Source organism: Dipodomys spectabilis, unplaced genomic scaffold (genome assembly GCF_019054845.1).
Source record: "Dipodomys spectabilis isolate Male_0828 unplaced genomic scaffold, ASM1905484v1 ptg000442l, whole genome shotgun sequence".
NCBI classification, from domain to species: Eukaryota; Metazoa; Chordata; class Mammalia; order Rodentia; family Heteromyidae; genus Dipodomys; species Dipodomys spectabilis.
This window is the reverse complement of record NW_024871119.1, coordinates 38,245-106,955: the sequence shown is the minus strand read 5'-3', so window position 1 is coordinate 106,955 and position 68,711 is coordinate 38,245. Positions and strand designations below refer to the sequence as shown.

Sequence of the window (68,711 nt, the reverse complement as noted above, 5' to 3'; positions counted from 1 at the left end):
CTCCTCCTAGACGGGTCCGGGCCAGCCTCACAGAGTCTAGTCCAAGCCAGCTACACCTTGACCTCTCTGGGCCAGCCTCCCAGAGCCTTGTCCAAGGCAGCGCCACCTGGACCAGCCTCCACCACACTCACAGGGCCGTGAACAATCCAGTGCCATTTGGACGGGCGCGGGCTAGGTTTACAGAACCCTGTCCAAGACAGCACCACCGGGACCAGTACGGGCCAGGCACACAGAGCTCTGTCCAAGCCAGGGTTACCTGGACCAGCCCGGGGACAGCCTCTTGAGCCCTGTCCAAGCCAGCTCCTCCTAGACTGGGCCGGGCCAGCCTCACAGAGTCTTGTCCATCCAGCTGCCCTGGAACCGACCAGACCAGCCTCACAGAGTCCCTGTCCAAACCAGCTCCACCTGAAGTCACCAAGGTCAGGCTCAGAGAGTCCTGTCCAAGCCAGCACCACCTGTATAGGCCCGGGTCAGTCTCACAGAGCCCTGTCCAAACCAGTACCACGTGAATTGTTGCCCGCCAGGCTCACAGAGCCCTGTTCATGCCAGTACTGCCTGGACCAGAGCGGGACAGGCTCTCAAAGTCCTGTCCAAGCCAGCCAAGCCTGCACCGGCCTGGGCCAGTCTCACAGAGCCCTGTCCAAGCCAGCTCCTTCTTGACTGGCCCTGGCCAACCTCACAGAGACTTTTTCCAACCAGCTGCTCCTTGACCAGCCCTGGCCACCCTCACATAGAACTGTCCATTGGACCTTCAACTGGACCAGACTACACCAGCCTCACAGAGCCCTTTGCAAGGCAGCACTGCCTGGACCGGTGCAGGCCAGGCTCAGAGAGCCCAGTGCAAGTCAGAATCGCCTAGACCAGCCGGGGGACAGCCTTTTGAGCCCTGTCCAAGCCAGTGCTGCCTGGACCGATGGGGGCCAGCCTCAAAGAGCCCTGTCCAAGACAGATCCTCCTAGACTGGGCCAGGCCAGCCTCACAGAGTCTTGTCCAAGCCAGCTGCCTGGACCCGAATGGACCAGCCTCACAGAATCCCTGTAAAAGCCAGCTCCGCCTGAAGTGGCCAAGGCCAGGCTCAGAGAATCCTGTCCAAGCCAGCGCCCCTTAGATAGGCACGGGCCAGTCTCACAGAGCCCTGCCCGAACCAGCGCCACCTGATCCGTCCTAGGCCAGGCTCACAGAGCCCTCTCCACTGCAGTACTGCATGGACCAGCGCGGGACAGGCTCTCAAAGTCCTATCCAAGCCAGCCACACCTTCATCGGCATGGGCCAGCCTCACAGAGCCCTGTCCAAGCCAGCTAGCTTCTACCAGACTGGCCCAGGCCAACCTCACAGAGGCGTGTCCAAGCCAGCTCTTCCTGGACTGGACCAGGCCAGGCTCACAGAACCCGGTCCAAGCCAACTAATCCTATACTGGCCTGGGCCAACTTCACAGAGTCTTGTCCAAGCCAGCTGTTCCGTTTCTTGACCGGCCTGGGCCAGGCTCACAGAGCCCTGTCCAAGCCAGCGCCAATTGGAAAACCCTGGGGACAGCTTTTCCAGCCCGGTCCAAGCTAGCAGTGCCTGGACGGAGGAGGGCCAGCCTCAAAGAACCCTGTTCAAGCCAGCATTAACTGAACCAGACTGCACCAGACTCAGAGCCCTGTCTAAGCCAGCACTACCTGGACCGGCATGGGCCAGGCTCACAGAGGCCTGTCTAAACCAGCACTTCCTGGACCGGCATTGGGACAGTCTTTCGAGCCATGTCCAAGCCAGCGCCACCTGGACCTATGGGGGCCAGCCTCAAAGAGCCGAGTCCAAGCCAGCTCCTCCTGGACTGGGCCGGGACAGCCTGACATAGTCTTGTCCAAGCCAACTGCTCGTTAACCGGCCCGGGCCAGGCTCATAGAGCCCTGTCCAAACCAGTGTCAACTGGACCAGACTGCACCAGCCTCACAGTGCCCTGACCAAGCCTGGGCTGCCTGGACCCGGGCCGGCCAGTCTCACAGAAACCTGTCTAAGCCTGGTACTCCTGGACTGGCGCAGGCCAAGCTCACAGAGTTCTGTCCGAGGCAGGGCCCCCTGGACAAGACTGGAGGCAGCCTTTCAAGCCTGTTCAAGCCAGCACGTCTGGACCAATGGGGGCAGCCTCAAAGAGCCTTGTCCAAGCCAGCTCCTCTAGACAGGACCGGGCCAGCCTCAGAGTCTTGTCCAAGCCAGCTGCACCTTGACCGGTCCGGGGCAGGTTCACAGAGCCCTGTCCAAGCCAGGGTCAACTGAACCAGACTGAACCAGACTCACAGAGGCCTGTCTAAGACAGCAGTACCTGGACCAGTGTGGGGACTGTCTTTTGAGCCATGTCTTATCCAGCGCCGCCTGGACCGATGGGGGCCAGCCTCAAAGAGCCCAATCCAAGCCAGCTCCTACTAGATTGGGCCAGGCCAGCCTCACAGAGTCTTGTCCAAGCCAACTGCTGCTCGATTGACCAGGCCATCCTCACAGAACCCTGTCGAATCCAGCTCGTCCTGGACCAGCCTGGGGCCAGCTGCACAAGCCTTGTGCAGGACAGGGCCACCTGGACTGGCCTGGGACAGCCTCACACTGCCCTGTCCAAGCCAGCACCATCTGGACCAACATGGGCCAGACTCTCAGAGCACTGTCCATGCCAGTACTGCCTGGGCCTCCGTGGGACAGGCTCTCAAAGTCCTGTCCAAGCCAGCCACGCCTGCACTGGCCTGGGCCAGCCTCACAGAGGGCTGTCCAAGCCAGCTCCTTCTAGACTGGCCCGGGCCAACCTCACAGAGACTTCTCCAAGCCAGCTGCTCCTTGACTGGCCCTAGTCAGCCTTATAAAACCCGGTCTATGCCACTTTCAGCTGGACCAGACTGCACCAACCTCACAGAGCCCTGTGCAAGCCAGCACTGCCAGGACCGGTGCGGGTCCGCTCACAGACCGTGTCCAAATCAGGGCTGCCTAAACCAGCCGGGGGACAGCCTTTCGAGCCCTGTGCAATCCAGCGCTGCCTGGACCGATGGGGGCTAGCCTCAAAGAGCCCTGTCCAAGACAACTCCTCCTAGACTGGGCTGGGCCAGCCTCACAGAGTCTTGTCCAATCCAGCTGAACCTCGACCTTACTGGGCCAATCTCACGGAGCCTTGTCCAATTTAGAGCCACCTGGACTGGACCAGCCTGCACCAGACTCACAGGGCCCTGTCCAATCCAACACCACTTGGACCGGCGGTGGCCAGGGTTACAGAACCCTGTCCAAGACAGCACCACCGGGACCAGTGCGGGCCAGGCACACAGAGCTCTGTCCAAGCCACGGTGGCCTGGACCAGACCGGGGACAGCCTTTTGAGCCCTGTCCAAGCCAGCTCCTCCTAGACTGGGCCGGGCCAGCCTCACAGAGTCTTGTCCAAGCCAGCTGCCCTCTACCCGACTGGACCAGCCTCACAGAATCCCTGTCCAAGGGAGCTCCCCCTGACGTGGCCAAGGCCAGGCTCAGAGAGTCCTGTCCAAGCCAGCGCCCCATGGATAGGCCCGGGCCAATCTCACAGAGCCCTGTCCAAACCAGCCTCGCCTGATCCGTCGTGGGCCAGGCTCACAGAGCCCTGTCCATTGCAATACTGCATGGACCAGTGCGGGACAGGCTCTCAAAGTCCTATCCAAGTCAGCTACTCCTGAATCGGCCGGGGCCAGGCTCACAGAGCCCTGTCCAATCCAGCGCCACCTGGACCACCCTGGGGACAGCTTTTCCACCCCTGTCCAAGCTAGCAGTGCCTGGACTGAGGAGAGCAAGCCTCAAAGAGCCCTGTCCAAGCCATTTCCTCCAAGACTGTGTGGGCCAGCCTCACAGAGTCCTGTCCAAGCCAGCTAGCTTCTACCAGACTGGCCAGGGCCAACCTTACAGAGCCTTGTCCAACCCAGCTCTTCCTGGACTGGACCAGGCCAGGCTCACAGAACATTGTCCAAGCCAGCTTCTCCTAGACTGGCCTGGGCCTACCTCAAAGAGTCTTGTCCAATCCAGCTGTTCCGTTCCTTGACTGGCCTGGGCCAGGCTCACACAGAACTGTCCAAGCCAGCGCCACCTGGACCACCCTGGGGACAGCTTTTCCAGCCCTGTCCAAGCTAGCAGTGCCTAGACTGATAAGGGCCAGCCTGAAAAGACCCTGTTCAAGCCAGCGTAAACTGAACCAGACTGCACCAGACTCAGAGCCATGTCTAAGACAGCACTACCTGGACCGGCATGGGCCAGGCTCACAGAGGCCTGTCTTAACCAGCACTACCTGGACCGGCATTGGGACAGTCTTTCGAGCCATGTCCAGGCCAGCGCCACCTGGACCGATGGGGGCCAGCCTCAAAGAGCCCAGTCCAAGCCAGCTCCTACTAGACTGGGCCGGAACAGCCTCACATAGTCTTGTCCAAGCCAGGTGCTCCTCGACCTGACCAGGCCAGCCTCACTGATCCGTGTCCAAGCCAGCTCCTCTTGGACCAGCCTGGGGCCAGCTGCACAAGCCCTGTGCGAGACAGGGCCACCTGGACCGGCCTGGGCCAGCATCACAGAACCCTGTCTAATCCAGCTCATCCTGGACTAGCCCTTGTCAACAGCACAGAGTCTTGTCCAAACCAGCTTCTCCTTGACCGGCCTGGGCCAGGCTCACAGAGCCCTGTCCAAGCCAGTGTCAACTGGACCAGACTACACCAACCTCACAGTGCCCTGACCAAGCCAGGGCTGCCTGGACCCGCGCCGGCCAGTCTCACAGAGCCCTGTCCAAGCCAGCGTCAACTGAACCAGACTGAACCAGACTCACAGAGGCCTGTCTAAGCCAGCACTACCTGGACCGGCGTGGGGACAGTCTTTTGAGCCAAGTCTAGGACAGCGCCGCCTGGACTGATGGGGCCCATACTCAAAGAGCCTAGTCCAAGCCAGCTCTTTCTAGACTGGGCCGGGACAACCTCACAGAGTCTTGTCCAAGCCAGATGCTCCTCGACATGGCCAGGCCATCCTCACAGAACCCTGTCGAATCCAGCTCCTCCTGGACTAGAACGGGTCAACCTCACAGAGCCTTGTCCAAGCCAGCTCTTCCTGGACTGGACCAGGCAAGGCTCACAGAACCCTGTTCAAGTCAACTTCTGCTAGTCTGGCCTGGGCCAACCTCACAGAGGCTTGTCCAAGCCAACTGTTCCTTGACTGGCCTGGGCCAGGCTCACAGAGTCCTATTAAAGCCCGTGCCGCCTGGACCACCCTGGGGACAGCTTTTCGAGCCCTGTCCAAGCCAGCAGTGCCTGGACTGAGAAGGGCAAGCCTCAAAGAGCCCTGTCCAAGCCATTTCCTCCAAGACTGTGCGGGCGAGCCTCACAGAGTCTTGTCCAAGCCAGCTGTTCCTCGACCTGACCAGGCCATCCTCAGAAGCCCTGTCAAAGCCAGCGCCAACTGGACTGGACCGGGCCAGCGTCACAGAGCCCTGTCCAAGATATCTCTGCCTGAAGCCGCCCAGGCCAGTCTCAGAGAGTCCTGTCCAAGCCAGGGCCACTTGGACAGGCCTGGGCCAGCCACACAGAGCCCTGTCCATGCCAGCTCCTGCTTGACTGGCCCGGGCCAACCTCACAGATTCTTGTCTAAGCCAGCTGCTCCTTGACCGACCCGGGCCAGGTACACAGAGCCCTGACCAAGCCAGCATTTACTGAACCGGACTGCCCCCCCGACTCACAGAGCCCCGTCTATGCCAACACTAACTGGATATGCATGGGCAAGGCTCAAAGAGGCCTGTTTAAGGCAACACTACCTGTACCGGTGTGGGGCATTCTTTTGAGCCATGTCCAAGCCAGCGCCACCTGGATCAATGGGGGCCAGCCTCAAGGAGCCCAGTCCAAGCCAGCTCCTCCTAGACTGGACCGGGCCAGCCTCACAGAGTCTTGTCCAAACCAGTTGCTCGTCGCCCTCTCTGGGCCAGCCTCACTGAGCCTTGTCCAAGGCAGGGCCAACTGGACCAGCCTGCACCAGACTCACATGGCCCTTTCCAATCCAGCGCCACTTGGACCAGCGCGGGCCAGGTTTACAGAACCTTGTCAAAGCCAGCACCACCGGGACCTGTGCGGGCCAGGCACACCGAACTCTCTCCAAGCCAGGGTCGCCTGGACCAGCCCGGGGACAGCCTCTTGAGCCCTCTCCAAGCCAGCTGCTCCTAGACTGGGCCAGGCCCCCCACACAGAGTCTTGTCCAAGCCAGCTGCTCCTCGACCTGACCAGTCCAGTATCACAGAGTCCCGTCGAAGCCAGCTCCTCCTGGACCAGCCTGGGGAAGCTGCACAAGCCCTGTGTGAGACAGGACCACCGGGACCGTTCCGGGCCAACCTCACAGAGCACTGTCCAAGCCAGATCCTCCTAGACTGACCCGGGTCAACCTCACAGAGTCTTGTCCAAGCCAGCTGCTCCTTGACCGGCCCAGGCCAGGCTCACAGACCCTTCTCCAAGCCATTGTCAACTGAAACAGACTGCACCAGCCTCGCAGGGTCCTGTCCAAGCCAGCACTGCCTGGACCGGCTCCACCCAGTCTCACAGAACCCTGTCCAAGCCGGCTCCTCCTGGACTGGAGCGGGCCAAGCTCACAGAGTCTTGTCCAAGGCAGGGCCGCATGGATCAGCCTGGGGACAGCCTGTCAAGCCCTGTCCAATCCAGCACTCATTGGATCGATGTGGGCCAGCCTCAAAGAGCCCTGTCCAAGCCAGCTCCTCCTAGACTGCACCGGGCCAGCCTCACAGAGTCTAGTCCAAGCCAGCTGCACCTTGACCTCTCTGGGCCAGCCTCACAGAGCCTTGTCCAAGGCAGCGCCACCTAGACCAGCCTGCACCAGACTCACAGGGCCGTGTACAATCCAGCGCCACTTTGACCTGCGCGGGCCAGGTTGACAGAACCCTATCCAAGACAGCACCAACGGGACCGGTGCAGGCCAGGCACACAGAGCTATGTACAAGCCACGGTCGCCTGGACCAGCCCGGGGACAGCCTCTTGAGCCCTGTCCAAGCCAGCTCCTCCTAGACTGGGCCTGGCCAGCCTCACAGAGTCTTGTCCAAGCTAGCTGCCCTGGAACCGACCAGACCAGCCTCACAGAATCCCTGTCCAAACCAGCTCCACCTGAAGTCGCAAAGGCCAGGCTCAGAGAGTTCTGTCCAAGCCAGCACCGCATGGATAGGCCTGGGCCAGTCTCACAGAGCCCTGTCCAAACCAGTGCCGCCTGAATTGTCACAGGCCAGGCTCACAGAGCGCTGTTCATGCCAGTATTGCCTGGACCAGAGCGGGACAGGCTCTCAAAATCCTGTCCAAGCCAGCAATGCCTGCACCGGCTTGGGCCAGCCTCACAAAGCCCTGTCCAAGCCAGCTCCTCCTAGACTGGCCCGGGCCAACCTTACAGAGACTTCTTCAAGCCAGCTGCTCCTTGACCGGGCCTGGCCACCCTCACATAGCACTGTCCATTGGACCTTCAACTGGACCAGACTACACCAGCCTCACAGAGCCCTTTGCAAGCCAGCACTGCCTGGACCGGTGCAGGCCAGGCTCACAGAGTCCTGTGCAAGTCAGGATCGCCTAGACCGGGGGGGGACAGCCTTTTGAGCCCTGTCCAAGCCAGTGCTGCCTGGACCAATGGGGGTCAGCCTCAAAGAGCCCTATCTGAGACAGCTCCTCCTAGACTGGGCCGGGCCAGCCTCACAGAGTCTTGTCCAATCTAGCTGCAACTCGACCTGACTGGGCCACCCTCACGGAGCCTTGTCCAATCGAGAGCCACCTGGACTGGACCAGCCTGCACCAGACTCAGAGCCCTGACTAAGCCAGAACTACCTGGACCGGAATGGGCCAGGCTCACAGAGGCCTGTCTAAACCAGGACTACCTGGACCGGCATTGGAACAGTCTTTTGAGCCATGTCCAAGCCAGCGCCACCTGGACCGATGGGGGCCAGCCTCAAAGAGCCCAGTCCAAGCCAGCTCCTCCTAGGCTGGGCCGGGACAGACTCACATACTGTTGTCCAAGCCAGGTGCTCCTCGACCTGACCAGGCCAGCCTCACACAGCCCTGTCAAAGCCAGCTCCTCTTGGACCAGTCTGATGCCAGCTGCACAAGCCCTGTGCGAGACAGGGCCACCTGGACCGGCCTGGGCCAGCCTCACAGAACCCTGTATAATAGAGCTCCTCCAGGACTAGCCCGGGTCAACCTCACAGATCCTTGTCGAAGCCAGCTGCTCCTTGACTGGCCTGGGCCAGGCTCACAGAGCCCTGTCCAAGCCAAGGCTGCCTGGACCCGCGCCGGCCAGTCTCATAGAGCCCTGTCCAAGCCAGCGTCAACTGAACCAGACTGAACCAGACTCACAGAGGCCTGTCTAAGCCAGCACTACCTGGACCGACGTGGGGACAGTCTTTTGAGCCATGTCTAGGACAGCGCCGCCTGGACCAATGGGGCCCATACTCAAAGAGCTCAGTCCAATCCAGCTCCTCCTAGACTGGGCCGGGCCAGCCTCACAGAGTAATGTCCAAGCCAGCTGCTCCTCGACCTCTCTGGCCCAGCCTCACAGAGCCTTGTCCAAGGCAGCGCCACCTGGACCAGCCTGCACCAGACTCACAGGGCCCTGTCCAATCCAACGCCACTTGGACCAGCGTGGGCCACGTTTACAGAACCCTGTCCAAGCCAGCAACAAAGGGACCGGAGCCGGCCAGGCACACAGAGCTCTGTCCAAGCCAGGCTAGACTGGAGCAGCACGGGGACAGCCTCTTGAGCCCTGTCCATGCCAGCTGCTCCTAGATTGGGCCGGGCCAGCCTCACAGAGTCTTGTCCAAGCCAGCTGCTCCTCGACCTGACCAGGCCAGCCTCACAGAACCCTGTCAAAGCCAGCTCCTCCTGGACCAGCCTGGGGCAGCTGCACAAGCCCTGTGTGAGACAGGGCCACCGGGACTGGCCCGGGCCAACCTCACAGAGCCCTGTCCAAGCCAGCTCCTCCTAGATTGGGCCGGGCCAGCCTCACAGAGTCTTTTACAAGCCAACTGCTGCTCGACATGACCAGGCCATCCTCACAGAGCCCTGTCGAATCCAGCTCGTCCTGGACCAGCCTGGGGCCAGCTGCACAAGCCCTCTGAATGACAGGGCCACCTGGACTGGCCTGGGACAGCCTCACACTGCCCTGTCCAAGCCAGCACCATCTGGACCAACATGGGGCAGGCTCACAGAGCACTGTCCATGCCAGTACTGCCTGGGCCTCCGTGGGACAGGCTCTCAAAGTCCTGTCCAACCAGTCACACCTGCACTGGCCTGGGCCAGCCTCACAGAGCCCTGTCCAAGCCAGCTCCTTCTAGACTGGCCCGGGCCAACCTCACAGAGACTTCTCCAAGCCAGCTGCTCCTTGACTGGCCCTAGTCAGCCTTATAAAGCCCGGTCTATGCCACCTTCAACTGGACCAGACTGCACCAACCTCACAGAGCCCTGTGCAAGCCAGCACTGCCTGGACAGGTGCAGGCCGGCTCACAGACCGTGTCCAAATTAGGGCTGCCTAAACCAGCTGGGGGATAGCCTTTCTAGCCCTGTGCAATCCAGCGCTGCCTGGACCGATGGGGGCTAGCCTCAAAGAGCCCTGTCCAAGACAGCTCCTCCTAGACTTGGCCGGGCCAGCCTCACAGAGTCTTGTCCAAGCCAGCTGAACCTCGACCTTACTGGGCCAACCTCACGGAGCCTTGTCCAATTTAGAGCCACCTGGACTGGACCAGCTTGCACCAGACTCACAGGGCCCTGTCCAATCCAACAGCACTTGGACCGGCGGTGGCCAGGTTTACAGAACCCTGTCCAAGACAGCACACCGGGACCGGTGCGGGTCAGGCGCACAGAGCTATGTCCAAGACACGGTCCCATGGAACAGACCGGGGACAGGCTTTTGAGCCCTTTCCAAGCCATCTCCTCCTAGACTGGGCCGGGCCAGCCTCACAGAGTCTTGTCCAAGCCAGCTGCCCTCTACCCGACTGGACCAGCCTCACAGAATCCCTGTCCAAGCCAGCTCCCCCTGAAGTGGCCAAAGCCAGGCTCAGAGAGTCCTGTCCAAGCCAGCGCCCCATGGATAGGCCCGGGCCAATCTCACAGAGCCCTGTCCAAACCAGCGCCGCCTGATCGGTCGTGGGTCAGGCTCACAGAGCCCTGTCCATTGCAATACTGCATGGACCAGCGCGGGACAGGCTCTCAAAGTCCTATCCAGGCCTTCCACTCCTGCATCGGCCTGGGCCAGCCTCACAGACCTCTGCCCAAGCCAGCTAGCTTCTACCAGACTGGCCCAGGCCAACCTCACAGAGCCTTGTCCAAGCCAGCTCTTCCTGGGCTGGACCAGGCCAGGCTCACAGAACCCTGTCCAAGCCAGCTTCTCCTTGACTGGCCTGGGCCAACCTCACAGAGTCTTGTCCAAGCCAGCTCTTCCTTGACCGGCCTGGGCCAGGCTCACAGAACCCTGTCCAAGCCAGCTTCTCCTTGACTGGCCTGGGCCAACCTCACAGAGTCTTGTCCAAGCCAGCTCTTCCTTGACTGGCCTGGGCCAGGCTCACAGAGCCCTGTCCAATCCAGCGCCACCTGGACCACCCTGGGGACAGCTTTTCCACCCCTGTCCAAGCTAGCAGTGCCTGGACTGAGGAGAGCAAGCCTCAAAGAGCCCTGTCCAAGCCATTTCCTCCAAGACTGTGCGGGCCAGCCTCACAGAGCCCTGTCCAAGCCAGCTAGCTCCTACCAGACTGGCCCGGGCCAACCTCACAGAGACTTGTCCAAACCAGTTGCTCGTCGCCCTCTCTGGGCCAGCCTCACTGAGCCTTGTCCAAGGCAGGGCCAACTGGACCAGCCTGCACCAGACTCACATGGCCCTTTCCAATCCAGCGCCACTTGGACCAGCGCGGGCCAGGTTTACAGAACCCTGTCAAAGCCAGCACCACTGGGACCTGTGCGGGCCAGGCACACAGAACTCTCTCCAAGCCAGGGTCGCCTGGACCAGCCCGGGGACAGCCTCTTGAGCCCTCTCCAAGCCAGCTGCTCCTAGACTGGGCCGGGCCCGCCACACAGAGTCTTGTCCAAGCCAGCTGCTCCTCGACCTGACCAGGCCAGCCTCACAGAGCCCTGTCAAAGCCAGCTCCTCTTGGACCAGCCTGGTGCGAGCTGCACAAGCCCTGTGTGAGACAGGGCCACCTGGACCGGCCTGGGCCAACATCACAGAACCCTGTATAATCGAGCTCCTCCAGGATTAGCCCGCGTCAACCTCACAGATCCTTGTCCAAGCCAGCTGCTCCTTGACCGGCCTGGGCCAGGCTCACAGAGCCCTGTCCAAGCCAGTGTCAACTGGAACAGACTGCACCAGCCTCACAGTGCCCTGACCAAGCCAAGGCTGCCTGGACCCGCGCCTGCCAGTCTCACAGAGCCCTGTCCAAGCCAGCGTCAACTGAACCAGACTGAACCAGACTCACAGAGACCTGTCTAAACCAGAACTACCTGGACCGGCGTGGGGTCAGTCTTTTGAGCCATGTCTAAGCCAGCGCCGCCTGGACCAATGGGGCCCATACTCAAAGAGCTCAGTCCAATCCAGCTCCTCCTAGACTGGGCCGGGCCAGCCTCACAGAGTAATGTCCAAGCCAGCTGCTCCTCGATCCCTCTGGGACAGCCTCACAGAGCCTTGTCCAAGGCAGCGTCACCTGGACCAGCCTGCACCAGACTCACTGGGCCCTGTCCAATCCAACACCACTTGGACCGGCGCGGGCCAGGTTTACAGAACCCTGTCCATGCCAGCACCATCGGGACCGGTGCCAGCCAGGCACACAGAGCTCTGTCGAAGCCAGGGTCACCTGGAGCAGCACGGGGACAGCGTCTGGAGCCCTGTCGAAGCCAGGTGCTCCTAGATTGGGCCGGGCCAGCCTCACAGAGTCTTGTCCAAGCCAGCTGCTCCTCGACCTGACCAGGCCAGCCTCACAGAGCCCTGTCGAAGCCAGCTCCTCTTGGACCAGCCTGGGGCAGCTGCACAAGCCCTGTGCGAGACAGGGCCACCTGGACCGGCCTGGGCCAGCATCACACAACCCTGGATAATCCAGCTCCTCCTGGACTAGCCTGGGTCAACCTCACAGATTCTTGTCCAAGCCAGCTGCTCCTTGGCCGGCCTGGGCCAGGCTCACAGAGCCCTGTCCAAGCTAGTGTCAACTGGACCAGACTGCACCAGCCTCACAGAGGCCTGTCTATGCCAGCAGTACCTGGACCGGCGTGGGGACAGTCTTTTAGCCATATCTAAGCCAGCGCCACCTGGACCGATGGGAGCCAGCCTCAAAGAGCCCAGTCCAAGCCAGCTCCTCCTAGACTGGGCCGGAACAGCCTCACCAAGTCTTGTGCAAGTCAGTTGCTCCTCGACTTGACCAGGCCATCCTCACAGAACCCTGTCGAATCCAGCTCCTCCTGGACCAATCTGGGGCCAGCTGCACAAGCCCTGTCCAAGACAGTCACACCTGCACCGGCCTGGGCCAGCCTCACAGAGCCCTGTCCAAGCCAGCTCCTTCTAGACTGGCCCGGGCCAACCTCACAGAGACTTCTCCAAGCCAGCTGCTCCTTGACTGGCCCTAGTCAGCCTTACAAAGCCCGGTCTATGCCACCTTCAACTGGACCAGACTGCACCAACCTCACAGAGCCCTGTGCAAGCCAGCACTGCCTGGACCGGTGCAGGCCGGCTCACAGAGCCGTGTCCAAATCAGGGCTGCCTAGACAGCCGGGGAAGAGCCTTTCGAGCCCTGTGAAAGCCAGCGCTGCCTGGACCGATGGGGGCTAGCCTCAAAGAGCCCTGTCTAAGCCAGCTCCTCCTAGACTGGGCTGGGCCAGCCTCACAGAGTCTTGTCCAATCCAGCTGCACCGTGACCTGACTGGGACAGCCTCACGGAGCCTTGTCCAAGCCAGCACCACCTGGACTGGACCAGCCTGCACCAGACTCACAGGGCCCTGTCCAATCCAGCGCCACTTGGACCGGCACCGGCCAGGTTTACAGAACGCTGTCCAAGACAGAACTGCCGGGACCGGTGCAGGCCAGGCACACAGAGCTCTGTCCAAGCCAGGGTTGCCTGGAACAGCCCGGGGACAGCCTCGTGAGCCCTGTTCAAGCCAGATCCTCCTACACTGGGCCGGGCCAGCCTCACAGAGACTAGTCCAAGCCTGCTGCCCTGGACCCGACTGGACCAGCCTCTCAGAATCCCTGTCCAAGCCAGCGCCGCTGGACAGGACTGGGCCAGTCCCACAGAGCCCTGTCCAAACCAGCGAATCCTGAACCGTCACGGGCCAGGCTCACTGAGCCGTACCCATGGCATTAGTACCTGGACCAGCGGGGTACAGGATCTCAAAGTCCTATCCAAGGCAGCTACGCCTGCATTGGCCTGGGCCAGCTTCACAGAGCCCTGTCCAAGTCAGCTAGCTTCTACCAGAATGGCCCATGCCAACCTCACAGATCCTTGTCCAAGCCAGCTCTTCCTGGACTGGACCAGGCCAGGCTCACAGAACCCTGTCCAAATCAACTTCTCCTAGACTGGCCTGGCCAACCTCACAGAGTCTTGTCCAAGCCAGCTGTTCCTTGACTGGCCTGCGCCAGGCTCACAGATCCCTATCCAAGCCAGTGCCGCCTGGACCACCCTGGGGACAGCTTTTCGAGCCCTGTCCAAGCCAGCAGTGCCTGGACTGAGGAGGGCAAGCCTCAATGAGCCCTTTCCAAGCCATTTCCTCCAAGACTGTGCGGGCCAGCCTCACAGAGTCTTGTCCAAGCCAGCTGTTCCTCGACCTGACCAGGCCATCCTCAGAAGCCCTGTCTAAGCCAGCGCCAACTGGACTGGACCGGGCCCGCGTCACAGAGCCCTGTCCAAGATATCTCTGCTGGAAGCGGCCCAGGCCAAGCTCAGAGAGTCCTGTCCAAGCCAGGACCACTTGAACAGGCCTGGGCCAGCCTCACAGAGCCCTGTCCATGCCAGCTCCCGCTTGACTGGTCCTGGCCAACCTCACAGAGTCTTGTCTTATCCAGCTGCTACTTGACCGGCCCGGGCCAGGTTCACAGAGCCCTGACCAAGCCAGCCTCTACTGAACCGGACTGCACCCGACTCACAGAGCCCTGTCTATGCCAGCACTACCTGGACCTGCATGGGCCAGGCTCAAAGAGGCCTGTTTAAGCCAACACTACCTGGAGCGACATGGGGCAGTCTTTCTAGCCATGTCCAAGCCAGCGCAGCCTAGACCAATGGGGGTCAGCCTCTTGGAGCCCAGTCCAAGCCAGCTCCTCCTAGACTGGGCTGGACCAGCCTCACAGAGCCTTGTCCAAGCCAGCTGCTCCTCGACCTGACCAGGCCAGCCTCACAGAGCCCTGTTGAAGCCAACTCCTCCTGGACCAGCCTGGGGAAGCTGCACAAGCCCTGTGTGAGACAGGGCCACCGGGACCAGTCCGGGCCAAACTCACAGAGACTTGTCCAAGCCAGATCCTCCTAGACTGCCCCTGGTCAACCTCACAGAGTCTTGTCCAAGCCAGCTGCTCCTTGACCGGCCCAGGCCAGGCTCACAGAGCCTTCTCCAAAACATTGTCAACTGAACCAGACTGCACCAGCCTCACAGGGTCCTGTCCAAGCGAACACTGCCTGGAACGGCGCCGGCCAGTCTCACAGAACCCTGTCAAAGCCGGGTCCTCCTGGACTGGAGCAGGCCAAGCTCACAGAGCCCTGTCCAAGGCAGGGCCGCCTGGATCAGCCTGGGGACAGCCTGTCAAGCCCTGTCCAATCCAGCATTGACTGGACCGATGTGGGCCAGCCTCAAGGAGCCCTGTCCAAGACAGCTCCTCGTAGACTCAGCCGGACTAGCCTCACAGAATCTAGTCCAAGCCAGCTGCACCTTGACCTCTCTGGGCCAGCCTCACAGAGCCTTATCCAAGGCAGCGGCACCTGGACCAGCCTGCACCAGACTCACAGGGCCGTGTACAATCCAGCGCCACTTGGACTGGCGCGAGCCAGGTTGACAGAACCCTGTCCAAGACAGCACCACCGGGACTGGTGCGGGCCAGGCACACAGAGCTCTGTCCAAGCCAGGGTCGCCTGGACCAGCCCGGGAACAGCCTCTTGAGCCCTGTCCAAGCCAGCTCCTCCTAGACTGGGCCTCGCCAACCTCACAAAATCTTGTCCAAGCTAGCTGCCCTGGAACCGTCCAGACCAGCCTCACAGAATCCCTGTCCAAACCAGCTCCACCTGAAGTCGCAAAGGCCAGGCTCAGAGAGTCCTGTCCAAGCCAGCACCGCATGGATAGGCCTGGGCCAGTCTCACAGAGCCCTGTCCAAACCAGTGCCGCCTGAATTGTCACAGGCCAGGCTCACAGAGCGCTGTTCATGCCAGTATTGCCTGGACCAGAGCGGGACAGGCTCTCAAAATCCTGTCCAAGCCAGCAATGCCTGCACCGGCTTGGGCCAGCCTCACAGAGCCCTGTCCAAGCCAGCTCCTCCTAGACTGGCCCGGGCCAACCTTACAGAGACTTCTTCAAGCCAGCTGCTCCTTGACCGGCCCTGGCCACCCTCACATAGCACTGTCCATTGGACCTTCAACTGGACCAGACTACACCAGCCTCACAGAACCCTTTGCAAGCCAGCACTGCCTGGACCGGTGCAGGCCAGGCTCACAGAGTCCTGTGCAAGTCAGGATCGCCTAGACCAGGGGGGGGACAGCCTTTTGAGCCCTGTCCAAGCCAGTGCGCCCTGCTCCGCTCACTTCCTTTCCCTAACCCCGCCCTGCGCCGCTCACGTCCTCTCCCTAACCCCGCCCCTCTCCTCCACGCCTCCACAGACCACGCCCTGCGCCGCTCACTTCCTCTCCCTAACCCCGCCCCTCTCCTGCTCTTCTCCACAGACCCCGCCTTGTGCCGCTCACGTCCTCTTTCTAACCCCGCCCCTCTCCTGCTTGGCTCCACAGACCCCGCCCTGCGCCGCTCACTTCCTCTCCCTAACCCTAACCCTAACCCTAACCCTGACCCTGACCCTGACCCTAACCCTAACCCTAACCCTAACCCCTAACCCTAACCCCTAACCCTATCCCTAACCCTAACCCTAACCAATAACCCTAACCCTAACCCTAACGCTAACCCCTAACCCTTACCCTAACCCCTAACCCTAACCCTAACCCTAAACCTAAACCCTAACCCTAACCCTAACCCTAACCCTAACCACCCTAACCCGAACCCTAACCCTAACAATCCTAACCCTGACCCTGACCCTGACCCTGACCCTGACCCTAACTCTAACCCTAAGCCTAGCCCTAGCCCTAGCCCTAGCCCTAGCTCTAACCCTAGCCCTAACCCTAGCCCTAACCCTAACCCCTAACCCTAACCCTAACCCCTAACCCTAACCCTAACCCTAACCCCTAACCCTAACCCTAACCCCTAACCCTAACCCTAACCCCTAACCCTAACCCTAACCCTAACCCCTAACCCTAACCCCTAACCCTAACCCTAACCCTAAACCCTAACCCTAACCCTAACCCTAACCGTAACCCTAACCCTAACCACCCTAACCCTAACCCTAACCCTAACAACCCTAACCCTAACCCTGACCCTGACCCTAACCCCTAACCTTAACCCCTAACCCTAACCCAAACCCTAAACCCTAACCCTAACCCTAACCCTAAATGTAACCCTAACCCTAACCACCCTAACCCTAACCCTAACCCTAACAACCCTAACCCTAACCCTGACCCTGACCCTAAACCTAACCCTAACCCTAGCCCTAGCCCTAGCCCTAGCCCTAGCCCTAGCTCTAACCCTAACCCTAACCCTAGCCCTAACCCTAGCCCTAACCCTAACCCTAACCCCTAACCCTAACCCTAACCCCTAACCCTAACCCTAACCCCTAACCTTAACCCTAACCCTAACCCTAACCCCTAACCCCTAACCCCTAATCCCAACCCCAACCCCAACCCCAACCCTAACCCTAACCCTAACCCAAGCTCTGGTCTGCATCCTAGCAAGACAGAAAGTGTCTCATCCTGTCTACAAGCACAGGTTCCGTTTTTCTCCTTACCACTGGGAGGGTTGAAAAGTTTTTGAGATCTCAGTTTGTAAACGACAAGATAGAACACTCAGACCTTCGGTGAGGTAAACAATATTGCCCAAGTTCTGAAGGCTCTACAATTCCTCAAAGGAGATTCAAGCCACTAAAGAGAAATAGACAGCATGGTTCTATCACAGGCAACAGCGGTCTGCATCCTAGCAGGGCTTGAAGCCCCTTACACTGTCCACAGTAACAAGTCCGAATTTTTTCCTTGCAATTCAGGGTGGGCTGACCAGTGTTAGGATGCTCAGGTAGAAAACGACAAGATAGAGCACTGAGAATGTGGGGAACTTAAAACAAACTTGGTTTATGGTGCCAAGGTTCTGAATGCTCTATACCTTCGAAAAAGGAAAGACCAGCCCCCGAAGAGAAATAGACAACATCATTCGGTTTCTAGCAGCCCCTGTGTGCATCCTGGCATGGTTCAAAGCCCCTCTTGGTGACACCATCCCCTGGACAATCCTTTGTACTTGAAATTTTGAGAGAGCTGTGGAGGGTTTGGGAGCACAGGATGCAAACAACAAGAGAGAGTTCTCAGAATTTGGAGAACATAAAGAAAATTGTTTTAAGGTCTCCAAGTTCTGAGTGCTCTCCACTTTTCCCAAAAGCAAGACAAGCCACTTAGGAGAAATAGAAAGCATTGTTCTGTCCCAGTCAACTGTGCTCTGAATCTTAGCAGGGCTTAATGACCCTTGCACTATCCACAGTAAACAGTCCAAACTTTGTTCTTCCAATTCTGGGAGAAGTGACCAGTGTTAGGGAGTGCAGGTACAAACGATAAGATAGAGTACTCAGAATATGGGGACCCTAGAACAGTCTTAAGGCCCCCAGGGAAGGAGGGCTCTACACCTTCCCCAAGGAAGAGACACCCCTCCAAAGAGAAATTCACAGCACCCATCTTTCCCAAGAAGCTCTGCTCTGCATCCTAGCAGTATTGAAAGTGCCTCATTCTGTCTACAATAACAGGTGAAATTTTTTTTCCTTTTAATTCTGAGAGAGGTCAAAAGTGATTAGGAACTCAGGATGCAAAGAATAAGATAGAGCCGGGCACTGGTGGCTCACGCCTGTAATCCTATCTACTCAGGAGCCTGAGATCTGAGGTACACGGTTGCAAGCCAGCCCAGGCAGGAGAGAAGGTGAGACTCCTATCTCTAATAAACCACCAGAAAACTGGAAGTGGCGCTGTAGCTCAAGTGGTAGAGTGCTCGCCTTGAGTTGAAGAACTGAGGGACAACGCCCAGGCCCAGAGTTCAAGCCCCACGACAGACAAAAAAAAAAAAAACCTATACAGAGCACTCAGAACCTCGGCGATTTAAAACATTATTGTTTGACGGTGACCAGGTTCTAAATGGTCTACACATTCCCAAACGGAAAAACAGCTCAGTAAGGAGAGTTAGACAACATCGGTCTATCCCAGGCATCTTCGGTCTGCATCCTAGCAGGGCTTAAACCTCCTCACACTGTCCCCATTAACCAGTCCCAATTTTTTCCTTGCAATTCTGGGATTGCTGAGCAGTGTTAGGGAGCTCACGATGAAAACGACAAGATAGAGCCCTGAGAACTTGGGTACCTTAAAACAGAAATGATTTTTGGCCTCAGTTGTGAATACTCTCCACCTTCCATAATGAAGAGACAAGCCACCAAAGAGAAATGGACAGCATATTTCGGTCTCTAGTAGCTCCTATGTGCATCCTGGCTTGGTTCACAGGCCCTCTCGGTATCACCAGCCATAGGTCAAAAGAATTCTTTGAAATATTTGGGAGAGCTGAGGAGGTTTTGGGAGCACAGGATGCAAATAACAAGAAAGAGCACTCAAAACTTGGGGACCTTAAAAAAAAAGTTTTGAGTGCTCTACACCTTCCACAAAGGAGAGAAAAGCCGCTAAATAGAAATAGATTGCACTTTTCTCGCCCAGGCAACTCTGGTCTGCATCCATCAGGGCTTAATGCCCCTCACACTGTCCACAGAGCCCAGTCCAATTTGTTTCGTCTAATTCTGGGAGAGCTGATCTGTGTTAGTCAGCTCAGGATGCAAACGACATGATAGAGCACTCCGAAATTGGTGACCTTAAAACAGTTTTAAGGTCCCAAAGTGAGGAGGCTCTACTCCTTCCCCAATGGAGAGACAAGCCTCCAAAGATATATGAACAGCACCGACCTTTCTCACTAAGCCCTAATCTACATCCTGTTCCATATACTGTCAACAATAACAGGTCCAATTATATTCCTTGCAATTCTGGGATTGCTGAAAAGTGTTTGGAAGCACAGGATGCAAACGACAAGATAGAGCAACACTGAAATTTGAACATCTCCTTTTAAATCCTCTGTGGTTTCTTCTACCCCCGTGAAGTTTGGCCAGGGTACGCAGTTTGCATTGCTGCACAATTGCGCCTGCAGCGCTCTGCCACGGTTGCAAATATTCAGGCATGGCAGCCAGATAGGCTTGTCCCCTTAGGACACTTAGGTGTCATAAGTTGAACCTCTACTTATGGCACCCTGTGAAAGTTTGGAGAACCAGACCTCAGTTTTTTGGCACGCGACCACTGTCCACCCAGGCCTATGGACAGGACTGGGTATATGAGGCTCTAATTAGTCCATGGTTGTGTTCAGCCGAATAACCTCTGCCGGGAACACTCAGAATGAGGTTCTGAGTTATTGCAACATAGGAGCATTTCACTGCTTTCCAGGCTTCTTAGAAAGAATCTTGCTGCCAGCAGGCCTCTGGGTGTTCCGGGTGAACATCTCCTTGTAAATTCTCCGAGGTTTCGTCTACCCCCGTGAAGTTTGGCAAGGGTACGCAGTTTGCATTGCTGCACAATTGCGCCTGCAGAGCTCTACCACGGGAGCAAACATTCAGGCATGGCAGCCAGATTGGATTGTCCCTGTAGGACACTGCCAGCTGACTTGGTGTATCTGTTCCGGTTCTTCTCCCTGAGTGCTCCTGATTCAGGCTTTGACGGCTACACTGTACTCATCTTGAGGAGTAAGTTGAACCTCTGCTTATGGCATTCTGTAAAAGTTTGGAGAACCAGAAATCACTTGTTTGGCACACGACCACTGTCCATCCAGGCCTATGGAAGGCACTGGCTATATCAGGCTCTAATTAGTCCACAGTTGTGTTCAGCCGAATGACCTCTGCTGGGAACACTCAGAATGAGGTTCTGAGTTATTGCAACATAGGAGCATTTCACTGCTTTCCAGGCTTCTTACGATGAATTCCAGAATCTTGCTTCTGGCAGGCCTCCGGGTGTAACTGGTGAACATCTCCTTGTAAATCCTCTGTGGTTTCTTCCACCCCCGTGACGTTTGGCAAGGGTACGCAGTTTGCATTGCTGCACAATTGCGCCTGCAGAGCTCTGCCGCGGTTGCAAACATTCAGGCGTGGCAGCCAGATAGGCTGATCCCCGTTGGACACTGCCAGCTGACTGGGTATATCTGCTTCCCGTTCTCACCTGAGTGCTACTGATTCCAGATTTGATGGCTACACTCTTCTCAACCTGAGGCGGCTGGCTTTGAACCGTGATCCTCCCATCTCAGCCTCCTGAGTAGCCGGTCCCCCCTTGCTGGGGCGTGGGGGGGGAGTAGCCGGGGACGGAGCTGGGGAGGGGGGGTCCTGCAGCCCCCACCTCCCGACTCACCGTGACCCAGGCCTTGGCGCAGCCTGGCGAGCCCTCCAGGTCAAAGTCCACAAACACCAGGCGCACGTTCGAGCCCTCTGGAGCCCGAATGTGGGTGGTGACGGCTTGACCGTTCGGGTACGGCTCTGGGTAGTCTGGGGAGGTCAGCTCCTGGGGTGACCATTGGGCCACCAGCGCCACACCCTGCGTGGGCTGGAGGAGCCCCGAGAGGAGGAGGAAGAGGAGGAGGCCGCGCCTGTGTGGTAATGAATGTGCCGTTTCATCATCTAGATCAGGAGCGCACGCCTGTAATCCCGGCCACGCAAGAGGCCGAGATCGGAGGATCCCAGTTCAAAGCCAGGCAGTCCGGGAGATGGTGTGGGACCGCCACAAAAAGTTGGAAGTGTGGCTCCAGGGGGAGCACGTGCCAGCCTGAGTGAAGAAGCACCACAGGGACAGTGCCCAGGTCCTGAGTTCGAGTCCTGGCACCGGCACGAAGAGAAAGAAAGAAAGAGTGAAGGGAATCTGGCTCTTTTCTAAAGAGCTCGCAGGCAAAGCTCGCTCCCTCCGAGTGTGTGTGTGTGTGCGTGCACGTGTGCGTGCACATGCGTGTGCCCCCCCCGTCCCTCACACTCACATCTGGCCAAGCAGCTGGTGGAGGGAGGGTTTCGGCCCGCTGAGACCAGGCATCCGGGCCTAGACATCTGGAACCTTCTAGAAGGCTCGGCCCAGGCCGGAGACCTGGAGAGGTGGGGCTGGAGGCGGTCCTGGGGGCGGGGCAGGGGGAGGGGGGAGGAGAAGTTTCTGGAAATGAGTTTAGTAATCACCCACTAACCTTCCTCCAGTTCCCTGGGTTGAGCGCCACCTGCTGTCGACCTGAGGGATAGCAACTCGCCAACAGTTTTTTTTTTTTTTTTTTTTTGTAGGTCGTGGGGCTTGAACTCTGGGCCTGGGCGCTGTCCCTCAGCTCTTCAGCTCAAGGCGAGCACTCTACCACTTGAGCCACAGTGCCACTTCCAACCAACAGTTTTTGTGTGTGTGTGTGTGTGTGTGTGTGTGTGTGTGTTTTGGGGGGGAAGCACCCCCAAACTTTCACATCATGCTCTCCCCCCCCATGCCAGGAAGGGCAAGGCTCCTTCTCTTCTGTGAATTTAAATCTCTCTCCGTGGCTCAGCCCGGCGCCTCGCTCCTCTGGTGGTTGAGATCCGAGGCTCCAAGTTCAAAACCACCCCAGGCCAGACATCCGAGGGAGACACTCACCTCCAATTCTAGCAGGAAAGAAAAGAGGCTGGGCGCCAGTGGCTCCCGCCTGTCATCCCAGCTGCTCAGGAGGCTGAGATCTGAGGATCCAGGTTCAAAGCCAGCCTGGGTAGGGGAAGGTAGTAGTGGTGCCGTGGCTCAGGTGGTAGAGCACCAGCCTTGAGCACCAAGAGAGTCGGGGACAGCGCCCAGGCCCTGAGTTCAAGTTCCAGGACCAGAAGGAGAGGGAGGTGTGGCTCAAGTGGTAGAGCACCAGCCATCCTTTAGTGGAAAAAAAACACAAATGAGAATGTGAGTCTCTGAATTCAAGCCTTAGTACTAGTACAAGAAAACAAAAGTACACGTGCACACACACACACACACACAAACACACACATAACAAACTGTAAGCTCCCAATTTGTAAATGTAGCTTCTTTTTTTGTTGATCGTGGGTCTTGAACTCAGGGCCTAGGCGCTGTCCCTCAGCTCTTCAGCTCCAGGCTGGCGCTCTACCACTTGAGCCACAGTGCCACATCTGGTTTTTTCTGCTTATGTGGTGCTGAGGAATCGAACCCAGGGCCTCATGCATGCAAGGCGAGCGCTCTACCACTGAGCCACCTGCCCAGCCCCTGTAAATGTATCTTGTTCATCAATGTAGAAAAGATCCAGGAGGGGAAAAAAAAATAGCCAGGTCCCAGTGGCTCCCGCCTGTCACCCCAGCTCCTCAGGAGGCTGAGATCTGAGGATCACAGCTCGAGACCAGCCTGGGCAGAAAAGTCCGTGAGACTCTGATCACCATTAAACCACCAGAAAACAAGACGTGGCACTGTGGCTCAAGTAGTAGAGCACCCGCCTTGCGCTGAAGAGCTGAGGGACAGCGCCCAGGCCCTGAGTTCAAGACCCAGGACTGACCAAAGCTAAATAAATGAATAATTGTGTAAGTTGTGAGTGGGGATGGGGGGGGGGGGGCCGCGGACATTGCACTCAGATCTTCATGTATGAAATTGTGGTTCCTTTGTCGGGCTACTTACCAACCACAGGAAGGACAGCAATCATCACAATACAATGACATGGAGTCCCGGCATATTCCTCCTGTGCATTTCATCACACAGATAACTAATTAGGGGTAGTCCCTTGACATCTGCGGTCCCCTTAGAGGTCTCTCCTCTGCTTTGATCTGGATCTCTCTCTCATGCAATGGTCTGGGGCTCCAGGAAGGACAGGACGGACCACTGACATCTCGTGTGTGTGTGTGTGTGTGTGTGTGTGTGTCCTGGATCTTGAACTCAGGGCCTGGGCGCTGTCCCTCAGCTCTTCACGGCAAGGCTGGCGCTCTACCGCTTGAGCCACAGCGCCACTTCCGGTTTTCTGGGGGTTCATGGGAGATCAGAGTCTCACGGACTTTTCTGCCCGGGCTGGCTTTGAACCCTGATCCTCAGGTCTCAGCCTCCTGAGTGGCTGGGGTGACAGGTGTGAGACACCGGTGCCTGGCTTGATTTAATTTTATGTTTCATTTCATCTAGGTTTATATTTCACATTTCTTTTGATTGATTGATTTTTGTCCAGATCCTGGGACTTGAATTCGGGACCTGGCGCTCTCTAGGAAACATCGAGAACACGGAGAAGCTGCAGTACAGTGGTGAGAAGCTGTACAAGTTCACCGTGACGGCCTACGACTGCGGGAAGAAAAGGGCGGCCGACGACGCAGAGGTGGAGATTCAGGTGAAGCCCACCTGTAAGCCCAGCTGGCAAGGTGAGGAACCCCCCCCTGCACCCCCCAACCCCGGGGCTTCACGGGAGACCCTGAGGCTCACGGACTCTCCTGTTCCGGGCTGGCCTCCCACGGCGATCCTCCTGACCTCAGCCTCCTCGCTGGGATTACAGGCATGCGCGGCTGGCTGCGGCTGACTTCTCTCCTCTCTTGTCCCCACCGTGCAGGCTGGAACAAGAGGATCGAATACACCCCGGGGGCCGGGAGCTTGGCTTTGTTCCCGGGCATCCACCTGGAGACCTGCGATGAGCCGCTCTGGAACATCCAGGCCACCGTCGAGCTGCAGACCAGCCACGTGGGCAAAGGCTGCGACCGAGACAACTACTCGGAGCGGGCTCTGAGGAAGCTGTGCGGTGCGTGAGCCTCCGCGTCCCCGCGGCCGCTCGCTCTCTTTTGTGGTCGTGGGGCTTGAACTCAGGGCCTAGGCTCTGTCCCCGAGTTGTGTTTTTGTTGCTGGCGCTCTACCACTTGAGCCACAGCGCCACTTCCAGCCTTTTGCTTGTCCATTGGAGAGCAGAGTCTGCGGGACTTTTTGTTTTCTGCCCAGCTGGCCTCTGAACCGTGATCCTCCAGATCTCAGCCTCCTGAGCCGCTGGGATTATAGGCGTGCGCTACGGTACCCAGACTTGGGAGTAGAGCCGTGCGCTACTGGTGCCCGGATCTTGGGTCTCCTGTGTGACCCCGGTTTTGCACAGGCCTCCCCCCTCCCTGGGGCCCATCAGCTGACCCTGCCCCCACCCCGTGTCCACCACAGGAGCAGCCACGGGGGAGGTGGACCTGCTACCCATGCCCGGCCCCAACGCCAACTGGACGGCCGGACTGTCGGTCCAATACAGCCAAGACAGCAGCCTGATCTACTGGTTCAACGGCACCCAGGCAGTGCAGGTGCCCGTGGGGAGCCCCGCCGGGCCGGGCTCTGCGCCCATCGACGGCCTCAGCGACCACTTCACCCTCTCCTTCTGGATGAAGCATGGGGTCGCACCCAGCAAGGCCAAGAAGGAAGAGGAGACCATCTTGTGTCACACGGTCCAGAACGGTGAGCCCCCCGGCCCCAGCCCCGAGGTCCCCGGCCCGCCGGGGAAGAGCGGCTGCAGGCCCTGGAACGGCAGACATGCCCCTCCCAGCCGAGGCTGCAGGCGTGCGCTACCAGACCCAGCTACGGGTGGAGATGACGGCTTGGGAGCTTTGACGCCCCGGCTGGGCCTCGGACTGCAAACCTCCCGTGTCTTAGCTCCCGGGGAGCTGGGATTGTGGACTTGAGTCGCCACGCCTGGCCTGAGTTTCCAACTCAGGGCCTGGGCACGGTCCCTGAGTTATTTTGCTCTAGGCTGGCGCTCTACCACTTGAGCCACAGCGCCATTTCTGGCTTTTTGCTGGTTCCTTGGAGATCAGAGTCTCGTGGATGTTCCGGCCCAGGCTGGCTTTGAACCGCGATCCTTAGATCTCAGCCTCTCGAGGGGCTGGGATGGCAGGCGTGCACCCCAGCGCCCGGCTCGGTGTTAATTCTTGTTGTCCGTGGATCCCCGCACCCGCCAGGCGCTACGCCGCACCCGGCCCGGCCCCCACCCACCCCGCTGCCTCGGACGCCATCTGGGGGGCTGCTCTCCGCCCAGAGCGGCCCCCCGGCTTGGCAATGCAAACCCCGCTGTCTCCTAGAGAAGGCGGAGCCCCGCAGAGGGCCCCAGCCTGCACTGGACCTGTCCTTTCTAGATGGTTCTCTAACCCCGGGAAGAGGGCTGTCAGCCACGGTGCCTGAATTAGTAACGGACCCGAGAGGCCTGGGCGGGAACCGCTGCCAACACCACGTGAACCCCCAAATCTGCCAGACACAGACAGACAGACAGACAGAGACAGACACAGACAGACACACACACACAGACACAGACAGACAGACACAGACACAGACACACACAGACAAAGACAGAGACAGACACACAGACACACACAGACAAAGACAGACAGACAAAGACAGAGACAGACAGACAGACACAAAGACACAGACAGACACAGACAGACACAGACAGACACAAAGACAGACAGACAGACACAGACAAACAGACAGACAGACACAGACAGACAGACAAAGACAGAGACAGACAGACAGACACAAAGACACAGAGACAGACAGACAGACACAGACAGACAGACACAGACAGACAAAGACAGAGACAGACACACAGACACACACAGACAAAGACAGAGACAGACACACAGACACACACAGACAAAGACAGACAGACAAAGACAGAGACAGACAGACAGACACAAAGACACAGACAGAGACAGACAGACACAGACAGACAGACACAGACAGACAAAGACAGACAGACACAGACAAACACAGACAAAGACAGACAGTTATAGACAGACAGACACAGACAGACAGACAGACACAAAGACAGAGACAGACACAGACAGACACAGACAAACAGACAAACAGACACAGACAAACAGACAGAGCCAGACACACAGACACAGACACAGCCAGACACAGAGACATACAGACACAGAGACAGACAGACAGACAGACAGACAGACAGACAGAGACAGATACACACAGACAGACACAGAGACAGAGACAGACACAGACAGACAGACAGGGCTGGGCACCTGGTGGCTCCCGCCTGTCATCCCGGCTACTCAGGAGGCTGAGAGCTGAGGATCGTGGTTCAAAGCCAGCCTGGGCAGAAAAGTCTGTGAGACTCTGATCTCCCATGAACCACCAGAAAACCAGACGTGGCGCTGTGGCTCAGGTGGTAGAGCGCCCGCCTTGAGCTGAAGAGCTGAGGGACAGCGCCCAGGCCCTGAGTTCAAGCCCCACGATCGACAAAACAAAACAAAAGACAGAGACAGACGCACAGACGCAGGTGCAGGCGGCCCGCGGGTCCCCACGGCGCGAGGAGCGTGGGGACAGTGTGCCGAAGATCTCCCACTGCGGCTTTGAACTTGCTCTGGCCCTGGGCCTTGCACTTGACCCCTGACCCCTGACCCCATGCTGTCTCCTCAGAGGACGGCTTCTCTCACTACTCGCTGACGGTCCACGGCTGCAGAATCGCCTTCCTCTACTGGCCCCTGCTCGACAGCGCCCGCCCGGTCAAGTTCCTGTGGAAGCTGGAGCAGGTGAGGCTAGTGCTTGCTGCTTGGTGCTTGATTCCTGGTACTTGGTGCTCGGTGCGTGGTGCTTGCTGCTTGGTACTTGGTGTCTGATGCTTGGGACCCAGTGCTGGGTGCTTAGCGCCTAGTGCCCAGTGCTTTGGACTCAGTGCTTGGCGCTTAGTGCCTGGCACCCACTACTTGGTGTTTAGTACTCAGTGCTTGGTGCACAGTGCCTGGAGCCCAGTGCTTGGTGTTCAGTGCTTAGTACTCAGTGCTTGGTGCTTAGTGCCTGGCACCAGTGCTTGGTGTGTAGTGCTCAGTACTCAGTGTTTGGTCTGCAGTGCCTGGAGCCCAGTGCCTGGTGTTCAGTGCTTAGTACTCAGTGCTTGGTGCCCACTTCTTGGTGTTTAGTGCCTGGTGCCTAGTGCTTGGTACTCAGTGCTTGGTGCTTAGTGCCCAGTGCTTGGTGCTCAGTGCCTGGTGCCCAGTGCTTAGTGTCTGGTGCCCATTGCTTGATACTCAGTGCCTGGTGCCCAGTGCTCAGTGCTTAGTGCTTGGTGCTCAGTTCCAGGTGCCCAGTGCTTAGGGCTTGGGGCTCCGTGTTCAGTGCCTGGTGCCTAGTGCTCGGTGCTTGGTGCTCAGTGCTGGGTGACTGGCTTGCAGGAGGGTGGGGTTTCTGGAAGGCCCAGGGATGAGGCTGGCATTTTGGGGGTTCAGCCCTGGCCGTCCATGCCACATCCTCTGGGCTCTCTTGTGTTCTCGGCACCTTGGGGCGGAAGGAAAGGTCACCTCTTTTCTTGTGGAGCTGCTGGGGTTTGAACTCGGGGCCTCGCTGGTGCTCTACCTCTGGAACTCGCCTGCAGCCGTGCTTTGGGCTGGCTGGATGGCGATGAGAGTCTCGGGGACTTTCCTGCCTGGGCTGGCTTCGAGCCTTGAGCCTCCGACCTCAGCCTCCGGCCGGCTGGGACAGCAGGTGTGAGCGCCGGTGCTGGTCGGAGCATGTTCCTCCTCGAGCTGAGCAGGCTGGGAACTGAGACTCTTCCAGCCTGACTCTCCTTCCCCGGGAGAGGCGGACACAGGGGCCCGGTCTCCGGAGGGGCAATCACGGTGTGGGGGGCCCCTGCACCCCAGGTCTGCGATGATGGATGGCATCACTACGCCCTGAACCTGGAGTTCCCCACGGTCACCCTGTACACCGACGGCATCTCCTTCGACCCCGCGCTCATCCACGACAATGGCCTGATCCACCCGCCTCGGAGGGACCCGGCGCTCATGATCGGGGCCTGCTGGACCGGTGGGGCCCTTGCCCTGGGAGAAGACGACCCGGGGGTGGTTCGGGTGGCGAGGGGAGGAGCCATGGCAGCCTTTCTGTGCAGCTGAGGTCTCCGGCAGTGTCTCAGGGCAGATGGGGTCAGGGCCCCAGATTCGAGGACTTCTCAAACGTCCCCAGGAGTCTCTCTCTGGGTCACTACAGCCATGGGACAGGGGACAGAGACGCCTTGAGAATCGCACCCATCTTCTGTCTCTTCTGTGTGCTGTGTTTGCCCATCCTGGGGTTTGAACTCAGAGCCCGGGCGCTGCTCCTACGCTTTATGCTTTTTCCACTCAAGGCTGGCGCTCTACCCCTTGAGCCACAGCGCTATTTCTGGCATTTTGCTGGTTCATGGGAGATCAGAGTCTCACGGCCTTTCCTGCCCGGGCTGGCCTTGAACCGCGATCCTCAGCTCTCAGCCTCCCGAGTAGCCGGGATGGCAGGCGGGAGCCACCGTGCCTGGCTCATCTTCCATTGTTTAAACAACCACACAGGTTGAGACTCAGCGAAGAGGCTGTACGTCTTCCAGGGGCCTGAGAAGGTTCTAGAAAATAGGGAGGGGGGGGGAATTGTGTGTATTTGTCCTCGTAGTCCTGAGCTCCCAAATGTTTTATTTTCTGGGGTCGCAGAGGAGAACAAGAAGGAGAGAGGAGACAACGCCACAGAGGCCGCCCCAGGTGTGGCGGGGGTGGGAAGGGGAGGTCGGGGTTCACACCTCCAGGAAGGTGCGGACCCCTCGCTCCCGGACACCCCCTGCTCCCCCCCCCCCCGAAATCCTCCCCAGCTCCCCTTCACTGACGTAAGACGCCGGGCCGGGCCGCCTGCGGTTGGATCCTTGACGGCAACAATTATGTTCTAATAGTCATGTCTTTATTATGGGGGAGAGGGTCTCGAACTCAGGGCCCGGGGGGCTGACTCTGAGGGTTGTTTTCGGGGTGTGCTCGAGGCTGGCGCTCTGCCACCCGAGCCGCCGCCTTTTGGCTTGCTGGTTTCCTCGGAGTCTCCTTGGAGTCTCTCTGGTGTTTTTCTCCCCTTTGGAATTGTGCGCGTGTGGCTGGGATTACAGGCGTGCGCGCGCCGCCCGGCAGTCCCGGCCCACACCCGTCCCTCCCCACCCTGTCTTCCCCCTGTTCCCCCCCACCCCCCCCACCGCCCCTGTGTTCCTGCCCTAGGAGACCCCTTGTCGGTCCACCACTATTTCCACGGTTACCTGGCGGGGTTCAGTGTGCGGGCCGGCCACCTGGAGAACCGGGCGGTCATCCAGTGTCTCTATGCATGCCGGGAGGGGCTGGATTATAGAGATTTCGAGAACCTGGGAAAAGGCATGAAGGTATTGGACCCTCCCTCCCTCCCTCCTCCAGCCCTCCTCTTCCCAGCATGCCCCTGGACCCCCCTTCCCCCCCACACCTAACTTTCTCTGCGACCTCATCTCTGGTCTGTGTGCCAGGTCCACATGAACCCCTCCCAGTCCCTGCTCACCCTGGAAGGCGACGACGTGGAGACCTTCAACCACGCCCTGCAGCACGTGGACTACATGAACACCTTGCGCTTCGCCACGCCAGGCGTCAGGCCGCTGCGCCTGACTACCGCGGTCAAGTGAGTCCCACGGCCCGGCCCCGGGGCCGGGCCCTCCAGCCCAGGTGCCTGTCCCCCCAGAGATCTAGCCCTACGCCCTCTCTCTCTGTGTCCCCAATGAGGACCCAGAGAAGGCGATGTGTCGCAGCCATGTTGGCCGAGCGCCGGTGCGCACGCCTATAATCCCAGCGACTCAGGAGGCTGAGATAGGAGGATCGAGGTTCAAAGCCAGCCCGGGAAGGAAAGTCCGGGAGACTCTGATCTCCCAGGAACCCCCAGAAAAACCGCAAGGGGCTGGGGCTGGGAAGGTGGCTCAGTGGTAGAGCGCTTGCCTTGCATGCCTGAGGCCCTGGGTTCGATTCCCCAGCACCACATAAGCAAAAAAAAAGAAAAAAAGCCGGAAGTGGCGCTGTGGCTCAAGTGGTAGAGCGCTAGCCTTGAGCTGAAGAGCTGAGGGACAGCGCCCAGGCCCAGAGTTCAGGCCCCACGACCGGACCCAAAAAAAAAAAAAGAAAGAAAAACTGCAAGGGGCGGCGTGGCTCACGCGGTAGAGCGCCCGCCTGGAGCACAGACAAACTCAGAGCGATCACCCAGTCTAATCAGAGGCCGGCTGCTTGCTGGAGATCTGAGGACCCGGCCGTTGAGTCGATGCTGCTCCCTGGTGGGAAGCCCGCGCCATTACAGGCTCCTTGGGCTCTGCCTCAACTTCTCCAAAGCATCCAGCTTTGGAGGATGACTTCCAGGGGACCCCGCACCCCACCACGCACCAGTCAGGACTCAGAGCCGCGTCTCCACGCCCTTCAGAGAGGGCTCGGCCTTTGCTTTCAGCCTGGACTGTCCTCCTATCGGCTTACCTGGCGTAGCTCGGCTTACAGGTGTGTCCCACCAAGCCCGGCTCACTTGTTGAGATGGCGGTGTTTCCAAGGCGATTTGCCCAGGCTGGCCTCCAAACCTCAATCTTCCCGGGTGATCTCCATCTCCAAAGTCGCTGGGATTATGAGGTGAAGAAAGGGCACCCTCTTTTCTCCACGTTTGGGGTTACCACATAGTTGTGACCCCTTAACACTTTCCTGAAGGTCCTGAGCCTGTCATCCCAGCGACTCAGGAGGATCACAGTTCAAAGCCAGCCAGGGCAGGAAAGTCCAGGGGGACTCAATTCCCATGAGCCAGCCAAAAGCCGGAAGGGAGCCGTGGCTCAAGTGGTAGAGCGCCAGCCTTGAGCAGAAAAGTTCAGGGACAGCGCCCAGGCCCCGAGTTCAAGCCCCAGGACTGGCAAATGGCGGGGGAGGGAAGAAGGGAGGGAGAGGGAGGAGGAGGAGGCAGGTGTAGCCTCTGAACACAGGTCAGACTTGCAGGAAGGGACCCCGGGATCGGCCGCCAGGCGGGAACCAACGGGACTGGGTGGACCACGCCAGGCACCGTGAGGGGCGTGGCCTGCGCGGGAGGCCGCACTGGGGGCGTGGCTAGCGCCGGGGCCGGTCAGCCACATGGGGCGTGGCCTAATGAGGACTCCGTCTTGCCACTCAGGGGCGTGGCCTAAGCGAGCCGCCCTTATGTTATCTGAAGGCAAGGCCTCAGGTCGGTTGGGGGCGTGGCCAGAGCAGGGGGAAGGTATGTCATTTGGGGGCGTGGCCTAAGCGAGAAGCCCTTATACCATCTGAAGGCAAGGCCTAAAGTGGAGAAGTCCTGTCGCTTGGGGCGTGGCCTAAGGTGGACCAGTCCTGTCGTTTGGGGGCGTGGCCTAAGGCGGAGCAGGCCTGTCGTTTGGGGGCGTGGCCTAAGGGGAGCAATGCTGACGGGGGGCTTCTGTGAAGAATTCCTTCTCTCAGGTGAGTAGTTACAATGTCTTCCCTGACACCAGCAGCCCGGGTTGCATCGTGGGTTCGTACCCAGCGTTAGGTACTGGGGTGAATTCTGATCTCCTCTGTGTCTGGGTTGAGGCGATGTTAACTTGTGGACCCTCATCACAACCTGCTTCCTCAGGTGTGATGAAGAGCGGAACGTGGAAAGTGCGAACGCACCTGAAGGCTAGAGAGCGCAGCGCAGGGCTGCCAATGTGCTGGAAGCCTCGCTCGGTGCTGTTAGCGGTGTCCAGAGCGCTGCGCACAGCCGGCACTGCTGATCAGTTAGCAAACTCCTGGCAGGTGGGAAGGCCGTGTGTGTGTGCGTGTGCGTGTGTGTCTGTGCTTGTGTCTGTGTGTTTGTGTGTGTTTGTGTGTCTGTGTGTTTGTGTGTGTCTCTGTGTGTGTGTATGTTTGTGTGTCTGTGTATGAGTGTGTGCATGTGTGTCTGTGTATGAGTGTGTGCATGTGTGTGTCTCTGTGTGCGTGTGTGTCTGTGTGTGTTTGTGATTGTGTGTCTGTGTGTCTCTGTGTGTGTTTGTGTGTCTGTGTGTATGAGTGTGTGCATGTGTGTATCTGTGTGTGTGAGTGTGCATGTGTGTGTCTGTGAGGGTATGCATGTGTCTGTGAGTGTGTGCATGTGTGTATCTGTGAGTGTGTGCGTGTGTCTGTGTATGTGTGTGTGTCTCTGTGTGTGTATGAGTGTGTGCGTGTGAGTTTCTGTGTGAGTGTGTGTGTCTTGTATGAGTGTCTGTGTGTGTCTGTATGAGTGTATGCATGTGTCTGTGTGTCTCTGTGTGTGTGTGTCTGTGTATGTGAGTGTGTCTCTGTGTGTGTGTGCATGTGTGTGTCTGTGTGAGTGTGTGTGTCTGTGAGTGTGTGTCTCTGTGTGTGTGTCTGTGTGTGAATGTGTGTGTCTGTGTGTGAGTCTGTGTGTGTGTCTCTGTGTGAGTGTGTGTCTGTTTGTGCATGAGTGTCTGTGTGTGTGTCTGTGTGTGTGTGAATGTGTGTGTGTGTCTGTGAGTCTCTGTGTGAGTGTGAGTGTGTCTCTGTGTGTGTGTGTCTGTGTGTGTGAGTGTGTCTCTGTGTGTGCATGTGAGTCTCTGTGTGAGTCTGTGTGAGTGTGTGTGTCTGTGAGTGTGTGTGTCTGTGTGTGTGTCTGTGTGTGAATGTGTGTGTCTCTGTGTGAGTGTGTGTCTGTGTTTGCATGAGTGTCTGTGTGTGTCTGTGTGTGTGTGAATGTGTGTGTGTGTCTGAGTCTCTGTGTGAGTGTGAGTGTGTCTCTGTGTGTCTGTGAGTCTCTGTGTGTCTGTGTGTGTCTCTGTGTCTGTGTGTCTGTGTCTCTGTGTGTGTGTGTCTCTGTGTGTGTGTCTGTGAGTCTCTGTGTGTGTCTGTGTGTGTCTGAGTCTGTGTCTGTGTGTGTGTGTCTGAGTCTCTGTGTGTCTGTGTGAGTCTCTGTGTCTGTGTGTGTGTGTCTCTGTGTGTGTCTGTGAGTCTCTGTGTGTCTGTGTCTGAGTCTGTGTGTGTGTCTGAGTCTCTGTGTGTGTCTGTGTGTCTCTCTCTGTGTGTGAGTCTGTGTGTGTGTGTCTGTGTGTGTCTGTGTGTGTGTGTGAGAGTCTCTGTGTGTGTCTGTGTGTGTGTGAGTCTGTGTGTGTGTGTGCATGTGAGTGTCTGTGTGTGTGTCTGTGTGTGTGAATGTGTGTGTCTGTGTGTGTCTCTGTGTGTGTGTCTCTGTGTGTGTGTGCATGTGAGTGTCTGTGTGTCTCTGTGTGTGTGTGTCTGTGTGTGTCTGAGTCTCTGTGTGTGTGTCTGTGAGTCTGTGTCTGTGAGTCTGTGTCTGTGTGAGTGTGTGTGTCTCTGTGTGTGTGTCTGAGTGTGTGCGTGTGTGTATGTGTGTGTGTCTCTGTGTGTATGAGTGTGTGCGTGTGAGTCTCTGTCTTGTATGAGTGTGTGTGTCTGTGTATGAGTGTGTGCATGTATGTGTCTGTGTCTATGTGTGTGCGTGTGTCTGTATGAGTGTGTGCATGTGAGTGTGTGTGAGTCTGTGTGTGTGTCTGAGTGTGTGTCTCTGTGTGTGTGTCTGTGTGTCTCTGTGTGTGTGTCTGTGTGTGTCTCTGTGTGTGTGTCTCTGTGTGTGTGTGCATGTGAGTGTGTGTGTGAGTGTCTGTGAGTGTGTGTGTGTCTGTGTGTGTGTCTGTGTGTCTGTCTGTCTGTGTGTGTCTGTGTGTGTGTGTGTCTGTCTCTGTGTGTGAGTCTGTGTGTGTGTCTGTGTGTGTGTGTGTCTGTCTGTCTGTGTGTGTGTCTGTGTGTCTGTCTCTGTGTGTGAGCCTGAGTGTGAGTGTGTGAGTGTGTGCATGTGTCTGTGAGTGTGTGTGTGTGTGAGTGTGTGCGTGTGTGAGTGTGTGCGTGTGAGTGTGTGAGTGTGTGCGTGTGTGCGTGTGTGAGTGTGTGCGTGTGTGAGTGTGTGTGAGTGTGTGTGCATGTGTCTGTGAGTGTGTGCGTGTGTCTGTGTGTGAGTGTGAGTGTGTGCGTGTGTGCGTGTGTGTCTGTGAGTGTGTGAGTGTGTGAGTGTGTGTGCGTGTGTCTGTGAGTGTGTGCGTGTGTGAGTGTGTGTGCATGTGTCTGTGAGTGTGAGTGTGTGTGTGTGAGTGTGTGCGTGTGTCTGTGAGTGTGTGCGTGTGTGCGTGTGTCTGTGAGTGTGTGCATGTGTGTGCGTGTGTCTGTGTGTCTGAGTGTGTGAGTGTGTGAGTGTGTGTGCGTGTGTGCGTGTGTGAGTGTGTGCGTGTGTCTGTGAGTGTGTGCGTGTGTCTGTGAGTGTGTGAGTGTGTGCGTGTGTGAGTGTGTGAGTGTGTGAGTGTGTGCGTGTGTCTGTGAGTGTGTGCGTGTGTCTGTGAGTGTGTGAGTGTGTGCGTGTGTGAGTGTGTGAGTGTGTGAGTGTGTGCGTGTGTCTGTGAGTGTGTGCGTGTGTCTGTGAGTGTGTGCGTGTGTCTGTGAGTGTGTGCGTGTGTCTGTGAGTGTGTGCGTGTGTCTGTGTGAGTGTGTGTCTGTGTGTGTGCGTGTGTGCGTGTGTGCGTGTGTCTGTGAGTGTGTGCGTGTGTCTGTGAGTGTGTGAGTGTGTGCGTGTGTGCGTGTGTCTGTGAGTGTGTGAGTGTGTGCGTGTGTGCGTGTGTGCGTGTGTCTGTGAGTGTGTGCGTGTGTCTGTGAGTGTGTGAGTGTGTGCGTGTGTCTGTGAGTGTGTGCGTGTGTCTGTGAGTGTGTGCGTGTGTCTGTGTGAGTGTGTGTCTGTGTGTGTGCGTGTGTGCGTGTGTGCGTGTGTGTGTGAGTGTGTGCGTGTGTCTGTGAGTGTGTGAGTGTGTGCGTGTGTGCGTGTGTCTGTGAGTGTGTGAGTGTGTGAGTGTGTGCGTGTGTCTGTGAGTGTGTGCGTGTGTGCGTGAGTGCGGTACCGAGTCACAGCCTCCGTCTGCGGGTCTGGGGTTTCTCCGCCATCCTGATTTCAGGACAGCATCCTTTCTCCACCGCTCAGTGCGCCCGGGACCCCGACGCCCGTGAGCTGAGGACGGGGGCGGGCTCCGGTCTCCATGGAGACGGGGGCGGGCTCCGGTCTCCATGGAGACGGGGGCGGGGGAGCGCCCGGGAGCCGGGCCAGGCCGCGCAGCGGACCCGCGACCCCGCGTGGGAGCCGTTTGACCCCCGTTGCCGGGGCTCAGAAGAGGGGTTTACGGGAGGAAGCGGGACCTCGTGCCCTCCACACAGGGCTGAGCCCCGGGGTCCGGCGCCCCAGGCAGCGCCCTTTGCCCTGACGCGGGCGGCCGCGGCGCCGTCCTAACCGCTGAGCGGCTCCCGCCCGGCGGGCGGCGCTTCCCCTTTAAGACGGGCGGGCGCGGCGGCGGCGCTTCCCCTTTAAGGCGGGCGGGCGCGGGACGCCTCCCGGTCCCGCCCCCTGGACGTCACGCGAGGCCCCGCCCCCTGGACGTCACGCGAGGCCCCGCCCCCGGCAACAGCTTCCGCCCGAGCGCGGCGGCGCGCGCAGCGGCGCAGGCCCCGCCCCGCCCCGCGCCCGCCCAGGTGTCGCGGGTCGTTGGCCGCGGTGAGCGCGGGGCCGGGCGGGGGGGGGGGGGGCGCGAGGCGGGGGGGGGGGGGGGAGGAGCCGCCCCGCGCCCGCCCCGCGTCCGACCCCGGCCCGCGTGTCTCCCCAGAGCCCGCTGCGGTCACCATGGCGATGCGGGAGCTGGTGGAGGGCGAGTGCGGGGCCGCCAACCCGCTGATGCAGCTGGCCAGACACTTCACCCACGACAAGGCCCTGCGCCAGGACGGACTGCGGCCCGGGCCCTGGCCGCCCGGGGCCCCCGCGCCCGACACGGTGAGCACCGAGCACCCAGCACCGCGGGGGGATCACAGCCACCACCGAGCACAGCACCGAGCACCCAGCACCGCGGGGGGGATCACAGCCACCACCGAGCACCCAGCACCGCGGGGGAGATCACAGCCAGCACCGAGCACCCAGCACCGCAGGGGGATCACAGCCACCACCGAGCACAGCACCGCGGGGGGGATCACAGCCACCACCGAGCACCCAGCACCGAGCACCCAGCACTGCGGGAGGGATCACAGCCAGCACCGAGCACCCAGCACCGCGGGGGGGAGATCACAGCCACCACCGAGCACCCAGCACTGCGGGGGGGAATCACAGCCAGCACCGAGCACCCAGCACTGCGGGGGGATCACAGCCACCACCGAGCACAGCACCGAGCACCCAGCACCGAGCATCCAGCACCGCGGGGGGATCACAGCCACCACCGAGCACCCAGCACCGCGGGGGGGAGATCACAGCCACCACCGAGCACCCAGCACCGAGCACCCAGCACTGCGGGGGATCACAGCCACCACCGAGCACCCAGCACTGCGGGGGGGGGATCACAGCCACCACCGAGCACCCAGCACTGCGGGGGGGAATCACAGCCACCACCGAGCACAGCACCGAGCACCCAGCACTGCGGGGGGATCACAGCCACCACCGAGCACAGCACTGCGGGGGGGGAATCACAGCCAGCACCGAGCACCCAGCACCGAGCACCCAGCACTGCGGGGGGGATCACAGCCACCACCGAGCACAGCACCGAGCACCCAGCACTGCGGGGGGGGATCACAGCCACCACCGAGCACCCAGCACCGAGCACCCAGCACTGCGGGGGGGATCACAGCCACCACCGAGCACAGCACTGCGGGGGGAATCACAGCTACCACCGAGCACAGCACTGCGGGGGGAATCACAGCTACCACCGAGCACCCAGCACTGCGGGGGGGGGAGATCACAGCCACCACCGAGCACCCAGCACTGCAGGGGGGGAAATCACAGCCACCACCGAGCACCCAGCACTGCGGGGGGGGATCACAGCCACCACCGAGCACCCAGCATCGAGCACCCAGCACTGCAGGGGGGATCACAGCTACCACCGAGCACCCAGCACTGCGGGGGGGGAGATCACAGCCAGCACCGAGCACCCAGCACCGAGCACCCAGCACTGCGGGGGATCACAGCCACCACCGAGCACAGCACTGCGGGGGGGGGGGAAATCACAGCTACCACCGAGCACAGCACTGCGGGGGGAATCACAGCTACCACCGAGCACCCAGCACTGCGGGGGGGGGGAGATCACAGCCACCACCGAGCACCCAGCACTGCAGGGGGAGGAATCACAGCCACCACCGAGCACCCAGCACTGCGGGGGGGATCACAGCCACCACCGAGCACCCAGCATCGAGCACCCAGCACTGCAGGGGGGGATCACAGCTACCACCGAGCACCCAGCACTGCGGGGGGGGGAGATCACAGCCAGCACCCAGCACCCAGCACCGAGCACCCAGCACTGCGGGGGATCACAGCCACCACCGAGCACAGCACTGCGGGGGGGGAGGATCACAGCCACCACCGAGCACCCAGCACTGCAGGGGGGGAATCACAGTCACCACCGAGCACCCAGCACCGAGCACCCAGCACTGCGGGGGGATCACAGCCACCACCGAGCACCCAGCACTGCAGGGGGGGGATCACAGCCACCACCGAGCACAGCACTACAGGGGGGAGGATCACAGCCACCACCGAGCACCCAGCACTGCAGGGGGGTGAGATCACAGCCAGCACCGAGCACCCAGCACTGCGGGGGGATCACAGCCACCACCAAGCACAGCACTGCAGGGGGGGGAGGATCACAGCCACCACCGAGCACCCAGCACTGCAGGGGGGGATCACAGCCACCACCGAGCGCCCAGCACCGAGCACCCGGCACTACAGGGGAGGGAGATCACAGCCACCACTGAGCACCCAGCACTGCGGGGGGGGGGGAATCACAGCCACCACCGAGCACAGCACTGCGGGGGGGGATCACAGCCACCACCGAGCACCCAGCACTGCGGGGGGGATCACAGCCACCACCGAGCACCCAGCACTGCAGGGGGGGAGATCACAGCCACCACCGAGCGCCCAGCACCGAGCACCCAGCACTGCGGGGGGGAGATCACAGCCACCACCAAGCACCCAGCACCGAGCACCCAGCACTGCGGGGGGGAGATCACAGCCACCACCAAGCACCCAGCACCGAGCACCCAGCACTGCGGGGGGGGGATCACAGCCACCACCGAGCACAGCACTGCGGGGGGGGATCACAGCCACCACCGAGCACCCAGCACCGAGCACCCAGCACTGCAGGGGGGGATCACAGCCACCACCGAGCGCCGAGCATTACGGGAGGGGAGATCACAGCCACCGCTGAGCACCTAGCCCTGTGGAGGTGGCAGCCCTGGGGCTTGAACTCGGGGCCTGGGTGCTGTCCCTGAGCTCAGGGCTGGGGCTCTACCACTTGAGCCACAGCGCCACTTCCGGTTTTCTGGTGGTTCCTTGGAGATCAGAGTCTCACGGCCTTTCCTGCTGGGGCTGGCTTTGAACCACAATCCTCAGATCTCAGCCTCCTGAGTAGCTGGGATTACAGGCATGAGCCACTGGCCCCTGGCTACCATGGTCTCTTTACTGCCCTGTTTTCTTCCTTTCATTTCTGGGACTTGAACTCAGGGCCTAGGCCCTGTCTCTGAGCTTTTTTTTAAATTTAAGGCTGGTGCTCTACCACTTGAGCCACAGCGCCACTTCCAGCTTTTTGCTGGCTCATTGGAGATAACAAGTCTCATGGAGTTACTGCTCCGGCTGGCTTTGAACCGCGATCCTCACCTTTCAGCCTCCTGAGTCGCTGGGATGGCAGGCGGGAGACACAGACACTGGACTTGCTCTGGTTTGGGTTTTTGTTGTGTTGATTTTGAGATCGGTATTGAAATGTGGTCAAGCCTCAGCTGAGGGCCGGGGCGTCAGTTCTCAAATTGGGGAGTCAGGACGGGTGGCCGTGTTTGTGAGCCCTGGGACACAGAGCCGGGGAAGGAACCCTGAGCAAGCTCCGGCCTCCTTGTGTTTACTTAGGCTTCCAGAACCTTCTGTCTCGCAGCTTTTTTGTTGTTGTTGTTGTTCCAGCCAAGTAGGACAAAGTCCTAGGGGTTGAGACAGGAGCTCGGTGCCCTTTGTCACCCGCTGAGGCCGTTTAGAGGCTGCAGGCTGTGGCCTCTTCCAGGGCCTCGTTTGTGGCACGCGGCGGGGCGTGGTAGTGCACGCCTGTCATGGCAGAGGCTGACTGCAGCTCAGGATGCCTCCCGGAGGCCGGCTGGGCAGGGTTTGCCTCTGGGGGCCTCGTTGGCGCATGCTCCCTGACTGAGCGCCATCTCCCCGCAGACGCCCCGCCGGCCTCCCCCGCCCGCTGGGCCGAGGAGTACCTGCAGCAGTCGGAGGAGAAGCTGTGGCTGGGGGAGCCCGAGGGCTCGGCCGCCTCCGAGCGCTGGTAAGGGGCTCGCGGCTGCCACCTGCCGGGCGCGGGGCGCAATGGTCGGACGCTCCCGCAGGGCCGCGCGGGCTGGGGCTGGGCTGGGCCCGTGGGCTGGGCTGGGCTGGGGCTGGGCTGGGCTGGGCTGGGCTGGGCCCGTGGGCTGGGGCTGGGGCTGGGCTGGGGCTGGGCTGGGCCCCTGGGCTGGGGCTGGGCTGGGCTGGGCTGGGCCCGTGGGCTGGGGCTGGGGCTGGGCTGGGGCTGGGCTGGGCTGGACCCCTTGGGCTGGGGCTGGGCTGGGCTGGGCCCCTGGGCTGGGCTGGGCCCCTGGGCTGGGGCTGGGGCTGGGCTGGGCCCGTGGGCTGGGCTGGGGCTGGGCTGGGCCCGTGGGCTGGGCTGGGGCTGGGCTGGGCTGGGCCCGTGGGCTGGGCTGGGGCTGGGCTGGGCCCCTTGGGCTGGGCTGGGGCGGGGCTGGGGCTGGGCCCGTGGGCTGGGCTGGGGCTGGGCTGGGGCTGGGGCTGGGCCCGTGGGCTGGGCTGGGCTGGGCCCGTGGGCTGGGCTGGGCCTGGGCTGGGCTGGGCTGGGGCTGGGGCTGGGCCCGTGGGCTGGGCTGGGCTGGGCCCGTGGGCTGGGCTGGGGCTGGGCTGGGCTAGGGCTGGGCTGGGGCTGGGCTGGGCTGGGCCCCGTGGGCTGGGCCTGGGCTGGGCTGGGCCCGTGGGCTGGGGCTGGGCCCGTGGGCTGGGCCTGGGCTGCAGCTGGGCCGCCGTCGGACGCCCCCCTTCCTCCCCTAGGTATGACGAGTACCGCCCCAGGGGTTCCTGAGGCCTATGGGGTCTGGCGGAGAGGCAGAGAGGCCGGCAGGGAGGTCAGGAGGCTGGTGGAGAGCTGAAAGGCCTGCAGAGACATGCCACCTCTCCCTGCACTTTTTCTTCTCCCTTCACCCGAGACTCTGTCCCCCTATCTGGTGGTCCCATCCCCTAGCCCGTGGGCATCCCCTTATCAGGCAGCCTGCCCCCAGCCCCTGCTGCGCCCATCCCTGACCCCACCCTGATCCCGCCCTGCCCGCAGGGGTGGAGGGAGGGGCATGGTAGTGATGTCAGCCCAGTTCGACCTGCTGGTTCTCACCAGCTGAGACCCACGGGGGACGTGGCTCAGTGTGAAGATGCCTGCCCAGCTTGAGGGAGGCCCAGGGAGGCAGCACCATTTCACGGTCCTAACTCCAGACAGAATTCCTGGTGAATAAGACCTAGAGACTGCAGAGTAAAGGTCCTAATTCCCACCCTAGGCCTTGCCGAGGACGTGACAGAGTGCACTGAACACGGAACGGACTGCCAACAGACAGATTCCGAGTTAGCCCAGACGAGGAACCGGTCAGAACATGAAGCAGGCCTGGACAGTGAGCACAGTCAGACTCCAAGCAGAGTCGCAGCAGGCCTAGACTTGGTGCAGGCCCAGAAAAGCAGTGGATCGGGACTTTGACTCCAAGGAGGTGCAGGAACAGGCCTGGAGCTGGAGCAGGCCAGACCTGGAGCAAGCCCTGACTCGGAGCAGGGCCCGACTCGGAGCAGACCCAGACCCCCGAGCCCCGTTGAGATGCGGAGCTGGCAGTGAGCAAGGTCCATCACAGAATGCACGTGCCGCCATGGGCCCTGCCCAGATCTGCGCTGGGAGAAAGGCGGGAGTTGGGCCGGAAGTGGTCTTTAAGGGGGGCGGGGCGGACGCTGGCGGTGACTGGTGCTCTGCAGGACTCAGGACCATTCTCAGATCACAACCCCACAAACCCGGGCCCTGCACTGCACACCTCCCTGCTCTTCCCCACTCCTCTCATGCTCTGCTCCTCCCACAAAGCCAGAGGGTTCTCTAGGTGTGCACACTGCTCCTGTCCTCCAGGCCAGGGGTGCAGTGACCACTGATTGCCACCAGATGGTGCTCTAGGTGTGTTCACTGTCCTCTTCTCAGGTGGGGGGGGGTGCAGTGACCACTGATTGCCACCAGATGGTGCTCTAGGTGTGTTCACTGTCCTCTTCTTCTCAGGTGGGGGGGGGGGGGTTGCAGTGACCACTGATTGCCACCAGATGGTGCTCTAGGTGTGCGCACGGTCCTCCTCGGGACGCAAGCCCCGCCCCCTGCACTGCTCTCCTCTGCTCCCTTGCCACACCCCTCCTGTGCTCTGCTCTTCCACAAGCCCCGCCCTGGACCGCTCCCTTCCTGCTCCTGCCCACCCTGCAGTGCTCCCCTCCTCCTCCTAACCTGTAGCTGCAGCTACTTCTTCCCAGGACACAGGAAAACTTGAAGCCCTGAGGAAGTGTCCCAAAGCCTCAGTGCCCTGAGACAGAAGAGCGCACTGGGATGGGGGGTTGGGCTCTGGGTTGCAGGCCGTCCCTGCCGTGGGACGGGGTTGCCATGGTCACCGCGGTTGCCACGCAACCGGCCCTGGTGGGTTGACGTCGGGCTCCTTCCTCCCGGCCCAGCGCCGGCGTCTCTGCGTCATCGCGGGTCACGGCCGCCCGCCAGCCCCGGCTCAGGACGCAGGGCGCAGGCGCAGGCGCGTCCTTCTAAGCCACGCCTCCCAGCGGGGCTAGGGCGCGCCACGCCTCGGCCCACGCTCGCTGCGCATGCGCGCGTCCATCTGAACGTGAACTCCGGCGCCCACCCAGCGCCACGCAGGGGCCGGGGCTCCACGACGCCTCCGAGTCACGAGCCGGCGCCGGCGGCCCCGCCCGTCACCCGGCCACGCGGGAGGCTGGGGTCTGAGGTCGCGGGTTCAAAGCCAGCCTGGGCGGGAAAGCCCGGAGACCCATCTCCAGTGGAACCCGCTCGTGTGTGCCGAGCGACGGCGCCTGGGACCCGGGTTCAAGCCCCACGACCGACAAGAGACGCACAGTTCACACTTTTATTTCGGTCATTTGCACACGTTCATGTAGAGAAAAATAAACTCCCGGCGGCGCGGGCCGCGACCTTCGGAGTCCGTGATCGCGGGCGGCGGAGTCCAGGCCGGCCAGAACCTTCTAGAAGCTCCTTCGGCCTTCGGGGCCGAGCGGGTCGGAGACACTTGCACCGCCCTCCGGGCCGCCGTGGCCGCGGCGGGGGCCGCGCCCGGGGACGCCACTTAGTCCCGGCCGGGCGCGTTCCAGCACCCGGGGAACCTGCAGGGGCCCCGACATCCCGGCCCCACCCCCACCATCTCCCTCCTGACAGCGGAGGGGCGCAGGGCAGGCGCACCCCACGCCACTGGCCGCGCCCCCGAAGTCCCAGAGCAGCACCGAGGGCGGGCGAGCGGGTGGCCACCCGCGATCGGGGCCGGGCGGGTCAGTGCGGCAGGCCGAACATGTCCAGCAGCGCGGGCAGGTCGCGCGCGTCCGCGGCGCCGTAGGCCTCGCTGCGGCCCAGCATGGACAGCGCCAGGCGCAGCGTGCTCCAGATGTTCTCCGACATGGCGCCCGCGCCGCGGGCCGCGCCCGGCCGGCTCTGCAGGCTCAGCGCCTCCAGGAAGTGCTCCACCGCCTCCCTGCGGGGGCCGCGGTCAGGGGGGGAGAGCATCCCAGACCCCCACGCCCGGGGCCCGGCCCGCCCCGCCCCGCCCCGCCCGCTCACCGGTGCGCCCCGAGGTTGATGCAGCTGATGCCCAGGTTGTAGCGCGAGCGCACGTAGCCCGGCTGCAGCTCGAGCGCGCGGCGGTACGCGGCCACCGCCTCCTCGCTCTGGTTCCCGTTGGCCAGCGTGGCGCCCAGCTTGTTCCACAGCAGGTAGTCCTGGGGAGGGGAGGCGGGGCTGGGGGCGCCGACCACGGGGAGGGGGCTGGGGGCGCCGACCACGGGGGGGGGCTGGGGGCGCCGACCACGGGGAGGGGGGGCTGGGGGCGCCGACCACGGGGAGGGGGGGGCTGGGAGCGCCGATCACGGGGGGGGGGGGGGGCTGGGGGCCCGCCCCACCCCGCCCCGCGGTCACTCACGTCCGGGCGCGACGCCCAGCGCGGCCGTGAAGCAGTCCACCGCCTTGTCGTAGTCGCCGCTGAGGTTGAAGAGCACGCCCAGGCCGCACTGCACGTCGGGGTCGATGGCCGCCGGGTCCTGGCGCACGGCGGCCAGGAACAGCTCCTTCACCTCCGTGAACAGCGAGCTGCGGGAACCGGGCGGAGCGGGGCGGTGAGCGCACCCGGGCGGGCTGGGGCAGCCTCGCCTCCGCGCCCCACGGCCCCACCCCGCCCCGGACAACAGGGAGCCCACCCCTGGCCCCGCCCACACCCGCTGGGATAGCAGCGAGCCCCGCCCCCGCCACGCCCCCCGCCACAACCTGCACTCAAACAGCACCCCTGGCCCCGCCCACACTGACAGCAGCGAGCCCCCGGCCCGCACTCACTCGGACAGCAGCGAGCCCACCGTGCGCCGGCCCCGCCCCCCCCCCCCACGATCCAGGCCCCGCCCCCGGCCCGCACTCACTCGGACAGCAGCGAGCCCACCGTGCGCCGGCCCCCGCCCCCCCCCCGGATCCAGGCCCCGCCCCCGGCGCCCCGGCCCCGCCCCCGGCCCGCACTCACTCGGACAGCAGCGAGCCCACCGTGCGCCGGCCCCGCCCCCCCCCCCCGGATCCAGGCCCCGCCCCCGGCGCCCCGGCCCCGCCCCCGGCCCGCACTCACTCGGACAGCAGCGAGCCCACGGTGTGCCGGCCCCGCCCCCGATCCAGGCCCCGCCCCCGGCGCCCCGCCCCCGGCCCGCACTCACTCGGACAGCAGCGAGCCCACGGTGCGCCGGCCCCGCCCCCCCCCCCCCCCCCCCCCCCGATCCAGGCCCCGCCCCCGGCGCCCCGCCCCCGGCCCGCACTCACTCGGACAGCAGCGAGCCCACGGTGCGCCGGCCCTGCGCCGGGCCCGCGGCGCCCGCGCCCTCGGGCAGCAGGTGCGTGTAGGCCGGGTGGTGGCGCAGCCAGTCCCGCAGCGCCTCGCACGCCTGCCGCGGCAGGGACTCGTTGGTGAAGCTCACGGCCAGCGCCATCAGCGCCGTGCGGTTGTCGGGCCGCAGCTCCAGGCACCTGTGCGGGGCGGGCGGGGTGCGTGGGCCTGGGGCGGGGGGCGGGGCGCGTGGGCCTGGGGCGGGGGGCGGGGCGCGTGGGCCTGGGGCGGGGCCCGTGGGCCTGGGGGGCGGGGCGCGTGGGCCTGGCGCGTGGGCCTGGGGGGCGGGGTGCGTGGGCCTGGGGCGGGGGGCGGGGCGCGTGGGCCTGGGGCGGGGGGCGGGGCGCGTGGGCCTGGGGGGGGCGGGGCGCGTGGGCCGGGAGGGCGGGGCGCCTGGGCCTGGGGGGGGCGGGGTGCGTCGGCCTGGGGCGGGGGGGCGGGGCGCGTGGGCCTGGGGGGGCGGGGCGCGTGGGCCTGGGGGGGCGGGGCGCGTCGGCCTGGGGCGGGGCGGGGCGGGGCGGGGGGCGGGGGGGGGGGGTCCCCGCGCTCCGATCGCTGGCCCGGCCCGAGGCAGGGCAAGGTGAGGACGCCAGGGGGGGGGGGGAGGAGGACACGACAGTGCAGGGCGTCCGTCCCGGGGACCCCCACCCCCGCCCCGCACCTGCGCAGCGCGCTGATGGCCAGCAGCTCCTGCTCGTTCTCCGCCTGCGTGGTGCCCAGGTACTGCCAGGCCTGCGGCGGGGGTGAGGGGGGGTGCGGGGGGGTGAGGGGGCCGCCGCCCTCCCCCATCCTCCTCCCCCGTCCTCCTCCCCCCTCTCACCATCCTCCCCCTCCCCCTCCCATCCTCCCCCCTCTCACCATCCTCCCCCTCCCCCTCCTCCTCCCATCCTCCCCCCTCTCCGTCCTCCCCGTCTCCGTCCTCCCTCACCTCGGCGTGCTCCGGGTCCTGCTGCACGGCCGCCTCGAAGAGCAGCGCGGCGTTGGGCAGGTCGCCATCGCGCAGCCGCCGCAGCCCCTCCTCGAAGGCCCCGGGGTGCTCGCGCAGCGGGTTCTCTTCCTCGAACTCGTACCCCTGTGGAGGCCGGGCAGGGGGAGGCCCGCTCAGGGAGGCCGGGCAGGGGGAGGCCGGGCGGGGGAAGGCAGGGCAAGGGGGGGAGGCTGGGCGAGGGGGGCGAGGCTGGGCAGGGAGGTCCGCTCAGGGAGGCCGGGCAGGGGGAGGCCAGGCAGGGTTGGGGGGAGGCAATGGGGGAGGAGGCCCGCTCAGAGAGGCCAGGCCAGGGGGAGGCTGAGTGGAGAGGCCGACTCAGAAAGGCTGGGACACAGCCTGCCATGGAGATGGTCTTGGCACAAAGCCAGTTCAATGGCCTGGCTCAGGTGGGAGAGCACCAGCCCTGACAGAAAGCCAAGCCAGAGCTCAAGGAGCTGCACTGGAGGCTCTGGACGGGCGGCACGTGTGCACGTGTGCATGTGTGCGTGTGCGTGTGTGCACGAATGCATGCACGAAGTCACTGGTGCCCGGATTCTTGCTCAGCTGGGACCTACTGTCACTGGAATTCCCGCCACATCTACAAACCCTCATGTGAACCCGAAACGAGACTCAGACACCAGCGCCTCCCCGTCCACACATTTCTTGTTGGCTGTGTTGTGTGGGCCCCGGGGCTTGAACTCAGGGCCTGGACATTGCCCAGAGCTTTTTCTCCCAAGGCTAGCGCTCTACCCCTGGAGCCACAGCTCCATTTCTGGCTTTTTGGTGGTTCGCTGGAGATAAAGAGGCTCACAGATTTTCCTGCCCGGCTGAGTTCAAACTGCCATCCTCAGATCTCAGCCTTCTGAGCAGCTGGGATTACAGGCGTGAGCACCGGCACTCAGTGTATGTGTTCTTAACCCACTACACACACAAACCCCCTTTACTGCAGTTACGCAGCAAACCATTATGACGTGACAAAAGTGATCTTATTAACTGTCCATCTCCAAAGAAAGCATGTGCTCTATACACCGTCAAAGCAGAGAGAGCCAAAGGAGGAGGAACACTTCTTTCAAAAAAAACCCAAACCCGCGGGTGGCTCCCGCCTGTCATCCCAGCTACTCAGGAGGCTGAGATCTGAGGATCGCGGTTCAAAGCCAGCCCGGGCAGGAAAGTCCATGAGACTCTGATCTCTAATGAACCACTCAGAAAACCAGAAGTGGCGCTGTGGCTCAAGTGGTAGAGCGCCCGCCTTGAGCTGAAGAGCTGAGGGACAGCGCCCAGGCCCAGAGTTCAGGCCCCACGACTGACCAAAAAAACAAACAAACAAGAATTCAAATTCAGGCCAGGCATGGTGGGGCACACCTGTAATCCCAGCCGCTCAAGGAGACTCACTGTTTGAAGCCAGCAGCAAAGTCCAGGCGACTCTTTACAATTCAGCACCAAAAAAGCCCCAAGTAGAGCTGGGGCTCCAGTGGAAAATCAAAGCTCAGGTCCTGAGTTCAAGCCCCAGGACTGGCTCAGATTCCGAGTGGACATCACGGGAGGAAATGGCACTCCTACCTTGTCATAGGACGCAGCCGTGAGGTCGTCGTAGTCGGTGAGCCAGGGGTGGGACTCGGCCTCCCGCTTGCTCATCTCCTCAAGCTCCGCCTGCAGCTTGTCCCAGAAATCCACATCCGACTGCAAGGAAGGGGAGGCAGAGAGCGGAGGTTCTGCAGGCCAAGGCCCCGCGGGCCTGGCCAAGCCCACGGCGGCCGGGCGGCAGACGCGCTCCCGGCGCCATCGCGCCGTGCGTGCACGGGGAATATTACTCAGTCGGAAAAAAGGAAACGAGTGGAGAAAAGCCCAGGGGCAGCGCCCAGGCCCCGAGTGCAAGCCCCACGACCAGAGGGAGAAAAGAAAACTAACTCTTCTGAAGATGGTTTGCAAATAAGGAAATAAGATGGGAGGAAATAAGTGCAGAAAAAAATGAATCTGCTCCAAGTACATAATAGGCACGTATAGAAATAGCACGGTGAGCCGGGCGCGGTGGCTCCCGCCTGTCATCCCAGCTACTCGGGAGGCTGAGATCGGAGGATCACGGTTCAAAGCCAGCCCGGGCAGGAAAGTCCGTGAGACTCTGATCTCCGATAAACCACCAGAACACACACACAAATTAAGATTAGAAAAAATAACAACCCAATGCCGCCGCCCCCCACTCCAGCTCTTCAATCTGTTCAGGAATGGAAGGAAAAGCGATTTCCCACATTCCCATTTGGTCACTTAAGAGAACTCTGGGAATACACTGCTTTGTTGCTGGTTCTTTTTAGGCTGGTCCTGGGGCTTGAACTCAGGGCGCTGTCCCTGAGCTTTTTGTTCAAGGCTGGTGCTCAACCACTTGAGCCACAGCGCCACTCCTGGCTTTTTTTCTGGTGGTTCATGGGAGAGAAGAGTCTCACGGACTTTCCTGTCCTGGGCTGGCTTTGAACAGCGATCCTCATGCCTCAGCCTCCTGAGCAGCTGGGATGGCAGGCGGGAGCTGCGGTACCCTGCCCAGGGCCTGTGTGACTCTGGCCCCTGGCGCGGCGGGCGGATGGAGCTGAGGGCATCTGCTCTGACCCAAGCGGGGACTACAGGACGGGGGCTCTCACCTCTATGGCTGACTTGGCTTGCTCAAACTCCTTGTCTAGAGTTGCCGCGGCCTTCGCTGGCCTGGTGAACTGGTCGACCCACGCGTCAGAGGTGGCCTGCAAACAGGAAGAGCAGTAAATGCCACCTGTGAATCCTCACCCACTGCCCACGCTTCCAGAACCTTCTCCAGGGCAAAGCAGCCTCCACTCAGGACCTGAGCCTCCCGCACAAACTCCCCTCTCGCCAGCTGGAGACCACGGAAGCCGGGGCCTGGGGACTCCAGCTAGCTCGGAAGTGGGACTGGCAGACACCACAGCCATGATCTTACCTGCTGCTGCATAAACTCGGCCGCCCACTGCTCGGCCTGCACGCGGCCGGACCCCGCCACTGACTCCAGGGCCACCTGGCCTTCGCCGATCTGCCGCACGAACTTCAGGAACTAGAGCACGGAGACACAGATGGACACCGCGTGGCACGGGCCCGCTGCCCAGCCCCCGGGCGCCCGGCGCCCGTCCCTGACCTCCTGGCACCTGCTCACCCGGCCCACAGCGCCACGGGCCCGAGCGGATGCTCCCACCTGTCAGCCTAGCTTCTCGCGAGGCTGAGCGCTGAGGATCCTGATTGGAGGCCCGCGGGAATGGAAAAGGCTGAGCGGCTCGTGGCAACAGTGAAGCAGCGAAACAAAAACCCCAAAGCATGCAGTGCAGCCGTGGCTCCAAAAAGCCAAGTGGGAAAGCTTGGAGGCTTAATACCAGAACACACACGCGCACGCACGCACACGCAAATGCAGAGGACCAAAATAAAAGCATTTCAGCCTCTAAAGATCTGAGAGAGTAAGCCGGGTGCTGGTGCTCCCGCCTGTCATCCCAGCTCCTCAGGAGGCTGAGATCTGAGGATTGCGGTTCAAAGCCAGCCTGGGCAGGAAAGGCCCTGAGACTCTGATCTCCCAGGAACCACCAGAAAACCAGACGTGGCGCCGTGGCTCAAGGGGTAGAGCGCCCGCCTTGGGCTGAAGCGCTGAGGGGCAGCGCCCAGGCCCAGAGTTCAAGCCCCAGGACCGCCCCCCCCACACACACACACAGGATGGATCTCAGGGCAGCGCCGGCCGCAGCTGGGGGGGCTCACCTGGGAGTTGGCCAGTTTGGGGTCGTCCACTTTGCCCACGAAGTCGCTGGCCGCCGTCTGCAGGTCGTCCTCGGGGCGGTACTCGTCATACCTAGGGGAGGAAGGGGGGCGTCCGACGGCGGCCCAGCTGCAGCCCAGGCCCAGCCCACGGGCCCAGCCCAGCCCAGCCCAGCCCAGCCCAGCCCACGGGCCCAGCCCCAGCCCAGCCCAGCCCAGCCCAGCCCAGGCCCAGCCCACGGGCCCAGCCCCAGCCCCAGCCCAGCCCACGGGCCCAGCCCACGGGCCCAGCCCCAGCCCCAGCCCAGCCCACGGGGCCCAGCCCCAGCCCACGGGCCCAGCCCCAGCCCCAGCCCAGCCCACGGGGCCCACGGGGCCCAGCCCAGCCCAGCCCACGGGGCCCAGCCCAGCCCAGCCCACGGGGCCCAGCCCAGCCCAGCCCAGCCCACGGGGCCCAGCCCAGCCCAGCCCCAGCCCGCGCGGCCCTGCGGGAGCGTCCGACCATTGCGCCCCGCGCCCGGCAGGTGGCAGCCGCGAGCCCCTTACCAGCGCTCGGAGGCGGCCGAGCCCTCGGGCTCCCCCAGCCACAGCTTCTCCTCCGACTGCTGCAGGTACTCCTCGGCCCAGCGGGCGGGGGAGGCCGGCGGGGCGTCTGCGGGGAGATGGCGCTCAGTCAGGGAGCATGCGCCAACGAGGCCCCCAGAGGCAAACCCTGCCCAGCCGGCCTCCGGGAGGCATCCTGAGCTGCAGTCAGCCTCTGCCATGACAGGCGTGCACTACCACGCCCCGCCGCGTGCCACAAACGAGGCCCTGGAAGAGGCCACAGCCTGCAGCCTCTAAACGGCCTCAGCGGGTGACAAAGGGCACCGAGCTCCTGTCTCAACCCCTAGGACTTTGTCCTACTTGGCTGGAACAACAACAACAACAAAAAAGCTGCGAGACAGAAGGTTCTGGAAGCCTAAGTAAACACAAGGAGGCCGGAGCTTGCTCAGGGTTCCTTCCCCGGCTCTGTGTCCCAGGGCTCACAAACACGGCCACCCGTCCTGACTCCCCAATTTGAGAACTGACGGCCCCGGCCCTCAGCTGAGGCTTGACCACATTTCAATACCGATCTCAAAATCAACACAACAAAAACCCAAACCAGAGCAAGTCCAGTGTCTGTGTCTCCCGCCTGCCATCCCAGCGACTCAGGAGGCTGAAAGGTGAGGATCGCGGTTCAAAGCCAGCCGGAGCAGTAACTCCATGAGACTTGTTATCTCCAATGAGCCAGCAAAAAGCTGGAAGTGGCGCTGTGGCTCAAGTGGTAGAGCACCAGCCTTGAGCTGAGGGACAGCGCCCAGGCCCCGAGTTCAAGCCCCAAGATCGACCAAAACAAAAAGAATCTAGAGCAGGGTGCTGGTGCTCAGGCCTGTAATCCCAGCAAAGTCCCTTGAGACTCTTAGCTCCAGTGTTTTCGTTTTTTGTTTTTAAAGTCAGATTCATTACATTAAAAACCAGAAGTGGTACAGTGGCTCAAGTGATCAGAGCATTAGTCTTGAGCAAAAAATAGCTCAGGGACAGCACCCAGGCCCTGAGTTCAAACCCAGGACCAGCGTTTAAAAAAAAAAACAAGTACAATGAACTTGCAAACACATTTTTCGCCTCTGGATTAAGGACGATTTCATCAGCAACAAGCAATGGAAGATCTCTCGGTCTTAGAGGAATACTTGTTAAGGAATGGCACCGTCGGGTGTGGTGGTACGTGCCTGTAATCCCGGATTTGAGAGGCAAAACTCAGGAGGCCCAAAGTTTGAGGCCAGCCTAGGTTAAAAACTTAGCAAGACCCTATCTCAGCCAGCAAGTGCACGTGGTAGCGTGCACCTGTAATCCCTGCTACCCGGGGAGGAGACAAGAGGATTGAGGCTCGAAGCCAGACCTAGGCAAAAACTTCCAGACCCCACTGGAAAAATAACTCAAGTTTTAAAAAGGCCGGAAGAAGCTGGGCGGGTGGATCTGGGGTAGAGTGCTCAACTGGCATGCAGGAAGCCCTGGGTTCGATTCCTCAGTCCCACAGACGCAGAAAAAGCCAAAAGTGGCACTGTGGCTCAAGTGGTAGAGCACCGGCCTTGAGCAGAAGCAGCTCAGGGACAGCGCCCAGGCCATGAGTTCAAGCCCCAGGACTGGCAAAAACAAGGGCTGGAAGAGTGGTTCAAGTGGTAGAGCACCTGCCTAGCAAATGTGAGGCTGTGAGTTCAAACCCAAGTACCCCCCTCAGCCCCCCCAAAAGAGCATGGAGCCCAGCAAAGCAGGCGTGAGACGGCACAGTAATCTGTGTGTATTGAGTGCTGGGGGCAGTGTTGGAAACCTCCAGCTGTAATCCGTCTATCCTGGGCCATTTTATCACTGCAGGGATGACGGGTCACGCGACATCGTGGGTGCAGTGTAACCCCAAAATGGCATCACCACCAGCATCGTATACATCACTTCATACCCTATGTGATGGCTAAGTTTTGTTTGTCAGTCGTGGGGCTTGAACTCCGGGCCTGGGCGCTGTCCCTCAGCTCTTCAGCTCAAGGCTGGCGCTCTACCACTTGAGCCACAGCTCCATCTCTGGCTTTTTTTTTTTGGTGGTATATTGGAAATAAGAGCCTCAAGAACCTTCCTGCCCGGGCTGGCTTGGAACTGCGATCCTCAGCTCTCAACCTTCTGAGTAGCTGGGATTACAGGCGTGAGCCACAGTACCTTGAGCGATGGGGACCCTGAGGCCTTGCCAGCGTTTGGAATGAGCGTTCATAAGCCAGTTGTGCAATTTGTATCTCTTGCTCCTCCGGATTTCTTACAGTGGACCAAAGACAAACAATGCTTCTCTTTGTGACAAGCAGAATGACTGCTGAGGACAGACCCTTCCCCCCATCCCAGCCAGACAAGCTCAGGGAGGAGAAGAACCAAGGCTCAGAGCCACCGTGCGCATAGGAGCCACCAAGAGAGGTCATTGGCTACATACGGTAGCTCACGCCTGTAATCCCAGCAACTCAAGAGGTTGAAATCGAAGGATCACGGTTCAAAGCCAGCCCGGGGCAGGAAAAATCTACGAGACTCTTGTGTCCAATGAACCAGCAAAAAAAAAAAAAAAAAGAGCCAGAAGTGGAGCTGGGCCTCAAATGGCAGAGCGCCAGCCTTGAGGGAAAAAGGTCAGGGGTCAGCATCCAGGCCCCGAGTTCAAGCCCCAGGAATGGCACCAAAACAAAACTCAGAAATCAAGGAGCTGGAAATGTCTTAAGCAATATCACCTCCATCCTAAGAGCCAGGAAAACAGCAGGAGCGTTGGCTTCCCCTAGGAAGCGCAGGCAAGCGCCGGCCCGGACTCACCTGATCCTTCGTTGGTGAATTCTTGAGACCAGTCCGACTCGTTATAATCTTGACTCACATCCACAGCATCGCCAGCAGCGAGAAACTCCTGGGCCCAATTTTCAGACAAGGCTAAATCAGCCACTCCGGGAGCTTATTAAAAAAAGACAGAGAAACAGAGAGGACTGAGACAGAAGAAAGCCAATTATGTATCTGTCCATTGTGCCTAAGAAACACTAAGTGCCCACAAACACCTGCTTGATTGTCAGCCGGGCGTAGTAGCTCATGCCTGTAGTCCCGGCTACTCAGAAGACCTCGATCTGAGACACACAACCAAAGCCAGTCGGGACGCACAAGTCCAGGAGACTCTCATCTCCACTGAACCAGCAAAAAGCTGGCAGGGGAGGCGTGGCTCAAGAGAGCAGAGCACTAAGCCTTGAGCGGGAACAGCCAAGTCAGACTTCCAGGCCCGTGAGTTGAAACCCCAGGACTGGGGAACTAAGTAAATAAGTCCCTGGCTGGTCCGGGCATCGCCGATGACCCTTGGACTCACCTCTCTGTGGGGCTTGGCGCAAACTGCACTGCTCCATTTCCTGCATCTCGGCCAACAGGTCGTCCATCTTGAAAGTCTGAGGGGCTCTAGACACGAGGGGTGCATTTTGGTCCTGTAGGAATTCAGCCACCAGCTGCCACGAGAGAGATGACATGAACCTTTGGAGTCAACGGGAACCGCCCCTTCCCCACCACCAAAAAACCCCACAGGCCCCCCCTGAGTGAAGGTAGAACTGTCAGATCAAACAGACGCAGGGAGAAAATAGTAGTAAGGTTCCAGGCACGGTAGCTCACTCCTGTAATCCCAGCTCCTCAAGAAGCTGCGATCTGAGGAACACAGTTCAAAGTCAACCTGGGCAGGAAAAATCCATGAGCCACTCATCTCCAATAAACCACCAAAAAGCTGGAAGTGGAGCTGTGCCTCAAATGGTAGAGCACCAGCCTTAAATTTAAAAAAAAGCTCAGAGACAGGGCCTAGGCCCTGAGTTCAAGTCCCAGAAATGAAAGGAAGAAAACAGGGCAGTAAAGAGACCATGGTAGCCAGGGGCCAGTGGCTCATGCCTGTAATCCCAGCTACTCAGGAGGCTGAGATCTGAGGATCGCAGTTCAAAGCCAGCCCCAGCAGGAAAGGCCGTGAGACTCTGATCTCCAAGGAACCACCAGAAAACCGGAAGTGGCGCTGTGGCTCAAGTGGTAGAGCGCCAGCCTTGCGCTGAAGAGCTGAGAGACAGCGCCCAGGCCCTGAGTTCAAGTCCCACAACTGACAAAAAAGAGAGGCAATGGTAATATTTACTTCATCTTCTGAGGCTGCTCCCAGAGGCTTGACAACCTAAGACAAAGAGAGAGATGTTTGATTGGACGTGGCTCACGCAAGCGCCAGCACGCACACACGTCATCACGCTCTGGGCCAAGTCTAGCTGGGCCTCAGGCAAGTCACAAGCCTGCCCTGACCCTCAGAGGCTCAGCTGAAAACCTGTCACTATTGCCCTAAAGATCCTCCCGCAGGGCTCCCCCCACGGCCCACACCCGCGATCCCTGATACTCAGGAGGCTGAGATCGGAGGCTCCAGGTTCGAAGCCAGCCCAAGCAGGAAAGTCTGCAAGACACTCATCTCTGATGAGCCACCAAAAAGCCACCCGTGGGGCTGTGGCTCAGGTGGTAGAGCGCCAGCCCTGAGCTCAGGGACAGCGCCCAGGCCCCGAGTTCAAGCCCCAGGGCTGCCACCTCCACAGGGCTAGGTGCTCAGCGGTGGCTGTGATCTCCCCTCCCGCAGTGCTGTGCTCGGTGGTGGCTGTGATTCCCCCCCCCCCCCGCAGTGCTGGGTGCTCAGTGCTGGGCGCTCGGTGGTGGCTGTGATCTCTCCTCCCCCCCCCACGGTGCTGGGCGCTCGGTGGTGGCTGTGATCTCCCCTCCCGCAGTGCTGGGCACTCGGTGCTGGGTGCCCGGTGGTGGCTGTGATCCCCCCCGCAGTGCTGGGTGCTCGGTGCTGGGTGCTCGGTGGTGGCTGTGATCCCCCCCGCGGTGCTGGGTGCTCGGTGGTGGCTGTGATCCCCCCCGCAGTGCTGGGTGCTCGGTGCTGTGCTCGGTGGTGGCTGTGATCCCCCCGCGGTGCTGGGTGCTCGGTGCTCACCGTGTCGGGCGCGGGGGCCCCGGGCGGCCAGGGCCCGGGCCGCAGTCCGTCCTGGCGCAGGGCCTTGTCGTGGGTGAAGTGTCTGGCCAGCTGCATCAGCGGGTTGGCGGCCCCGCACTCGCCCTCCACCAGCTCCCGCATCGCCATGGTGACCGCAGCGGGCTCTGGGGGGACACGCGGGCCGGGGTCGGACGCGGGGCGGGCGCGGGGCGACTCCCCCCCCCCCCCACCCCGCCTCGCGGCCCGCCCGCCGCCCGGCCCCGCGCCCCCCTCCCCCCCCCCCCCCTCGCCCGGCCCCGCGCTCACCGCGGCCGACGACCCGCGACACCTGGGCGAGCGCGGGGCGGGCGGGGCGGGGCCTGCGCCGCTGCGCGCGCCGCCGCGCTCGGGCGGAAGCTGTTGCCGGGGGCGGGGCCTCGCGTGACGTCCAGGGGGCGGGGCCTCGCGTGACGTCCAGGGGGCGGGACCGGGAGGCGTCCCGCGCCCGCCCGCCTTAAAGGGGAAGCGCCGCCGCCGCGCCCTCCCGCCTTAAAGGGGAAGCGCCGCCCGCCGGGCGGGAGCCGCTCAGCGGTTAGGACGGCGCCGCGGCCGCCCGCGTCAGGGCAAAGGGCGCTGCCTGGGGCGCCGGACCCCGGGGCTCAGCTCTGTGTGGAGGGCACGAGGTCCCGCTTCCTCCCGTAAACCCCTCTTCTGAGCCCCGGCAACGGGGGTCAAACGGCTCCCACGCGGGGTCGCGGGTCCGCTGCGCGGCCTGGCCCGGCTCCCGGGCGCTCCCCCGCCCCCGTCTCCATGGAGACCGGAGCCCGCCCCCGTCTCCATGGAGACCGGAGCCCGCCCCCGTCCTCAGCTCACGGGCGTCGGGGTCCCGGGCGCACTGAGCGGTGGAGAAAGGATGCTGTCCTGAAATCAGGATGGCGGAGAAACCCCAGACCCGCAGACGGAGGCTGTGACTCGGTACCGCACACACGCACACACGCACAGACTCACACACTCACAGACACACGCACACACGCACACACTCACAGACACACGCACACACTCACAGACACATGCACACACGCACACACTCACACACTCACAGACACATGCACACACTCACACACTCACACACTCACAGACACATGCACACACTCACACACGCACACACTCACAGACACACGCACACACTCACAGACACATGCACACACTCACACAGACACACACACACACTCACAGACACACGCACACACACTCACACACGCACACACTCAGACACACGCACACACTCACACTCACACACGCACACACTTACACACTCACAGACAGACGCACACACTTACACACTCACAGACACACGCACACACTCACACACGCACACACTCACAGACACATGCACACACGCACACACGCACTCACCGACACACGCACACACGCACTCACACACTCACAGACACATGCACACACTCACACACGCACACACTCACAGACACATGCACACACTCACACACGCACACACTCACAGACACATGCACACACTCACACACGCACACACTCACAGACACATGCACACACTCACACACTCACAGACACACACTCACACACGCACACACACACACACTCACAGACACACACACTCACAGACACATGCACACACACACTCACACTCACAGACACATGCACACACACACTCACACACTCACAGACACATGCACACACACACTCACACACTCAGACACATGCACACACTCACACACTCACAGACACATGCACACACTCACACGCACACACTCACAGACACACACTCACACACGCACACACACACACTCACACACTCACAGTCACACACTCACAGACACACACTCACACACACAGACACACTCACACACTCACAGACACACACTCACACACTCAGACACACACACTCACACACGCACACACTCACAGACACACACTCACACACGCACCACACACTCACAGACACACACACTCACACACTCACAGACACATGCACACACTCACACACTCACACTCACAGACACATGCACACACTCACAGACACTCACACTCACAGACACATGCACACACACTCACACTCAGGCTCACACACAGAGACAGACACAGACACACACACAGAGACACAGACAGACACACACACACACACACACAGACTCACACACAGAGACACAGACACACACACAGACACACACACAGACTCACACACAGAGACACACACACAGACACACACAGACACACACAGAGACACACACACAGACACACACAGACTCACACACAGAGACACACACACACAGACACACACACAGACTCACACAGACTCACACAGAGACAGACACACACAGACACACAGACACACACAGACTCACACAGAGAGACACACACACACACAGACCCACACACAGAGACAGACACACAGAGACTCACACACAGAGACAGACACACACTCACACACACACAGAGACTCACACACAGACAGACACAGAGACACACACACACTCACACGGACACAGAGACTCACACACACACACAGACACACACACACTCACAGACACTCACACAGACACACACTCACATGCACACACACAGAGACACACACAGACACACTCAGACACACACACTCACAGATTCACACACACTCACATGCACACAGACACACACGCACACACTCATACAGACACACGCACACACATAGACACAGACACATACATGCACACACTCATACACAGACACACACACTCATACAAGACACAGAGACTCACACGCACACACTCATACACACAGAGACACACACATACACACACGCACACACTCAGACACACACACAGACACACACACTCACACACAGACACAGACTCACAGACACAGACTCACAGACAGACTCACAGACACACACAGAGACTCAGACACACACAGACACACACACACAGAGACTCACACACAGACACTCACATGCACACACACACAGAGACACACACACACAGAGACACACACAGACTCACATTCACACACACAGACACACACACACAGACACTCACATGCACACACACACACAGAGAGACACACACACAGACACACACACAGAGACACACACAGACACACACACACAGACTCACACACAGAGACACACACACAGACACACACACAGAGACTCAGACACACACACACACAGACTCAGACACACACACACAGAGACTCACAGACACACACAGAGACACACACACACAGACACAGAGACTCACACAGACACACAGAGACTCACAGACACACACACACAGACACACAGACTCAGACACACACAGACACACACAGAGACTCACAGACACACACACAGACACACACACACACAGAGACACAGACACACAGACACAGAGACTCACACAGACACACAGAGACTCACAGACACACACACACAGACACACACAGAGACTCAGACACACACACACAGAGACACACACACACTCACACAGACTCACACAGACAGAGACTCACAGACACACACACACATTCACACACACACACAGACACACACACAGACACTCATGCACAAACACAGACACACACTCACACAGAGACACACACAGACTCACACACAGACACACCACATTCACACACAGACACACACAGAGACACACACTCACAGACACACACACTCACACAGACTCACACAGACACTCACATGCACACACACACAGAGACACACTCACACACAGACACACACACACAGAGACACACACAGACACACAGACACATGCATACACTCATACACAGACACACACAGACACTCATACAAGACACACACTCACACAGAAACTCACACGCACACACTCATACACACACAGACACACACACATACAGACACACGCACACACTCACAGATACACACATGCACACACTCACAGACACATGCATACACTCCCAGACACACACATGCACACTCACACATACAGATACACACATGCACACACTCATACACACAGACACACAAACACACACAGAGACACACAGACACATAATCACAAACACACACAGACACACACGCACACAGAGACACACACATGCACACACTCATACACAGACACACATGCACACACATACACACAGACACACAAACATACACACACACACACAGAGACACACACAGACACACAAACACACACAAACACACACAAACACACAGACACAAGCACAGACACACAAACACACAAACACACAGACACACACAAACACACACAGAGACACACACAGACACACGCACACGCACACACACACGGCCTTCCCACCTGCCAGGAGTTTGCTAACTGATCAGCAGTGCCGGCTGTGCGCAGCGCTCTGGACACCGCTAACAGCACCGAGCGAGGCTTCCAGCACATTGGCAGCCCTGCGCTGCGCTCTCTAGCCTTCAGGTGCGTTCGCACTTTCCACGTTCCGCTCTTCATCACACCTGAGGAAGCAGGTTGTGATGAGGGTCCACAAGTTAACATCGCCTCAACCCAGACACAGAGGAGATCAGAATTCACCCCGGTACCTAACGCTGGGTACGAACCCACGATGCAACCCGGGCTGCTGGTGTCAGGGAAGACATCGTAACTACTCACCTGAGAGAAGGAATTCTTCACAGAAGCCCCCCGCAGCCCCACCAACGCCGGCAAAGCTAACTGCCTATTTACTAGTCTATTAAAGTTCTAAGTTCCAAATATTACTTCTGTATCTGTATGTGTGTGTGTGTGAGAGACAGACAGACAGACACAGACAGAATGACGGGATTGAACTCAGGGCCTGGGTGCTGTCCCTGAGCTTTGTCATTCCAGGCTGGTGCTCTACCATTTGAGCCACAGCTCCACTTCTGGCTCTTTGCTGATTCACTGAAGTTCTAAGAGTCTCCTGGACTTTTGTAACCCAGGCTGGCTTTGAACCTTTGGTCTTCAGATCTTAGGCTCCTAGGGAGTTACCAGCTCCTGGCTTGACTCTAGTTGAGCCATTTTAAAAGGTAAAACCAAAAACCAAGTGGCACTGTGGCTCAAAATGGTAGAGCGGTAACCTTGAGCAAAATTGTTCAAGGGCACTGGGCGCTGGTGGCTCCCGCCTGTCATCCCAGCTACTCAGGAGGCTGAGATCGGAGGATCATGGTTCAAAACCAGCCTGGGTAGGAAAGGCCCCGAAACTTGTATCTCCAATTAACTACAAAAACAAAAAACCTGGTGGTGGCGCCATGGCTCAAGTGGTAGAGCGCCAGCCTTGAGCTGAAGAGCTCAGGGACAGCGCCCAGGCCCTGAGTTCAAGCCCCAGAAAGGCACCAAAGTTAAAGTAAAGGAATTGGGGCGGGGGGAGCAGGTACACCCCGATACCCACGCCTCACCGATTCTGGAGATTGATCCCTTTTTGTTCTCTTCCTGGGAATCAGGCTAACATTGATATTTGCTGATAGGAAAGCTAGATTATCAGCAGGACTGGCAGCTAAATGCTACCCGCCTCTTCCTCCCCTGGTTAGGGACTGTAGCTAAATTACAGAACCCAGACTCCTGCACCTCGAAGAACTGGCCATGAGCTGCTAGAACTCCCAGGCCCGGAGATTTTTGGCTCAAGGCCGGCGCTCTACCACTTGAGCCACAGCTCCACTTCCAGTTTTCTGGTGGTTCATTGGAGATGAGAGTCTCCTGGACTTTTCCTGCCCCAGCTGGCTTTGAACTGCAAGCATCAGATCTCAGCCTCCTGAGTAGCCAGGATTACAGGTGTGAGCCACCAGTGCCAGGCTTTTTCTTTTTTTTTAATTAAGAGAAAAAAAAATCCACTTCTGCTTGCTCTGACTGATTCCACTTGAATCAATGCCAAGTCCTCGGTCCATTCGTCACACTTACAAACTTGGTGGAAATTTCCATGCCTGTTTTAGACCACAGTCATTCATAGGCTTAATAGAGCTGATGATTTTTTTTTCTCATTCTAGCAATTTCTTGACAAGGAAGACCTAGATTTGTTACATGGCAAATCGTTCTTATAACCGAAGCAACCGCGTGCAAATGTAATTCCTTGATTCATGTTCAGATATTTGATTTGTCTTCAATGTTATGATACTGCTTTCCAGTGTTGATTTTGTTTTGTTTTGTTGTGTTTTTTTTGGGTCCGGTCGTGGGGCCTGAACTGTGGGCCTGGGCGCTGTCCCTCAGCTCTTCAGCTCAAGGCTGGCGCTCTACCACTTGAGCCACAGCGCCACTTCCGGCTTTTTTCTTTTTGCTTATGTGGTGCTGGGAATCGAACCCAGGGCCTCAGGCATGCAAGGCAAGCGCTCTACCACTGAGCCACCTTCCCAGCCCCTGCTTTCCAGTTTTGAGTAGCGCCCTATTACTTTCAATTCAAAAATCATCGGTCGCCAGGTGGGCACTGGTGGCTCCCGCCTGTCATCCCAGCCACTCAGGAGGCTGAGATCTGAGGATCACGGTTCAAAGCCAGCCCAGGCAGCAAAGTCCATGAGACTCTTATCTCCAATAAACCACCAGAAAACTGTAAGTGGTGCTGTGGCTCAAGTGGTAGAGCGCCAGCCTTGAGCTGAAGAGCTGAGGGACAGCGCCCAGGCCCTGAGTTCAAGACCCACGACCGACCCCCCCCAAAAAAAATCATCAGTCTAAAATGACTTAAAGTTAAAAATGTGAAAATTAAATTCAGGGTTATCTTAAATTCATACATACTGTTAACTTATTTAGGACGTGACAATATTGTGATTTAAAGCCAGGTGCTGGTGGCTCACACCTGCAATCCCAGCTACTCAGGAGGCCGAGATCTGAGGATCATGGTTCAAAGCCAGCCCAGGCAGCAAAGTCCATGAGACTCTTATCTCCAATGAACCAGCAAAAAGCTCAAAGCGGAAGTATGGCTCAAGTGGTAGAGCACCAGTCTTGAGGGAAAAAGCTAGGGAAGAGCATTCAGGTCCTGTAAGCTCCACTTCTGGCTTTTTGGTGGATCACTGGAGATCAGAGCTTCATGGGCTTTACTGATTGGGCCGGCCTTGAACCACAATCCTCAGATCTCAGCCTCCTGAAGAGCTGGGATGACAGGCTTGAGCCTTCAGCGCCCGGATAACCTTGTATCTTTTTAAATGGAACAACTCAGGTGGTTTGTGAGTGATGGAGGGCTGACGGATGCAGTCTTCCTCAGTCCTGGCTGACAACAGAACGCCATTGCGTGGGTGGCTTACACATGTATGGATCACATTTTGTCTTGGTTTGTTTTCTGGGACTGAGGATTGGAACCCAGGGCTTCCCTGCTCAATCGCTAATCAGTTTTGGAGGTGGAGGAAATACAAATTTGAGGCACCAAGACAAAAGACAGATGTAGCAAGAACTGACAAGGAACCCTCTTCCTGGTGGGCAGGTAAACATATATAAATATATATTTATACATGCATATGCATAAATAAAAATATACCTATATATAATGCACAATATATACACAATATATAATGCATAAATAAAATAGATGCACATATATATAAAAATGTATATACACATATGTGTACCTATATGTGTATATACATATGTGTGTGTGTGTGTGTGTGTGTGTGTGTGTGTGTGTGTGTGGTTTTGGTTATCTTCTCCTACTCTCTCTTGGCAAGGAACAAGGAATAAAACATTTTGGGCAAGATTTCCACCCTCCTGACCTAACCCAGGTCACAGAGGCTCTGTCTCCTCCTGGAACCGGGCTTGGATTTCAACACATTCATGGGGGTGGAGGGGCAGAGAGCAAATGTCTTGCGCATGACAGTGACTCTTGCTTTGGTTTGGGTTTTGGTTGGCATTGCTAGGGACCGAGGCAAAGGGTTCTGGCTCATGCTGGACAAGTATTGGGCCACCAAACCACACTCCCACAACTTGTTTTTTCTTTTTAATTTGGCCAGGCTGTGGGGTTTGAACTCAGGGCCCCAAGCTTGCTAAACAGGCTCTGTACCAGCTGAGTCATTTTGGCTGTCCCTTGGTTTCATTGGTTTTAAATCTGTGCATGTCAGCCATCATGAGCTTGAGCGTCTCTGTTTGGGGGGATAAAGGAGTTTATAATGCTTAGGAGGCACAGACCTTAGTGTAGATATAGCTACATAGAGACACTGAGCGTGTGTGTGTGTGTGTGTGTGTGTGTGTGTGTGTGTGTGTGGTGATTTAGTTCACTTCCTATCTAAAACTTCCCAGGCACTGTGGCTCACCCCTGTAATCCCAGCTACTCAGGAGGCTGCAAGCTGAGGATCACAGTTCAAAGCTGTGACGCTCCCCTCTCCAACGAACCACTCAGAAAAAAAGCCAGAATGGTGCTGTGGCTCAAGTGGTAGAGCACCAGCCTTGAGCCAGCAAAGTCAGAGGAAGCAGCCAGGGCCTCAGTTCCAGCCCAGGACTCACACAAGGGGGGGGGGGGAGGGAGAGAGAAAAAGGAAGAAAGGAAGAGCAAAGGAACAGAAGGAAGAAGAGCTTCCTTTTGGCTTCCAGTACATGACCAGGCCAGACTCCTTTCTTTTGAGGCCTTCCGGGAAAGTACAATGGCCAAACACTCGCAGCCATCAAAACTCCTCTCCTCTGGCTAGGAAGTAAAAGGAGGGAGCAGGGGGCGGAGCGGGGGACCCACAATCCTCTTGGGGGACACAACCCCATGACCTCAGAGATTCTGCCACCACCTTTGAGTCACCCTCCACCTGCCAACCACCCTCCACCTGCCAACCACCCTCCACCTGCCAACCACCCTCCACCTGCCAATCACCCTCCACCTGCCAACCACCCTCCACCTGCCAACCACCCTCCACCTGCCAATCACCCTCCACCTGCCAATCACCCTCCACCTGCCAACCACCCTCCACCTGCCAATCACCCTCCACCTGCCAACCACCCTCCACCTTCCAACCACCCTCCACCTGCCAATCACCCTCCACCTGCCAATCACCCTCCACCTGCCAATCACCCGTCGCCTGCCAACCGCCCTCCACCTGCCAATCACCCTCCACCTGCCAACCACCCGTCACCTGCCAACCACCCTCCACCTGCCAACCACCCTCCACCTGCCAATCACCCTCCACCTGCCAATCACCCTCCACCTGCCAACCACCCTCCACCTGCCAACCACCCTCCACCTGCCAACCACCCGTCGCCTGCCAATCACCCGTCACCTGCCAACCACCCTCCACCTGCCAATCACCCTCCACCTGCCAATCACCCTCCACCTGCCAATCACCCGTCGCCTGCCAACCACCCGTCACCTGCCAATCACCCTCCACCTGCCAACCACCCGTCACCTGCCAACCACCCTCCACCTGCCAATCACCCGTCACCTGCCAGTCAACCACGCCCCCTGGAGAACAAGTCCTGCCCGCAGCGCTGCGGGCCGGGGCGCGGGGCCGCACCAGTGGCGTGTCGGGGTCCCCCCGGCGCCCCTGGGCCGTCCCCGGAGCTCACCTCTGCGCCCCACAGAGCTCCGTGGGCGCCCGCGTGGCTCTTGTCTCGTCTGCTGTCCGGGCCTGGCAGGCGCCGCGAGGCCTCCCTCCTTCACGAGGGCTGAGGACGCGCTTGGCCGGAGGCTGCTGCCTTCTGGCAGCCAGGAAGTGGAAGACCGGAAGCGCAGCAAGGGGCCACGCCTCTCACATGTCCCTTCCTCTCCTGTAGGCCACGCCCCCGGAGGCAAGGTCTGCCACCCAGGCCACGCCCCTGAATGCCCTAACTTTCTCTCACTTAGGCCTCGCTCCAATGACGTGAGTTCCTCCAGCATAGACCACGCCCCCAAGCTTCAGCATTGCTCCCCTTAGGCCACGCCCCCAAACGACAGGCCTGCTCCGCCTTAGGCCACGCCCCCAAACGACAGGACTGGTCCACCTTAGGCCACGCCCCAAGCGACAGGACTTCTCCACTTTAGGCCTTGCCTTCAGATGGTATAAGGGCTTCTCGCTTAGGCCACGCCCCCAAATGACATACCTTCCCCCTGCTCTGGCCACGCCCCCAACCGACCTGAGGCCTTGCCTTCAGATAACATAAGGGCGGCTCGCTTAGGCCACGCCCCTGAGTGGCAAGACGGAGTCCTCATTAGGCCACGCCCCATGTGGCTGACCGGCCCCGGCGCTAGCCACGCCCCCAGTGCGGCCTCCCGCGCAGGCCACGCCCCTCACGGTGCCTGGCGTGGTCCACCCAGTCCCGTTGGTTCCCGCCTGGCGGCCGATCCCGGGGTCCCTTCCTGCAAGTCTGACCTGTGTTCAGAGGCTACACCTGCCTCCTCCTCCTCCTCCCTCTCCCTCCCTTCTTCCCTCCCCCGCCATTTGCCAGTCCTGGGGCTTGAACTCGGGGCCTGGGCGCTGTCCCTGAACTTTTCTGCTCAAGGCTGGCGCTCTACCACTTGAGCCACGGCTCCCTTCCGGCTTTTGGCTGGCTCATGGGAATTGAGTCCCCCTGGACTTTCCTGCCCTGGCTGGCTTTGAACTGTGATCCTCCTGAGTCGCTGGGATGACAGGCGGGAGCACCCTTGCCAGGGCTGTGACTTGTAGCACCGGCTCTTCCCTGAACTCCAGGCTGAGGATGGAGATTTCATAGTCAGGCCCAGAGGCAACAGAGCGCATTCCACGTACCCCCCCTCCACCCCCCACCCCCCCCCCCAGTCTGCTGCTCTGCCCCCCCTGCCCGGAAGGCAAAGAAGTCCACTTCTAGGCCTTGTGCTTGACTCGCCGATTACTCTTTCCCTAGGGCACAACTCGTCCTGGGCACTTTGTAAGTAGCTAATTAAGGTTCACAAACGGCCTCAGGTAGCAGGAATGAACACTTGAGGCCAGAGGGAAAGAAATTTGCTGTTTCCGATTCAATTGGGCATAAGTGGCCCTGACACTCGGCTTCAAACCATGATCCTCAGATCTCAGCCTCTCGAGCAGCTGAGATTACAAGCGTGCGCACCAGCGCCCACACTTAACACTCGACATTCCACTGTTCTGAAAAGACACCAACCGTCCACGTCTCTCCTTTACCATCTGGGACTTAGCACACCTGGGCCAGACAACTGATGCCCCCCACCCCCAAAAAAAGGCTGAGAAAGTTCCAGAACCTTAATCTCAGGCTGGGTTTACAGAGGTTGCAAGAGGTAAAACAGAAGGTCCCCTGAGCTTTGAGGACAGTGGGTTGGCAAGGAAAGAAAGTTCTAGACCCTTTTCTCCCACATGCAAGACATAAAGAGCCTGAGCTATTCCATGATTTATCTTTTTATCGGTGGTGGGACTTGAACTCTGGGCCTGGGCGCTGTCCCTCAGCTCTTCAGCTCAAGGCTCTACCACTTGAGCCACAGCGCCACTTCCAGCTTTTTTCTTTTTGCTTCTGTGGTGCTGAGGACTTGAACCCAGAGCCTCATGCATGCAAGGCAAGCGCTCTACCACTGAGCCACCTTCCCAGCCCCTTCCCCCTTAACTTCCAATTTCCTGGTATCCTGGAGATTCACCTGCCTGGGGCTCCACAGTTAACCAACCCTCCCCCAGCGCACACCTCAGCCAGCTCAGGGGCGCCTGTGTCCCTAAAACCCAATCCCCTCCCTCTGTGTCCACCCCCGACCCCCAGGAAGAAGTTGGCCTGGAGCTTTTTTTTGGTTAATTTTCTGGTTGTTTTATTTGAAAACTCAAGGGTGTGTGTCCTTCCTGTCCACACCCGACCCCTGACCCTCACCCAGGACATGACAGGGTCGCCCACGCACGCCCATGCACGCCCACGTACACACACACACACGCATACACACGCACGCCAGGCCATGAGCTGTTCACAGTTACACAGGGGCTACATTCACGATGACATTGAAAAAATATACATTATATATGATAAACTAGAGCCGTCGCCACCACCCACACAGAAGCAGCTGGTCGTGGAGGAAAGGGGGTGCAGGGGGGTGGGGGGGACCCCCGCTGTGTGGGGGTCTCCCCAAGGACAACAAAGGAAAGATAACAGGATATACTTCCAGCGTGAAGTGGAACTGGAGACCAAGGGGTGAGGGGGAGTACAGAAGGGGAGAGTACAGTCGCGCACTTCCTTAATCCCGGCTCTGCCCCAGCCTGGCTGGCAGTTAAGACAGCGATGGATTGAAAGGCAGAAGGCCTCCAGCAGCCTTGGGGGGTGGCCAGCGGGGGTGCCAGAGGGCAGCGTGTCCCCCTCCCCCCCATGGGCCCAAGGAGGGGAGGGGGCATGGGGAGGGAGCGTGATGGACAGCTGTGGAGACCTCTCGCTCGCTCACTCGCTCGCTCTGGCTTGCTCTCGGGCCCTCTCTGGGGTGGGGCTCTGGGGGGGGGCGGCCGGTGTCCTCTCGGGCTCAGTGGCTTCAGTAGCGATGGGGGGGCGTCTCGATGATGCGCCGCTCATCCCCGGTGGGGGAGTCGGCCGCCTCCGAGTCACTGCTGTCCTCCTCCTCCTGGCCCACCGGGGCCCCCGCCGCGCCCGCCTGAGGGTTCTGGTAGGACTGCAGGGGGCAGAGAAAGAGAGAGATGGGGTGCTTGCCAGAAGCTTCCCAGCCTCCCCCCCCCCCCCCCCGGGCCTCTCTGCTTCGCAGATTTCTGCCAAGTCCTCTTGGGAGGGTTCAGTCCTGAGACTTGAACTCAGGGCCCGGGCGCTGTCTGTGCCTGAGCTTTCCTGCTCAAGGCTGGCGCTCTACCACTTGAGCCAGGGCGCCACTTCCAGCTTTTTGCTGGTGCCTTGGACCTCCCAGTTTCCTGTTCTTTCCCATAGGGACTGGCCTCAAATGTCAGTCCTCAGTTCCCGGCCTCCCGGGGGTCTGGGATGGCAGGCGTGGCGTCAACGGGCAAACGCTTTTCCCCAGGGGACCCGCCCCCCCCCCCTCACCTCCATGGGGTTGACGATGATGGTGAGGGCAGAGTCGTCCCAGAAGAGGTCGGGGTCCTTGGGGTCGCTGGAGGCCCCCGGGGGGCCCCCGGCCCCCGAAACTCGGCAGTGGAGGGAGTGGATTCGAACCAGGCCCAGGATGACCATGAGCAGCAGGAAGCTCACGCACACCACGATGATGAGGGTGGCGGCGCTGGGGACCACTGCGGGAGAAGAGGGGGGTCAGGCAACAGGGGGGACTCCCCCTCCCCGGGGGAGGAGGCCGGCCGGCTTCCATGTCCACGGTAGCCCAGAGGAGACAAACCACGTGCCACGCTGGCGGAGAAAGAAATAGAACCCACTGGGGAGCCCCGGTGTGAGGGAACAGCGAAGGGACACGGAAGGGACAGGCCGCCCGTGGAGAAGCCAACGCAACCCCCAAGCCTGACCTGAACCAGGCCCAGCAGCTCTCAACTGCGGTGCCAGCTACGCAGGAGGCTAAGGGCTGAGGATCGCAGGTTGAGGCCAGCGCCTCACCCCAAGAAGCCAAAAGCAGAGGTGCAGCTCACGCGGCAGAGCACCAGCCTGGAGTGCAGAAGCTAGGGGACACAGCCCAGGCCTTGAGTTCAAGCCCCAGAACTAGCCAGAGAGACAGACAGACAGACAGACAGAGACACAGAGAGAGAGGAAGAGAGAGAGGAAGAGAGAGAGAGGAAATAGCAGGCAGGCAGGCAGGTAGATAGATGAGAAAGACAAAGGGAGAGAGAGCAGACCGACAGACAGACAGACAGACAGCTAGATGGATGAGAGAGCAGGCAGGCAGACAAACAGGTGGGCAGAGACAGATGACAGACAGACAGATAGGGCAGGCAGACAGACAGGATAGAAAGACAGCTAGGTAGAGCAGGCAGACAGGATAGAGAGACAGACAGAGCAGGTGGAAAGACAGACAGAGAGACAGACAGGTAGATAGGTAAATCAGGCTGGCAGACAGACAGGCAGTGCAGGTGGACAGACAGAACCAGGTGGATAGAGACAGACTGATAAATAGAGCAGGCAGACAGATTGGCAAATAGAGCAGGCAAGCAGACAGAGCAGATGGACAGACAGAATAGAGACAGACAGACAGTGCAGGTGGACAGAGACAGACAGGCAGACAGATAGAGCAGGTGGACAGACAGGATAGAAACAGACAGACAGACAGACAGACAGAGCAGGGGACAGACAGGATAGAGATAGACGGTGCAGATGGACACAGAGAGACAGATAAATAGAGCAGACAGAGCAGGTAGACAGAGACAGGTGGACAGACAGGATAGAGACAGACAGACAGACAGAGCAGGTGGATAGACAGGATAGAGACAGAGAGTGCAGGTGGACAGACAGGTGGACACAGATAAATAGAGCAGACAGAGCAGGTAGACCGAGAGGTGGACAGACCGAATAGAGACAGACAG

The 68,711-nt window shown here is 59.8% G+C and overlaps 4 protein-coding genes and 1 long non-coding RNA gene across 6 annotated transcripts in view; 2 read left to right on the top strand and 3 right to left on the bottom strand.

Annotated features, from left to right (window-relative positions):
• Positions 1-20,598: 20,598 nt before the first annotated feature.
• LOC122097943 (complement C1r subcomponent-like protein) lies at positions 20,599-21,403 on the bottom strand. The gene is made up of 2 exons (XM_042668511.1): positions 21,320-21,403; positions 20,599-20,938 (listed from the first exon to the last, which is right to left on the bottom strand). The coding sequence occupies exons 1-2, from the start codon at positions 21,370-21,372 to the stop codon at positions 20,599-20,601; spliced, it is 393 nt and encodes a 130-aa protein (XP_042524445.1). The 5' UTR covers positions 21,373-21,403.
• Positions 21,404-22,847: 1,444 nt separating this feature from the next.
• LOC122097942 (calsyntenin-3-like) lies at positions 22,848-35,343 on the top strand. The gene is made up of 11 exons (XM_042668510.1): positions 22,848-22,859; positions 23,489-23,675; positions 23,861-24,046; positions 24,448-24,729; positions 26,701-26,813; positions 27,921-28,083; positions 28,731-28,778; positions 29,274-29,431; positions 29,549-29,697; positions 31,660-31,685; positions 35,015-35,343. The coding sequence occupies exons 1-11, from the start codon at positions 22,848-22,850 to the stop codon at positions 35,341-35,343; spliced, it is 1,653 nt and encodes a 550-aa protein (XP_042524444.1).
• A 3,920-nt stretch (positions 35,344-39,263) lies between these two features.
• LOC122097948 lies at positions 39,264-41,322 on the top strand. The gene is made up of 3 exons (XR_006145617.1): positions 39,264-39,391; positions 40,165-40,238; positions 40,659-41,322. It is a non-coding gene; the product is annotated as an uncharacterized LOC122097948 (long non-coding RNA).
• Positions 41,323-42,252: 930 nt separating this feature from the next.
• Positions 42,253-54,815, bottom strand: Pex5 (peroxisomal biogenesis factor 5). Of its 2 annotated transcripts, none has more exons than XM_042668515.1 (16): positions 54,776-54,815; positions 54,470-54,633; positions 53,633-53,668; positions 52,841-52,973; positions 52,309-52,440; positions 49,507-49,612; positions 48,964-49,054; positions 48,167-48,277; positions 47,859-47,954; positions 46,789-46,908; positions 45,190-45,333; positions 44,923-44,993; positions 44,198-44,401; positions 43,326-43,492; positions 42,968-43,125; positions 42,253-42,881 (listed from the first exon to the last, which is right to left on the bottom strand). In XM_042668515.1, exons 2-16 carry the CDS (start codon positions 54,614-54,616, stop codon positions 42,483-42,485), a joined length of 2,115 nt encoding a protein of 704 aa, XP_042524449.1. In that variant the 5' UTR covers positions 54,617-54,633; positions 54,776-54,815; the 3' UTR covers positions 42,253-42,482. The 2 variants fall into 2 exon arrangements, with proteins under 2 accessions (XP_042524449.1, XP_042524450.1); XM_042668516.1 differs by having other exon boundaries at positions 54,470-54,653; positions 54,775-54,802.
• An 11,228-nt stretch (positions 54,816-66,043) lies between these two features.
• Positions 66,044-68,711, bottom strand: part of LOC122097946 (calsyntenin-3) — a 22,730-nt gene continuing 20,062 nt past the window's right edge. Inside the window, exons 17-18 of the mRNA XM_042668514.1 lie at positions 67,276-67,478; positions 66,044-66,895 (exon numbers count right to left, since the gene is read on the bottom strand). Of these exons, the coding sequence (XP_042524448.1) occupies positions 66,758-66,895; positions 67,276-67,478 (341 nt within the window). The 3' untranslated portion in view covers positions 66,044-66,757. The remainder of the gene's footprint in view (positions 66,896-67,275; positions 67,479-68,711) is intronic.

What these genes read in the sequence shown, in the direction of transcription:
- Pex5 (XM_042668515.1), bottom strand. Translation starts at nt 54,616, where the DNA reads ATGGCGATGCGGGAGCTGGTGGAGGGCGAGTGCGGGGCCGCCAACCCG. An exon ending in GCGCCAAGCCCCACAGAGAG is followed by an intron (nt 52,441 to 52,840) that starts GTGAGTCCAAGG and finishes TTTTTTAATAAG; the next exon opens with CTCCCGGAGTGGCTGATTTA. An exon ending in CCAAACTGGCCAACTCCCAG is followed by an intron (nt 48,278 to 48,963) that starts GTGAGCCCCCCC and finishes TCCGTGCTCTAG; the next exon opens with TTCCTGAAGTTCGTGCGGCA.
- LOC122097943 (XM_042668511.1), bottom strand. Translation starts at nt 21,372, where the DNA reads ATGCCTGGTCTCAGCGGGCCGAAACCCTCCCTCCACCAGCTGCTTGGC. An exon ending in CACCAGCTGCTTGGCCAGAT is followed by an intron (nt 20,939 to 21,319) that starts GTGAGTGTGAGG and finishes ATTACCACACAG; the next exon opens with GCGCGGCCTCCTCCTCTTCC.
- LOC122097942 (XM_042668510.1), top strand. An exon ending in GGCTCTGAGGAAGCTGTGCG is followed by an intron (nt 24,047 to 24,447) that starts GTGCGTGAGCCT and finishes TGTCCACCACAG; the next exon opens with GAGCAGCCACGGGGGAGGTG. An exon ending in GATCGGGGCCTGCTGGACCG is followed by an intron (nt 28,084 to 28,730) that starts GTGGGGCCCTTG and finishes CTGGGGTCGCAG; the next exon opens with AGGAGAACAAGAAGGAGAGA.